Here is a 50,604-nt window from a genome sequence, read left to right as displayed (position 1 = left end):
AAAGTTCTAGACATATTGTGATGAGTCAGTACATAGGTGGAAATCTCTTAAACACATATGACGAAATAAGAATAACAAGTTAATAATTAAAACACAATAATTTGAATAAATTTAGGGTAGAGTAAAAAAAATATGAAATATTTAAATTTTATTTAACCTACTTCAGTCTTGACAAAACATTTATTTTAGACAAGATAGGATATATGAATGATATTAGCAGATTATAGTTTTTTTTTTTTGAAAAACAAGTATTTACAATAAAAGTAGAATATTATGTTTTAATATACAAGGCAATGAAAATGTTTAAAAGCTTTAAATGGTACTTTAAAATGTACAGCTCATTTGTGTGAAAAAATTGAAATTTTTACACTGATTGTTAAACACTTGTATACAGTGTTTTCTCAGAATTTTATCGATTATTATTTTTTAGTATGTAGTAATTCAATTTTTATTCTTTGGTGTATGCTTATGTCCTCTAACATGAATGAATCAACCAAAATTTTGAAATCACTATTATTATTACATTATTAATTATTTCAAAAACTATTATCTTTTGAATAAGGCATACCATACATTAATTGATATCAAACCAGCTATATGTCCATTCCTTAAAGGCTTTTAACCTATTTCCAATCGCTCTATATAGGTATATAGGTATTATGCATAACAAGTTTGTTGCATTATTTATTAAACAAAAATATTGAGAAAATGTATAGCAATACTTCAGAGAAATTCAATATCTCAACAGTCTAACTGTTTCATTGCAAAGTAAATAAATGAAAGCTGCCATTTTTATTGATGCAGCTGTAGTGTATTACACTTAACAATAAAATATATACACACAAAATGGATATTTATTATAGGACTTCCAAAATTCCCACTGTTGGGCTCATAAGTGCACAACATAAACAACTAGAATTTCTGTGTTTAGACTGGTTAGATAAACTTCAAAGAGAATTTAAGTTTTTGAAATTTTTAAGTTAAACAACGTTTTGGTTTTGGTTTAGAAAATGTAAAGTTGTGTTAGCCATAAGATCAAGAAACGTATTTAAGAAAGGAAAAAATATCAATGACAAGTGTTAGGGCACACAGAAACAATAAATCTAAAATTTTTTAAGTTTGGTTGGCTAACAAATTTCTTATTTGGTTCCTTCAGCCATTCATCTGATCCATCACAGCAGTCACAAATTCCATCATTGATTTTGCTTGAAGGTACTGTGTGAAAGGAAACTGGTTTCTTCTTATATTGGTATTGACAATAAAATGTGCCATTGGGGCAAGCATTTGTGCTTGGTTCATCTGTTCCATCATCACAGTCACAGTAATCATCATTTACTCTTTCGAAAGGTACCTTTTGTTTAGAAATTCTACACTCGAACTCGTTGTTTGCATTCGGTCTGTAAAACTGCATATGTGAGTAATACACTCCTCTAAGCAGACCATTCTCGTTTATAAATTTGTCGTCTTCTGACCGCAAATGAATAGCATCTTTTATTTTCGAATGATCTAACACGGGAATGATCCTGTTACCGTTGCCGGTCTCCGAAGTGATTGTCAAGAAGAAATACAATTGGTATAAAATAAAACATATTACTACGCACAACGACAATATGATAACGTTTTTCTTTTTCTTTAAGCCCATTATTAATTTGACTTTTATTAACAAAGAAGTATTTGTGTCCTCGATTTACTAATATGTAACAACTTATAAGATTTCATTTTTTGCACATAATCCGCTAAGTTTCGTATTTGTATTTACCAAATACCCAAGAACAGTCAAACTGTCAAATATGTCATTGGTGACCCGGTTGTCAGTTATCTGATAATAAATAAACGATTAATTTAAACTTAAGATGGAAAACTTATTGTCATTACAAGTTACATTTATTTTATAGTTCGCCTTGCAATATATTTTGTTACTAGAAACAAACCTATTTATTGTAAAAGGGTGGATAGTATGCAGGCCCAGTATAGACTAATAGATTTTACTTGGATTTTGACTTTTTACTACTTTTTCTAGGCAGAATAAAACAACTTGAAATTTAAGTAACCGTTTAGATGTGGTGGCTTTTTAATACATATAATTTTATTAATCTCCAAAAAGTCATCATTATTTAAAGTAGTCTAAATTTCCGAGTTGCCTGCAGCATGCCATGTTTTCCATGGAATTCGATTCCGATTCTGGGATCTCCATAATTTAAAATCATTGGTTACATAGAAATCGGCCCAAAAACAAAAACAAATCAAATTATAACAAGAGAATGCGTCTGCACCGAGCAAAAGACAGAATCGTTATTTTGCTTATTTTAAACGAGCTAACGTTGTTAGTAATTAATAGAATAATTTTTAGCGTTTTTAGATCTATACTTTTACTTTATTTTCATTTACTAACTCCGCGGAACTTTGTTCATGTAGCCTAAGACAAGTTATTTTTCGGAACCTCGGCTCGGGCTATTGCTTATCATGCAAGATATTTCATATATTTTTTCCGCTATTAAATATGTCTGGCTAGAATAGGAATAACCAGTTCTTATTATAGAAGAGTTTTGTAATTATTTTCAAATGGTCGAAAGTCATGTAGCCAATGCATAATGTTATATACAAATAATAAACACCTTTGACTTTGTTTCTGTCAGTGACATTTGGGATTTTATAATTGTTGAATGTTTTTCTAATTATATCATTCTAAACTACAACAATCTAGTGCTTCAAGAATATTATATATTCTCAATGTAGAACAAATTAAAGGGTATATAATGAGTTTGTCAGTCGGGGATAGAGCTTCTTGTTCCTCTACCTCCAAGAAAAACGAAGAGAATACTGATAAAGATGAAGACCTCGAGGTAAAAATTGTTTTGTGTTTTCATTTTAATATTAGGGCTATGTTTCTCTTTCTTGAACACAATTAAAGAATAGCTTTAAGAGCAAAACATCTATTGTTTGTAAAAATTTTGAATAAATAATATGCATTTAACATCTCACCTACTATGTGATGGATCCAGGCACAGTTAAACCATGGAATGCACAGAAATTACGCATTACAATTCGAGTTCAGAAGAAGAATGCAATCCCATCCAAATAATAGAGAATAAAAAATTTCAGGTGGATAATTCAAAAAGTGTGCTGCTCAAGATTGCTTCTCTATATGCTGAACAACTGATGAGTGATTTGATTCTCGAAGTGGGAGGAGTTTGTTATCCAGCTCACAGACTTATACTATGTGCCAGCAGTGAAGTGTTCCAGGTATTTATTTTACTATCAACTGAATATTTCCAAGAGTTATAATAATAATACTGGTGACAAATAATGTAAGAAAAAAACCTTTTTTTTACAAGTTCATTGTATACATCTTTTTGTCATCTTAAAATTAAGTTATGTCTTTATGTGCCACCTACTGAGAAGGACAAACTCAGTGAGGATAGTAATTTTTTTGATGATTGTATAACCCAAAATAACTTTTCCTATAAAATTATAAATTCATTTACAAAAGCTTTTAATTACAAAGGCCTATGCCCAGCAGTGTATGTCTTGTGGCTGAAACACTTGCCACTCTGTTGTTTTTTAAGGTCCAGTTTTTGTCTAAATACATTATGACCTGCACACTGCTATTGAAGGTGGACTATTTATGATTTTCATTCACTTATTCTAATTTTGTGATATTTGGAGAATAGCTATTAATTTGTTACATTCATGACTTTCAAATTTGGAATATGTTCATATTAAAATAGCATGCTTATGAGCATCACTAATTCATTTGTTTCTAACTCTTAATTGATTGTAACTTTTCTTCGGTCTTATGTTGAGTTTAAGATGATTCTTATTATTAATTTTAATATGTATGTTTTGTGATCTTATAGTGTGGACTACTGAATATAGAATTCCAACCTTGTGAATGGCCCAAAATATTAGTTTTTTTTTTATTTGTGATTTATTAAGCAAGTTATTCATTTACCGCCAGCAATATTTTAATTTTGTGTTATGCTTTGAAATACAAAGCCCTGAAGAGAACTGCCCCAAACAATAATGGTGATCATAGATGGTAAAAATATAATTATAATTATCTCTATTTTAATTCACTACTTCAATTTGTATGGTTGATCATCATTAGTGGAGCATTGAAAAGGGAAATCCACAGAAATAAAATTATTTATTTAAATTGGTATAAATAGGGTGAAGCTCAAATGAATATATAAATGTCTAGGTCAGACTTTGTGTTACTAATACATCCTTGACATATTGGCCCTAGGAAGAATCCCACAGATGAATAATACATGCCTTAAATAGATCTATTAATATTTATTTGTGAGTAAAAAGCTTTAAACCCTTACACTTATTTCTGATCACTCTATACAGGATAGAGTGATGACTCTGAAATATTTTACATTATTTTCTCTTTTCTTTTAAAAAACAAGCATAGAATATGCTGGTGGTGGCTCGACGAAAAATTTAAGAAAATGAAATTAAATTTAATTTTTTCAAGATTGGGCTTCATTAATTTAAATACAACTGGTCTTGTTTTGTCAGGCTGGAGCTCAGTGTCGTTTTGGCTCTGCAACCAAGCGGCACTGCACTCATTTTGTGTAGGGGTTGGCCTTACTCAAGCTGACCCAACTTGAGAAATCCCAGCAGTTCAATGATATTGCCCGTGATCTCAGGGGGGTACCTTGGTGATCTGAGACAGGTAGCCATGTAGGTTGCTACCCCCTATAAACTAACTGTCCGTAACGCCTAATATAAATAGATGTTTGTTAAAACGACCTTGACAAATTAAGATCCTTGTCACCAAGCGCAATTGGAGTTGCGACAGCCAGAGTGGGACATTGGAGAGCTGGCAGGTTATGATAGTCATTGCCTCTTCTCCCATCCATGGCCTGTCCATTGCTCACTGTGTTGACTCCTAGTACGCTCCGATACTAGAGATCTGGCCTTACTCATTGGTTGTGGGATGCGAGGCACTGGGCATAAACAACCATGCTGGAGCCTCTCCAAGACAGCTCATGTACAGCATTGTTGCCTCTGAAGCAGTTATGACCTTTTATATACTGTAGTGTTACAAGGTTGTAACTATTTACTTTCATTAGATGTTTGTGACACTCATATCTTAATCCAGAGTTCATAGTGTGCCTCTTAAGTGCTAGTAACTCCCTGTCTACTGTCAGAGAGAATTCAAATGGAGGAACCTTTTACTCTCCTAGCAATCAGATTTGCAACCACAAATATGATACCCACGCATTAAGCTTAAAACACTGTACTATGGTTACCCAGTGGCATTGTTCAAGTCTTCCGAGAAAGTCCAGGAGCCGAAATCAGCAGTTCTGCAAACCGGCCGATAACATATGGCAGTAAGAAAAGGACTAATATTTAGCCATTTCCACACATGCAGTCGTAGTCGTGCAACAAAGTGCACAGCCCGCCAGCCCGCTGATAAATGCGCATACCGCAAACAATGCGAATTACACTACTACCACCAACACGTGTTTCACCCCTCCACGGGGCATCTTCAGGAGTTATGTTACACTGATTAGTGCCAAACACAGAGTCTGACTCTTGCACGACTACAACTGCATGTACTGACGTGGCTATATATTGGGCCTTTTCTTACTTAGGATGGACTTCCGCAAAATAGGGCCAGATTTCATTAAACATATGACAGTGTAATCTACAGGGGCAGATAGTAGTGATCTAAATTTTAAAAATGCTTGTTTGTACTATATTATTTATTATATATGAAGCCACTAATTTTTGTGAGTGTGTATTATTGATTGACAGCAAATGAGCTATAATACATCCCATATAGCTTTTATATCTATAATTAATTACTCTGTATAATCTGATTTTCTCAGGTCATGTTAATGAACCGTGAGTGGAACGAGTGGCGTGAGAGTCGCATCGTGCTGCAGGAGACAGCGATTGCAGCATCTGTCTTCCCACATTTTCTAAAGTAATATAATTTAATATAATAATATTTAATAACAGTCACTACCTAACTTATTTTAGTTAAAATTAATTTATTTGTATATCCTTTGTTCAAATCTTTAATAGACCTGCACCCTGTCAAAAACTTCATTGATGCCAATTGTAATAAACTTCTAAAATTTATTCATATGGCAACATACATTGAGCTTACAAAAATAAATTGAATAAGTTTGAATTCATTTGTCGTATATGTATCAGCTATATAGCTGTTAATGTGCTGCTAAAATGGGCAAAACGGGGGAGTATTGGCTACTCAATTAAGTCACTCGGTAATCTGCATTCGACTGCGTTCCATCTCTTTTCGACTTGGTCCCCACCTCCCCGCGCTTTCCTATGGAGGAATCGAGGATATAAGGAAAAATTATTAATTATATGTAATATTTGAACAACACCTGTTTTACTAATTTTGTTTGTGTGTTGCCCATTTGTTAATTTTGATATAAAAATACATTTTCAATTTTTGATAATAATAAATGGAAAGGTTTAGGAGAAGTCTGCGCCAAAGAGGCGATCACAGCTTGGTATATTTCAAAACAATTTTTTACCTAGAAATAGTTTAAATTTCAAAATACTAAATATCAAAACAAAATGTAGTTCACATGGTATTTAACAATATTTTTTCTTTTGCGTTTAAGAATTTTTCTAAAACAAAAGTGGCCTAAGTTACCCCTTATTGCATCAGCTGCATGCCTGGATAAGTTCCGTTAAAATCAGTCCAGCCAAAAATATAACCAGAACAAACAGACATGGACTGACAGTATATATATATATATTGATATGTATTGTAAAAAGCAGTTATTTTAATATTACAAACAGATATTCCATTTTATTTATTTGTATAGATAAAAACAGTTCTATAATAGTATGTTTATTAGAATGAATTATAAGACAGTAAAGTATATATGTGGAGTTTCTTCCTCCTTCTTCTCCACCATTATAACACCTGAAGCAGAGTAGAGTAAAAAATATATACATTTTTAAATAAATAAATTTTATTTTTTCTTATATAAATAAAAAAAACTATATTTATATATAATTATTATTGATATTTTAACAGTTAAATCATGTTTTATTAGGTAATATTGTTTTACATTATTGTCTTTATATGTCCATAGGTACTTTTACACGGGTCAAATTAGAATATCACATCAGACTGTACTTCCGGTATTGTCTCTAGCGGATAAATATAATGTTAAGGTAAGTTTGTTAACAGATTGAATATTTTGTTTAGTAGTCGTTGTTATTTCAGTCTATATATGACCACTGCAATGCATGGCCTTCCCCTAAGATATCTATGAAGGGACATCCCCTAATCGCCACTCTTAGCGGGCGGGTTGGCGATCCCAATGTGGTATTGTGGTATGCAGAAGATGCTGCCCATCCTCTGGAAATTTGCTATGATTAGTAACAATATTTTAAAAAAAAAACTATTTTGGGAAACGTTTCTATAAGCACCACTCTATCATCTCACTCGCTCACTCAAGAAGGTATAATCTGTCTCATTCGCACATTCGCATTTCGAATTTTTGTCAATATAAAATTATTACCATACTAAGGTAACGCAGCAAATTTAAAAGCTTATATATATAACATACTTTAGACCCAAACTTTTTTGTGTTGTAAATACCTTGCCATTTTTTTCTGTGTTGGGTAGACCCCCTACTTACCTGATATTGATTTCCTGTAAATTTACGAACGATACAAATAAACGTATTTGTCCCACATTCGTATTTTTAGAGTGACGAATTGAACAAGTCAGTGCAAGGTAGCGAAGCTCGGAGACTGCGACTCTCAGGTTTTTACAAGTTCAAAATGTATTGCGACCACAAAGCTAATACAAAGATTCTACAACTTACACAATTTTATAAACATATATAATAAATGTTTTGATATTATAAGATAGTATGATGTAAGTACATAGGTACTATCAGTGTATGTGTTGAGATACACTATCGCGGACCCCCCTTTTTATTTCATGGACCCTCAAATTTTTTTTCGCTGACGTAGACCCCTTGCAGGTTGTCATAGACCCCTAGGGGTCGATATAGACCACTTTGGGAATCACTGCTTTAGACATTCAGATAGCTACAAAAATATTGTAGTGAAGGTAGTTTGAGCCTTATATTCTCGAGTGGCGGCTACCAGAGTGGGTGGCCCCCCCCCACCCAGGTAGACCAATGATATACTTTCCGTAAAGTCGCTGGATGCAGGCAAGCGCAAGACCGGTCATCATTGTTATCTTTGGGTTACGTCTATGCCTTATAGTGGGCGTCCATCAGTTAAAAAGAAGAAGACGAAGGTAGTTTTTGGGTAAAAGGTGAAACTTTTTTTTTCAGGACCTAGTTGCACTATGTCTAGAATATATGACGCAGCATTTAGCACAGGCAGCTCAGCGCGGCCAGCTAATCGCTTGGATGCAGTACACCACGGCCTGTGGACATGAAGAAGTTGCCAAAGTAAGCTGTTTTTTTATAAGAATAATATATTTTTTTATTGATTCATGGTATTTTTTTGTTATCTGTGGAAACAGGTAAATAAAGTTATTAATAGTATATGTTATTATTAACGAGTAATGCGAAGTTTAAATAGCGTAGAACAGATAGCCACTGAAGCCTGAAGGTTCTGAGTTCTTGGTAGACTACGGCTGAAATGATGAAGAAAGTGGCTTGCAATGAACGTCTTTCATCATCGACCTTACTTAGATCATCTGTTCACCTTGGGGGTGGTTGTCTTACCATGATGTAACCAGTTTGTAGTCATCACTCCAAAACCTTAAGGCTGTTCGGCCGTCTGTTCAGCGCGCATGTCATGCCCACGGTTTCTTTAACTTATTGATTTAAGTTGATAATAGTGTAAATAAAATGATAACTTTATTATACTTTTATGCAAGGCGTGCCAGAATTTCGTGAAGTGGAACCTCGAGTGGGTGTGGCTGGATAGCGAATTGGATGAACTGGAGGGTGAGAACCTCGTGAATCTTCTCCAGCAGAGTGATCTGGTGATACACAACGAGATGAGCGTGTACCAGTAAGTCATTTGTAAAGTTATTGTTTCAAATTGTTATGCTATTTCGTAATTTTTCTAATCAACATTTGTAACTAGCTATAACATATTGATTTATTATTATCATCATAAGTCGTCTACTGCTAGTCAAAGGGACAGTGTTCTAGAAGTCCTGCATCATATATTTCTAATTAGACCAGTTGGAAACGGCTTGCTTCCACATTTAATATTTTTTTTTCATTATAGTCCAAAAAGTTTCTACTAGTAAGGTAAATATGATTAATCAACATATGAATAAAAAAACGCGTCTCCATCATGCCAACAAAAGAAACAGGCTGACATTTTTACTCATGTAAACATATTCCTAAACTAAAAGCTAGAACAGGACAAAAATTATAGAAAAGCACACAAAAAAAAATATCCATTTGAAAAGTTATCGATAGCAAAGTAAAATTGTTATAAAATTTAAAACAGATTATTTTATTTAACAAACTAGATGTTTTATACAACAAAGTTAATTTAATGTCGCTTCTTAAAACTGTCTTATCTATTTTCTCTTATGTACTCTTCATTGATCGAAGGTTCGTTGAACGTTGGCTGAACCGGCAGCGGGAGAGGCTCGGTCTGGGGAGATACAGCTCCGAGAGAGGCAACGAGGGTTCCGTGACAAATTTTAATGAGATGTTAGAGCTGAAGGCTCATTGGGACTCTCTTGTGGCAGCCGTATTCTCACACGTGAGGTAATTATATATATAGTGCCATTGTTGATTCTTAATGTTAATTTATTCGGAAACAATTTTTTTTGACCAGACTTGCACAGCTGCCCAAGTCGAAAGGGCACTTAGTCTAAGATCTCTTTTAAAGTAGCGAAGCTCTACATTTGATTGCCTTCTTGGTCTCTTTCCCTCCACTTTTACTAAGACAACCAGCTTATCTTGACTCTCTGGTTGTCTCTGACCGAAGTAGCCCAGGTATAATAAGCTACCTTCAAACAAAATAATAGACTTGAATAGACCTGAATATAAATAAAACAGTAAACTAAACACTAAAATGTAGAAAGAAAATAAATAAAGTTTAATTATAAAGAAAATATATGTTAAATGTATGAATAATTAATGTAATGTTGCAAAAAAATTTAAAATGTGATATAAATAAAATTGTAAGGAACCCTAGAATGTAGTGGTTGAGGATGGATGTATGGCTAATGGAATGAAAGAGAAAGACTGGGAAAATTGTAGAACGAAAAAAACAGTACGACAGATAATATATGAAAGAGGAGAATGATAATAATAAAAAAATATATAAATAAATTATTAGAAATAAAAAGTCCCTGTCCCACACAAGATAGGGGAACATATAAAAAAAAAAAGCTACCTTCATCAATTTCTACCTCACTTAGCTACATCTTACTAGCTGTACCAGCAACTAAAATAAATTTGAACGAAAGACATTTGTTTCAGTTGAAATCGGCATGAACTCTGACCGTTATATATGGAATTTATTAAAATAACAGTGGCGCCATCTGTTGAAATTTGGTCATAACAACTAAGAAACCTTACCTACTTTGCTAAAGGTCATTGATGATGGTATTGTATTATGGGTGAACAATTTATAAGGGAATAGCTATACAGTTGCTACGCCAGATATTGAATACATTTTGAGATATTGTATAGATTTCGTTCATTTCGAAAGAATTGTGACGGCCACATTCCATCTGTTCGAAAATTGATTATATCTACTTTGAAACCTTTGTGGAAAACCTTTTACGATTCTATAAAGGACATACAGACAAACATTAATTTTTACATATAGATGTTACTTAGTTGTTAATTTAAATTTCAGGTTCCCTATGATGTGCCCAAAGCAGTTGGCCAAGTTGCTTCTAAGTCCGCTAACTCAGGAGCATAAGGACTTCTTCATGGAACGCATGGCCATAGCAATGAGCTACCAATCCGGTTAGTATATACAGGGTAACGCGTTTAACCCTTAGTAGCCTGATTTACGAAAGTGATTTTTTTTAATATTACTGTGTTTGCTTGAGAGGGTCTAGATGAAGGGAAAAATAGATTTTTTTTTAATTTCGTTGGAAAGAATATTATACAACAGTAAAATACGTACAGCCAACCTGTAAAAAACTAATAGTTATGTTAACATTCGGTTTATAAGATTGGTATCAAAATTGAAACTCTAGGTTATTAAGGGTTAAAAGTTTTTGTCAACAGAAATCGCTGTCAAAAAAAAAGTTGCAAATATTTTTTTTTACTAAATAGTGACAGGCCGTAACTGGCCAATATAAAGTAGTGATTCGAAATTTGAAATTATACAAAACAACATATTAATTTAGCTTTTACACCTATAACCAACATCCCAATATATTTGTAAAGTCAAGTGGAGAACCGTTCACAAACTTCATAACAAGCTATTTTATTATTAAAGTAACTTTCAATGGTCATGATCATTAGAATTATGGCCAGACGTGGGCGGTGTGGGCCTGTAGGGTATGAGAAATAAATTATTATATGCTATCAAATTTTTTAGGTAGATATATTAAACTTGTGAACAGCGAATTCATCTCCAAATTTAAAAAAAAAAAAAAATTATTTTGGCTTTGGATAAATCAGTAGACTGGTATCTTATTGGTGATATTAAGATTTTATTGTACCTTAAAGCCTGATAATATTTATTGAACTCATGTACAAAGTAATATTTAGTATAAGACACTTGTACTTCTTGAAGGGCTTGCCTTAACTGTTCAATGTGAACACTGCTTTCTAATTTGATCCTAATCATCATTTTTTTACCTATAGAACTTCCACTGCTGGATATGGGTTTCTCTCTATCCAGGATCCTCCCTCGTCCGTAATAAAGTCGTCGAAACGTGGACTTAAAATTTATATGATCCAATTGGATCAAAACATAGCTAAGCTGATTGGTAATAATGGTGCCCCATTATTTTACAATACAGGCCGCTTTCAATTGGTATTATCCTATGTCCAGCAGTGGGACATCCTATGGTTGAAATGGTAATTATGATAGTGATCACTTCAATCTAAAGTGTTAGTCTGATTTGCAGGTCAGTACGAGCGCGTTGCCGAGGTGCAACAAACAGAAGCAGGAAGGGTTCTCTTCACCCCGCGCCTATATACGGAGGACACTTGGGGCTCTGTCCTGGCGGTGGACAACTTCCACTCGTTGCCGTGCTACCATATGAGGACGTTCATCTTCTCCTCCAGGCCTTCGATCTCCGACGTGGACCAGCAAGACAGGCTCACTGAGTGGACCGTGGACTTGTATCCCAAAGGAGTTTGGTTCCGGAAGAGTATGCTGATTGCATGGTCAGGAACATATGATGTGAGAACACATTTATTTTTACCAATGATAATTTTTTGTTTGTTTTTTAATAATAAGAACACAGTTCATTTTTAACTACAAGGTTTTTACTTTTTGAGCATGTGTGATGAATAAAAAGAAAAAAAAATACCTTATTCTATTGTAAAAAAAAGGACAACTATAGATATATGGATATCATAGATATATCATTTATATTTTAACTTTAAACTTTCATGTATAATAGTAGGAAAGCCGAAACGATATATTTTTAATAAAGAACAAGCGACGTCAGTTTTGTTAACATCACTATGTGTATATTTTTTTTGATGTATATAAGTTTTTTGATAATCATATAGGGTGGACCGGAAAGTAATGTCCCTTAAGTCAAATTCACACGACTACATTTTTAACAAGTTTTTATTTCTAATCAACAATATATTCACCTTCGTTATCAACAACCTTTTGCAATCTAATATAAAAATGTTCAATGCCGGAGTGGTAACAAATCAATCGGTTTTTCCGTAAAATATGTCGACAGAAACGATATTACTTTCCGATCCCTCGATATTTCTTCTACTTGGTCGTTTATCTTCATTGCTGAAGGTCGTACCCTCGCTTTCATCGAGAATTTGACAAGTTACAACCACTGGTTCTATGATCTACTTTTCTGATTGCTTCCATAACTGTCTCCATCACCATTCAAACAGAGTCCTTCCATCGGGCTGGTGATAGCCCTCGTCTCTTTCCCTTTATTTTCCTATGTCAAACAGTTTATTGAGACTCTGGTTGCCTCCAAGCTTTGTAGCTGAATTAGCCCAGGATCTGCTTGTAGCAGATGAAGGAGAGCCTAGTCTTTATAAGAAGTTAATCGAGATGAGATCTGTTATTTTTCCTAGCAGTCCACTCTTGCTGATACCATATTCCAAAAGCGTTGATCTACCTTCGGTCTTTCGTGGGGATTGTCCAGGATTCAAATGCGTAGGTAGGTTGAAAATATCAGAGTTATTGTCCCACTTTTGTGGTGCTGGTGACACTTCTGTTCTACCATATTCTGGTGGACTTACTCTACGAAATTTTTGTCTTAGTTCGCTGACCATTGACACCAAATGTGTAATCTGTTTTAAACACTGAGTTCTGAGAGCTTTGCAGTCTGTAAAAGCTGGCTTCCTCTATGATATAATTCCAAAACTATATTCAAAGAGATAGTTTACCCAGAAATGTTGTCAAAAGGTCACACATTGTACCTACACATAAAGAATTTAATACTAAAAATAATGATCTTTTATATATATATTATGATTTTATAGTATATTTTTGTATATGGTAGCTGTCAAAGAACTTATTAACATGTTACTATATATATATATATATATATATATATATATATATATATATATATAGAGTGTAGTTACCATATATAAAAATATACTTATTTGAAATATAATCTAAAAAACATATATTTGCACATATAAAGGCGGGTTTAAGTTGATTGTAAAGGAATAAAACCATACTCCGAATTAAGATAACTATAAATGATATTATTATAATGTACAATTGAACTTCTCAGGTACCGGAGGTTGTTCTTCGTACAGTGCGAATATCTATCACGTGCCAGAACGTCGCCACCGGGGACCCTAACCGTCCGGAGCCTGACGTCAGAGTCAAGGTACAGTTGTCAACCTAGATGGAAACGTTCTGAAACCTTATCACAATATCACGTCGTATGAATTATTTAATGCTCTTTTACTATACAGGATTAGGTTTTTGAATAAGTATACAGAATGATGTTATACATCAATACCTCACTTTGCGTCGTGGTTATGTTCCAAAAAACACGACGCAAATTGAAACGCCGCAAAGTGAATTAAGATTTTCCATAGCAAACTATGTAAAGATCGAAGATAGGTTCCAGGGTCACGAAAATACTACTTTTTAAAAAGAAAATTGAACAAAGTAAACATTTAAAAAACCAAAATAATATAACTCTACCACTAAATAAATTGGAATAATATTTACCTTTTTTGTAACCAGAAACAACACGTAAAAATTTATATAAATTTGTTATTCTTTTTTAAAAAACGCACAACAGAAACTGAACTCTAAAATTAGCAACAAAAGTGAAAAAAAAAACTGTATTAAAATTGCGTTGATTTTTAGTTAGAAAGGGAATCCCCGAGTTTTGATGGCATGGCGCAATTAGAAACAAAAGTGTTGCTATCTTTTTTTAAAAAAAAAGAAAATTTCACAATTTAAATTAAAGACTCGAACCCAAAACAACGCAACCTCGAAAATCTAACGACGCACAGTGAAAATTAGTACTAATTAAGCAGCGACGCAACTTCGAAAAAATGCAAAACGAAACGACGCAAAGCGAGGAGTTGGTGTACTGTTTATAACTCTAAAAGCCTTAAAAGGTTGAATGTATAGTACATTTGCTGTGAAATAATGTATGGTACAACCTATCCAAATATTAAGTTTCAGAAATAATAAATAACATAATAAGAAAAAGTGTTTTCAAAATTCAGATAACTACATATTAAAATTATTATATTTTACTATCTGTCCGTGCACATTTTGGAGTCAGAAGGCTAATAGCCTGTGGCAATATAATAGAAAAAAAATATATCATATTCCAGAGTGACTATATACAGGGTGGTTGGATTTAAGTGTGAATGTATAGTATAGCAACGAAACGCACGAAATACAAACAGTCCGGTATCTATTAAGAGCTGTTAAAACAAGTATCATTTGCTTCTTTTGGTTATTATTTTTATTTTTTGTACAAAATACAATAATTTTTCTATAAGTGGTGGCTTTAGGTTGGGGTAAAATAAAATACCAGGTACTCTATGGTATATTCCATTTAAAAATCAATATTTACAAAAATAATAAATATCGAAGTAATAATATAGTGAAAAAAAGCGTTATCAAAATTCGGATTACCCTTTAAAGGTTTAATAGTTACAAGCGATCATCCTGTATTATGAAAAACAAATTGTATTATACAAACCTATAGAAAATCTACTGCATATATGACATAATTAAGTAAACTAATATGATATGATTGTAGATCGGGATTCTGGTGTGGGGCATTCAGAGGGAAGTGGAACATGTATCCGCTGTGGTGGAGAGGGTGCATCGGTTCTCTGCCCATAACAAGTATGCTCTAAATTTTTTTTAACTATTTTTTTTACACTGTGATCTATTTAGCCTGTGGCATTTACAGCTTCACCAGATATTGGGACACGTCAGAGTGAAGGTGAAGATAGAGAGAAGAGAAAAGTATTGGAGTAAGAGAGAGATGTATTGAAAGAGTTGTGGTTATTCCAGATGGATCGAAAAACTCAAAAGAGTTCCTAGATGTGGAGGAATAAGCGGCGTGTTAAGCAGTTGACGTAAGCTGGTGATGATGATCTTAATAGATGGTAGATTGGTGGTGAAAATAAGCGTTATCACCTATAATGGGCCGTTAATGAAATATCTTTGTCACATTTTGTGATACCCCTCTGGAAAATACCTCAATTTTGACAACATTGAAGTACCCTAATGGTGATCGTTAAGTTTTCTTAACCCTCCTCCCCCGTTACCCCTCGGAACTAAGCGACCCCCTCCACTTTAGAGAGAACGTATTCCATGCAACTCCCTAATATCAATTAGCAGTAAATAGTTGACTGTGGTCTTCCTTCCAGGGTGCTGAACATTGACAACGCGCTGGACTTTGATGAGCTGAACACACCACTCTACACGCCCACGCAGCCTCCCGCCTCCACACCCTCGAAGAGCACCGGGTATGTCATCTTTATTGCTTCATTTAACCTCTTGGTATCGATTTCATCTTCATTTTAGATGTTCACTTCTGCAAATAGAACTTCCTCATAGATTGCCAAAGAAAGGACCAGTTTGAAGCAGCCTGCCAGCGTTTTCCGTGAATAAGATCATCACGTAGTAGACGTCCCGTCCTGCGACTGCCAGATAGAAGTCTTCACTTTCGAACCAGAAGGCTCCTGGGGACAACTGATCTGCGCTATGTGACCTGCCTACTTCCACATCAACTTACCAATCCTCGGAGCTTTTTATTCCTTATCCAATTGCATAAAATCCTGAGTAAAGCCTACCATGACTAGTTGAGCGACCGAATTTACCAATGTGGCCACCAGTAACGCACATGGGTCATTGACTCATCTTTTGACCTCTTTCTCAGATTAGACTCAGTGTAACTGTTTGACCTAGATATACAAATTAGTAGGCTGTATCAATTTTAACTGGTTTCCCGTTGAAATACCTGAACAAAGTAGGTGGCGATATGAGACCTGATCCGTCCATCGCGAAGCACCAATCTTGAGACACTCATTTTACCCTGGACAATAAGCCTCTCTATAGCGAAAACCTTAATTTTGGATTAGTTTGATCTAGAGCTTCTGGATGATGGTGGCAATAGTGATGAGTTCCCAAAAATTTCTTCACCAGCACCTCATTTCAATACTTTCACTGTATACATGTATTGTTTTTGCAGCCGATGTTCAAAGTGCACAGACAGCTGCGTGTTTCCTGAACCACCACATTTATTAGGTCCCAACCGTGATCAGCTCAGGGTGAGTCATCATTATTTTAGCTATAAGACGTCCACTGTTGGACATGGACTCCCACATAGATTTTCAAAATGACCAGTTGATTGGTTCTACATAATACATTCCTTCTATTTTAGTTCTACATAATATTTTTTTTATTATATATTACTAATACTAATTTACTTTTTTTGTTTTTAATTATATTCAAAATTGTCATTTTAGTATGGCAGCCCAGGGTAATAGAAGAACTAAGTTTAGATGCCACTGTTATTTTTTGTAGTATGTGTATTTTACACGAAAGTATTCTATTAAAATACTCGTATTATTTTTGCCTTTGTCTTTGAATTGTTCAATATTGTTTTGGTAAATTTAATGTATTGTCTTTACATTTCAGATCCAAGTCGTGATAGTTCCTCTAACTGACTACTGCTATGTGTGCCCTTCTGAGGTGACACTAGGGTGATAACGTTCTTTATCTGGACCAGGAAGAAAATCATACTTCCGGATATAACACTTCGTATAGATGGCAAATGATGGCAACATCCTAATGTTTGGGGTGTGGGGCGATATTTATGTTAAACGTTTACTGTTCCGATGTGAATGTGGATATAGTTAAATTAAGAATAATTTGAAAATTGGGTGCTGCCCACGATTTTGTATTTCAAAATTTATGGTTGTAGTCTATTTATGATCAGTGGTGATTTTAAAGGAACAGTTCTGTTTGAATGGTACCAATCATTAACATACAATAGTACAAAGGTACAAATGGTCTATTGTACCATATTACATCTTTTAATGTACACCATGTATTGTTAAGGGTCAGCGAATGTATTGTGATAATATTTAAGACGCATTTTCATTGGACGTTAGAGCCAACTGCATCGACATAGCTCCAAGAATTACTAATCTAAGCTGGCAGTGGACGAGTCACATCGCCGGTACAGGTTCTAAAGTGTCATAGGTTCCCCACTAGGTGAAGGGAAGACCGGTCATCATGGCGATGTTTGGTTGAGGTCTATACCTTGCAGTGGTCCTCCATCAGCTGATATGATGATAATTATTTGCGCCATTCCCCACCTAAGCCTTTCTAAAATTCTTGCGCCTATATATAACATACATATTTTTATAATTAAATCAAAAGGGTTAAACTCATGTAAAGTCCACTATAAAACTGCTCCCTTTTGGAGTGTGAGCCCCACGTTGGGAAACCCTTTTTTATACCAACCAATGAGTTTTATTACTTTTTAGAACGCGTGCTATATATGGACTTGAAGTATTGATAGAAATAGTGATATGTTTCAGCCGTAGCAAGTCCACTACTTTACATAGCTCTACCTAACAGAGAACCTGTTGGAAGCGACCAGGATCCAGTGTCATCCGACCCTTTCATAGTCATCCAACGTTTTCTTCCCGGCGGTTAACTACCGATTCATCTTACCAACCCCCTGGGCAATTTTGGTTACTTTCGTTCTTCTACGGATCTCATTTCTGATTTGGTCTCTTTTTTCGGAGTCCTGAGACTACAGCGGTGTGGTCTCCCTACTGCCACTTCGTGTGAATTCAATTGGGTATGTTCATGATACATAGATATGAGTTACCAGCCAAAGAAAATGAGGTTTTATGGACTATGAAGCACAAGGCATCCGGTATCGCTTTAAAGTTGTGTCATTGTTGAACTTATTTATTAATTAATGATTAGATATTTGTATGCATATCTGCCTAATGGTGCTTTTAATTAAGAAATGAGTCCTTGGTCATTTTTTTCATATTTGAATTTTGAGAATTGACAACTAAATAGAAAGAAAACAATTTTAAATTGCTTAATTAATGTCTGAGTAAATTTAAGCTTAGATAAATCCACCAAAAAAGATTTTGATGCAAAAATTTATTTTACAATAGTTAAAAATTAAGAAAAAACTCCATATAATGGCAACATTAGGTAGTATGCATGCTAATATCAGATCTCGTTATTATAATGTACAAGTAGTGTTATTAAATGTTTTAAAAATTAATTTCTATTTATTTATCTATTTTTTCGTAAGGTTTCAGAGTTATTTCTCACGTGACATTTTTATATGCAAATCTATACATCGCATAAATAGTTTGGAGTATATAAACCTATCGTAAGAATTATGGAAATGCAATATAAATAAAAAACATAGTTTATTTATATTTAAAAACAGCTTTATTAACACAAATTGGAACATATCGTGTACATCAGGCCTAAGAAATGATAACTCGTGTTTGTGTAAGCAATTCACATCAAAGCATCTTAGTGTCATAGGACAATATAGAAAAGCACAGCAAAGCGGTTTTACACTATAAAAGTTTAAGTACTTAGTTTCTATGAAAATAAAACTTACAAAAGTAAAAAATAAAAAGTTAAGTACTTATAATAATGGAATTTTTCAATATCTTACTGTTAATAATTTTTATATCAATCGTGGATGGAATTTTTTTTATTATAAAATGCGTTTAAAATGCAGCGTTCATAACTGGTAAGTTAGTGTTATTTTTAAGAGAATTTTAAAGTTTCTTTTATAAGAAATTTATCCAAAAATATGTTGAGCAAAACAGTTGGAGCATCTCACTCGCATTTATCACAGTATGCGCCGAATATTTGAAAATATTGCCGAGGACTATAGAAGCTTAGTTACCCTGGTCATCCCTCAGTAGGCATGCATAACTTAGTTCTAGGGGTAATTCCTTCACATTGCAGCAAGGGGAACAATTATCAAGCAAATTGAATTGTGCTTGAATCAGGTCACAGGAGTTCCTTGGGAAAGAGGTTCATAGCGGCATAGTCCTCTAGTACCTGTGAACAAATGAATTGATAAACTTTAGACTTTTCTGCCTCACTTCAACATATATTAACCCTTAAATGCATAATGATGTAAAACTGCAGCATACCATACCACTTGAAACTTAAAATAAGTACTACACTTAAAAGTAAATGCATAGTGTTGTATATCTGTAACATAAGTTTTTTTTCAAAAATAAGTATAAAAAATATTATATACATATTTTTTTTCTATTTTTCCCTGCATTTTAGTGTACTTATCTGCAAGATAAATATTTTTTAAAGTCTAAATAAAAGTCATGCATTTAGGGGTTAAAATATACAATTTCAACCATTTCATATCACCACTCATACATCCACTCTTGTTTTTTGGGACCTCCCACACCCGTGTCATATGAGAGACAGGGACTTTATTATTTTAAATATATTTTTTCCAGTAAGTGATTTATCACTCTCCTTTTCCTTTTTTAACAATCTCTATTATTTTTCCTCTATTCTTCGCATGTTCTTTCATTATCTTACCGTTTATTTACTTTTGGTATATCACAGTATGGTTTCAATTTTGATTTTTATTATCACATTTCGAGTCTTAATTAATTTTATTTTATTATATATATATATTTTAATTAACAATTTTTTATTTTATTCTTGACCTATATTCAATTATTTTACTTATTGGAGTTCAGTCATCTCCTAGTTTCTATTATATTGGGCTCTATGTGAATTATTCTTATAACATCTACAAGTGTTCGTTTTAAATAATACTATTTAAATGATAAAATTTATATATGAATACTTGCAATGTAGAAAATAAATGAGCAATGAGCAACGGAAAGAGATATGCCCAGAAGTTTCACATTGGATTGCCAATCCGTAAGATGTTCCCCACTACTACTTTGTTCATGATTACTTTACATTTGTTATAATCACTTGCTAAAATTAAGAATATCAATGAAGGGGAGATAGGGAGAAAGAGTGGGTTACCTCTCGCAGCGCTGCGGCGGTGGGCGCTGGGCGACGTGGCGTCAACAGTGGTGCGAGACGGGAGCCGTCTAAGCACAGCTGCCGGTTGAGCAGCAGTTCGGCCCCGGCGCCCGGCTCCAGCGGCGTGTGGCCAAGCGCGTGCTGTCGGCACATGTCCGCCCACGCGCCCAAGTGTGTGTCGTTGGCCTGCTCAGCCACTGACGTCATGTCGCTCTGTAACAAACAACCGCTCGCTTTATATATATATATATATAGTATATATATATATATATATATATATATATATATATATATATATATATATATATATATATATATATATATACTATATATTCCTCATGTAGATACAATAGGCATTTCCAATAGGCCCAGAAATTTAACAATGTCTGATCTTGACGTGGAGAACCTTCGTAGCGCTTTGGGGTCCATGGTCTACACTCCAGAATTTCAAGATCTCTGCAACCGTTACGCAAATCAATTTAAAGATTTAATTACCACTAATCACCGTAAACAAAAAACATTATGTGTTATATAAATCTATATATATATATATATAAATCTATATATATATATATATATATATATTAACCTAACCTGACAAACTCAAGGTCAAGACTAGACGAAGTTACCAACGAGGTATTTAAGGTATTTTGACGTCGCCTTTGCTGTGAATTGCTGGTGGTAGGGAAAGTATCCAGTTAAAGATCACGTGGACCTTCCCGCCAGTCTGAACAATTCAAATAACTGGACTCTTATTGCCGCGATCAAATCCGTCAAGGCTTCAACGTGGGCATAACAAATCTTTCGTTTCATCATTACTGGATAGTGAAATAAGAGAAAAAAGTATTTAATTTATTGTGGTTAAAAATCAGCATCAAATAATCTAATGACTGCTAGTGTTACCAGGGCTTATGACTAGACAATTATTGTGGATCAGTGAGAGGGATTTAGTGTGACATATCAAGCGCAAAAGCCTGATAATCCTCGCTAAGCTTCCCGACGTCAGCTTAAAAATCAAGGTTGCCTTAATACTTGACCACTCAGAAAATTCAGTTATTTACGACTAATAAATTTGTTCGAAATTTAAATTATCTTAATTATTCTACCATCATAAAGAAACAACAATTGAAAATAAATAGATATAGTTTTGATAGAATAATCTAGCCGAGAAGCTAGGATGACATGAAAGCAGCTTGTATCGATTTTGTTAAGACGTTTCAAGGCGGTTAGGACTTTCAGCTATGAAGAAACTAAAAATTATGTTCCAGAGCATGAGTCACAGAACCCTCTAAACAATAAACACGGAACCCTAAGATCAATTGTAAACACGCGTGACCTTGAAGTTATTTATAATTTTTTGTGTACGGTTCTCGGAAATTCTAACCGTGCACTATCTCGAACTTACTAGAACCTTATCCGTAGTATTAATAAGTGTATTCCCCATGACGACAGACAGTATTGTTTTTCGAGTTATAATGTTAAGATCTACGATCAGTGATACAGAGTGACTATTTCGCAAGTTATTTGGACAGTGATTTCTTGAGCGATTTGGAAGCGAAGTTTGACTAAGTGAAAGTATACTTTGTGTTAAAGTAGGGGTGACCATCTGGCTTGTGAATAAAGGACTCCTTGTGAACCAGTGGTGTTTCATTTCAAGCCGGAACCCACAGTTACGTAACAGATATTCACCTTAGCCAAAGTAGAGATGGCTGTTCCGTAGTAATCGTGTTTGATCTTGAATATTTCGGAGACAAGCTTAGCGAGACTGCCCTGGGTGCTGTTGGCTGTGTCCACCACGTTGTAGATCTGCCCGCAGGCGTCGCTCCTCCGACCCAGGATCCAGATCGCGCGACAGACGTCCTCCACATGCACCGTGTTCATCTTCAGGTCCGCGGTCCACAGCAGCTTCATCGTCTGCCCAAGGTGTTTGTAGATAGCACCAATCAGGAGTCTCGGAGCTGAAAGAATTAATATTTACTAAAACGTCAGCGAAGGTACTCGTGTGGCAACTACGGGTAGAGAGCGGCCTGGAGAACCGACGACATAATCAAGGTCATGGTAAGTTGCAATTTAGGGGGGGGGGGAGGTCTATGTCCAGTAGTGGACCTTTAAAGACTGAAGTAATGATTATAAAAGCATAGTTATTACGTAAAGTAAGCGTTGTCTTTCACTTGGACCTCTATAGCAAGCTCAGTTTCGCAACGAGTCATGTAGTTTGTTCTGTAGGTTTTCCCCATTGAACGTAAGTAAACGGCAAGTAGATTGGCAAGTGTAAATGGCTGTGGCCAGGCCAGATAGCGCGCAGAACAGATGACCGCTGGAGCCTCAAATCTCTGGAGTAGAGAACACGAACCAGAGGACAAGCGCACCGATGGACGTCCAACTCTTGGATGGTTCACAGGCCTTGTTGGCTGTTAACATCACATCTTACGCAACTGTAAAGCCCATTAATCAAATAGCATTTTTTCATTTCAAAAAGAAAATCTTTACAAAGGTATGTCTTTATTAATCAAATATCTAAAAGATAAAGGTAAAAAAGAAAAACTCACTCAAACTCCTCCTATCTCCTATTCCGTACACGATGGCGGGCCTGATGATGGTGTAACTCAACTCCGGTTCCAAGCTCTTCAGTTCTTGTTCCACTTTGCTTTTCATCCGACCTTCAACCGTCCAAGGCTCGATAGGGCAGTCTTCCTTTTGTGGCTGAATGGAAGGTGGAACAACTTCGTTTATTATTTATGGTCTAAGATCAAGACACCAGTATTCTCCCCTGCATCACATATGACTGCACAACATGGGCCTTAAAGAAACAGCATAGAGAACAACTTGTATGATGTCAAAGTTATAGGGAGAAGTACCAGAGAAGACATCAATTCAAATAGAGATTAACAGGTCATAAGCATAGAATTAAAGAAGAAATGGATCAAAAAGGTGATGATGAACTGGTATCCCAGGTACAGTTCTAGAAGTCGAGGCCATGAAGGAAGAAGATAGGAGAATGCACTAAAATCACATGAACAGATGCTAGTTTTTCTATAAGCACATTACATAATATTTTTTAAAAGTTTAATTATTTATTATTACATAATTATTGATAATTTTGAGCCTTATAGAAATATCAAGAGTACATATATATATATATATATATATATATATATATATATATATATATATATATTCGTTCTAGAAGTTGCGACTTATCTTTTAATTAGTAATTTCTCCCATACTGCTATGCTCTTTTATCTTTTTTAGCCTATCATCATGATCATTTCAGTCGTACGACGTCCACGGCTCGACATAGGCTTTTTCAAAAAAGTAGGCTCGAATATAGATAACATCACATCACATAAGCGCGTGCGTAATGCATATTAAAATTTATAACTTTTTCCTGCTAATCATAGCTTTGCAATATAAGTGTAAAGCATAAGTCTTTAGCGACTCTTTTAATTTTTAAAGCGTGGGTCGTACACGCCCCACGCTGCCTGAATGGAAAATCTTCAAAAATTGCCGCTGCACGGAACGTGTTAAAAGGTTTTCTGGTAATTTTAATTAAAAATTTCCGTAAGAAAATATATTTTAATTAATTCCAATCTAATTAATGAAGCGACTGCCTTTTTAGGGCATTCAAACACACGTGTACTGAAGCCCCACGAAATTTTAATCAGTGAGCTATAGTAAAGCAATCAAGTCACGACGACTTTGAAAGGCTTCGCGGGTAAATGCGACGCGAGTTTTTTGTACAGAAACCTTTGGACCCGCCTCGACATTGTTCTTTATCAGTTAATATTCTTTGTTAACAGGATTTCCCTTATTACTACGGGCAATACAAATACAAAAAAGTTTGTCCCATAAATCAAAGTCAAGCCGTCGTCGGATCGAGGCAAACATCGTCATGTTATATATATGAGTTCTTTTATATTAATTTTAATACAAACTTATACTATTACAGGGAATAATATTCCAGTTACTGCAATAATATGACTTTAAAATAAAATTTAACCTATTTTTTATTATTTAGCCTATAGCAGCCAATTTTAACCCATTGTTATAAAAAAACCGCTATCTTAATTTTGGGACTGAGACGTATCGTTTTAGGTAATTTTTTAATTTCCTTTTTTATATTTTTTTCACCCTCTCTGTCTCTCTCATCCTTAACTTTATTTTTTTCTCTTTCATCCTTCACATTATATTTCACTCGAGTCAATTGTTAAAATTTTAACAAAAATATTGTTTTTATAATTATATATATTCTATATTTGTTAATTTCTTAATTCATAGCTAGCTGGAAAACCATGGATAAATATTTTTGATAGATAAAGTTAGTGGGAGGTTAGGGTCCTCACTCTCAACATCCGTGAGTCCTAAAGCCTCGTTTCGAGGAGACCTCTATTCTCTGGAAGGTCTGTACTCTGCCTATTCCGCAAGGTCTCCTTTTGGATCATGACGATCTCACAGGAGGCCAAGGCCTTCCGTCGATGACTTGCTCATCATCTGCCTGATCGTGTGAGAGGCGAAATCCTAGGCACCTCATCGCGGTCGTTCAGCGTCCTATACACAGCTTATCATCGAAGCGTAATAAATACATACATACATACCTTATCACTACTGTACATGTGTCCGCTTGATATCTCCACCAGCCGTCCGACCTTCATTTTGGCGCACTGCCGAGCCACGTTGCAGCTCAGCGTGAAGATGCCCTCCGAGTACACCGCCTCCGTCTGCCCCACTCGGGTCTCTCCCGCGCAGTTCACCACCAGCTCCCACGGCTCTCCCTCCGTGCTGAGGGCTGCCGCGCATGATGCTAGGACCAAACATTTTATTTACAACTATACCATACTTAGAAATTTTCGGATACACGTATATATTCATTTGTGTATAAAAATGGCATATAAATAACGCGACACCATTTCAAGTGTCATAAAAACAAAACTATTTTTTTTTAATTTTGTACCAAAAGTTATAAATGCGTTTTAATTCAGAACAATAAGCCTGTGATCGATCAATAAATCGAACCATCGACGAGTGATCGTTAAAACTGAGATCTCTGTTCAGGACAGAGGAGATATCTCCGATCACTCTAAGAAATCCACACTAAAGTGATTTTAATTTTGTCCACCCCCAGTAGAGATGGTTAAAATGTATCCCTGACAAGAAATGAGTGATTTATATCTTTTCAATCTTTGTATATTCTCACTCTTCACTCTTTTATATCATCAACTCATTTACCTCAGTACGGCTTAGAGAGAGAACAAGGAAGCTAAGACTAAAAATATTTCCTTTACATCATGGATGTACAGACAGCGGCCCGCCGGTCGATTACTGGTGGTTCGCCGACAGTACAAATAATACTCTCGTACATTCGAAAAATATTGAATTCTATTCCAGAATAAAACCAAAAAAAAAAATAATTACCTATATTTCTGGCGGCCGACCCGCCATCAGTTCATGATTTGCCTGAGTGGCCCCTAGTCTTAATAAGTCTGTGCAACCATGCTTTACATCTTCGGCTCTTTTAGCTCAGACTTAAAACCTAGTAAGGCGGAATAAAACGTGTGAAATATTCCTATTAAGCATTTTATATTTTTGTCATGAAGCACAAAAAAGCTAAACGCCCGCGCGTGTGATGTCGTTCGAAAATCCGTAGTTTACATTTTTAATATACACCTACAATAGCTATCTCTTTCTCTTTAACTCTGAATGGGTCGTAACTCATCATAAAAATTGAGTCTTAAGTATAAATATATAGAGATATAGTTGAATAACATGCGAATTAGAGTGGTTATATCTGATGTCGTTCGAAAATCCGTAGTTCACCTTTTTTATATACACATACAATAGCTATCTCTTTCTCTTTAACTTTGAATGGGTCGTAACTCATCATAAAAATTGAGTCTTAAGTATAAATATATAGAGATATAGTTGAAAAACACGCGAATTAGAGTGGTTATATCTGATGTCGTCCGAAAATCCATAGTTCACATTTTTAACATACACATGCAATAGCTATCTCTTTCTCTCTAACTCTGAACGAGCTAATCACGAAAATTGAGTCTTAAGTATAAAGACACAGAGATACAATTGCAATATACGCGAGTTAGAGTGATTATATCTCTTGCAAAGATATATATCTTTCTTGTCTCTAGCTCGCGAGCTACGCATCTCTAACCACCAGCCTATCAAATTTGTCTACCTGTCATGGCATTAAGCCAGAAAAGATTCTCTCGTAGACGTAAATAATAATAGTAAGTCGTCATAATCAAATAAAGGATATGAATCAACTTCGTCGCATTAGAAACATCTGTTAATATGCGCGCGCTATCGTCGTCACAATGGGCGCGCATTATGCATCATTCGAATTCAAATTTCTGCTTTTGTTTTATGAATAGATTTATTTTCCGTTGCGCATTCGAGACGGTGTCGGAATGTTTATTTTTTTCCCCATGGACTAATTACACGGATACCACCCTTTGTAACAATTATATGCAAACCAAAAAATCTATATAAAAGCGATTTGTAAATCAAACTACGGTTAACCACACGGAGAAGAATTATAAATGATATAGCATCTAAATAAACATTTGATTTACAGCCTTTACAGGAGGTTTATGCCTACAATCTATGTACGTAATCACTAACTCTGTTGTTATTTGGAAAAAATATTCGTAGTTTTTTCGCAATCTATCTTCTTTGTCTCGTTTAAACCTTTCCTCATCATATAACTCACGATTCACCATCTGTCATTAAGTTTTTATATGTCCACGCGTTTCATTCGTTCTTCAGCTGACGGCTGCCAATGGAGGCCAATGCCTAGGTCGTTCGAGTGAGTATCCAGGGAATTGAACTCGCGACCTAAGATCGCAAACCTCAACCGCTTGGACACAACTGCTCGAACTAATTTCTCTAGTAGTTTTATATTTCGTATTTTCTAAATGTTTACAACGCTACATAAGTTTACTTCTTCTTCTTCTTCTTGAAGTGCCTCTCCAACTAGTGGAGGTTGGCTATCAGCATCCTGCTCTCTTCCTTATTTTTGGTTCTGCGTAATAGCTCAGCAGCGCTGGCGATTCCGGTCCACTCTCTAATGTTACGAAGTCACGACTTCTTTCTCCTACCAACCTTCCTTTTACCAGCGACCTTTCCCATCATGATAAGTTGAAGGAGATTGTATCGTTGGTGTCGAATAAGTTTACTAGTAGTTAATAAACATTTATTTTTATTGTTTAAAATATATTTCGTTGCCTATTTTCATGCAGTCAACAGTTTTGGTAAATTATCTTTTACCGCTTACGGGCGCATATTCTTATCGGTCGCGATACCAAGGACAGGCGTCCTGAACAGTTTTTTTTCAACCAATTATTGACGACTTTGTATTATTTGTACATTATAACAGCTAAAAGCATAATTGTTATTAATAATATACATACGAATTAATAAAATTGGTGTGCATACGAGTACATATGCTGTACATATACCAAAATCACACATTTTTTTTAAATAAAAAAAATTTTTTAAAATCGGTTCTTAGCTGGTGAACCAGTGGTGTTTAATTCCGAGTCAGAACCAACAGTACGTAAAAATACAATCAAGCGGTAAGCAATGATTTTAAAAAACCGCCGTAATGGTTGTTAAAATGTGATAGACAAATAGAATTTAAATCATTCGTACATAACTAACATTTTTTTTAGGCGCCATTTTATTCAATGCAAACATTTCACTAAATTCGGAAACATTGCGAATATCGCGCAACATTCGCGTGTGATAGCGCACCGTGCAAAATAGCAGCCGCCGCATTCATTTAACGCTCCGTTAAATCTGCTATTTTTTCAATCGCTTCTTTGCTGTCTGTTTTATAATCTTTGTTTTTTGCAACAGATTAAATTACTTTTCAATTCGAATACAATACCCGGCAATAAATATTGCACATCGACCTTTGGAAAGGGCCAATCCGCTAATTTCTGCACCGTAGAGCACTATCTCTGTCCCACACTACCTATGTGACGTTTTGACATTCCTTGTATTTCGTACGACAGAGATAACGCTCTACGAAGCCGAAACTAGCGGTTCTCTTTCCAAGAGTCGATGTGCAATATTCATCGCCGGGTACTGTAAATAAATGTTTCTTTACTCATATCGTAGATCAGTAATTCCCAACCTTTTTTTTGCCATGTCCCACCTTAGTCTTTCTAAAATTATTACGACCCACCTACGTAATATACATAATCTTATATTAAAGCAAAAGGGTTGAGAAACACTGTCGTAGATAGTAACGGATCTAAAATAAAACATCGATAAATATTATAGTACAGTAATACCCCGCTTTACGCGAGGGATACGTTTCAAAAAAAAATCGCGTTAACTGAAATTCGCGTATAACGAGGTTTATGATTAAACATAGTCAAAAATTATTACAAAAAAATACAAATCATTTTAATCAATCACTTTAATTCTAGGAACACTTTATGCAACACTCTTATTTTTTACGGAAAATACATCTATTGTCTTTTGGGTAACGTTTTGTTTACGTTCTTGTAAAATACGTTCATAACACCCAACACTGTTTTTAATTGTTTGACAGATGGTCAAGACACCAAAGAGAAGTTGATGACTACCTTATATTTATACGCACTCTTTCGCGTAATTTGAGGCATTTGAGCGCGAAATTTGCAATTCGCGTTATAGTGAAATCGCGTATAACGGGGTCGCGTAAAGCGGGGTATTACTGTACATACTTATTTATTCAAGTATCAGCTTAGCTGACAGGGGAGGAGGTGATATATTATTATTGACAAATACTGTATTATACTTAAGCACGTCTGAGTGGTGTACACCAGACGCCCCAGCTGTGACATGTCCTTTTGCCGGAGTATGGGATAAGGACCTCTATATAACACTTCAATGGATCAAAACTACACGTGTCGGGTTAGCTAGATAGTTTACATAATTTTTGTGTTATAACTTTATATATATATAATTTATTAATTATCTTGTGAATTTACCCCTGAATATAAGACGTGCTAAATCACTACCTATTTTTAAGAAAATGTTTTTTTTTTTTATTCTACATCTGAACCCCTACCACCTAATGCCAGTCTTTAAAAAAAAATGGCGGTCTTCTAAGATACAGTTTTAATACATTTCGTATGTAAATAAAATTAATAAGTAATTATTACTTTTATGTTGAATGCCTATTTATTACAATTATTTTTTAATATTTATCTTTTTCATTGACAATTTTCTTATAATTTTTTTAAAAGAATAAGAAAATGGTTCAGAAATATTTACTAGACATATGATTATTTATACTTTAATTAGTTTTTTTTTCTCCGTTTCTTTATTCTTTCTTAGGCAAGTGCGATCCAAGACAGTATGATATTATATTTATTATTGTACCATATTTATAAAAAGAAAGTTATGACGTCTATTTTTAAGCCCATATATATGACTCCATGACTAAATCGAACCAGAAATGAGGAAGGAAATGAGGAAATCTGCATAAAAACCAAGTTCACGACGTAGCTCGAAGAATTGCTCATTTGAAGTGAAAGTGAGTGGGGCACATTGCTCGTGCAACTGATGGCAGTTGGGGCCGAAGGTTCTCGAAGTTACCTCGAGCCAGTAGACGCGCAGGGGAAGCCCCCCCCCCACTAAGTGGAGTGACGAAATTTTCAAGGTCGCAGAAAGTCGCTGGATGTGAGCAGCACAGGATCTGTCATCGTGGCGATCTTTTGGGGAAGACTACACGCTTACTGTTCATCTAAAGGAGTAATTGGAAGCCTGTTCATAAGGCCCAGAATGATTCCACGTTTCCATTTAGTAAGTCATCACTGGTCACACATTGCTTGTAAACCTTTATTTTAGGCATTGGGTGATATTCAACGAGAAAATTTCTCTTATATTCCCGAACACTTCCCAGCTGAGTTCGATTCGACATAATAACCGGTGTAACCTAGCGGATTGGCTTGAGCCTTGAGGTTCTGGATAAGAGACCACGCATCGGCAAGGGCAGCGTAGAACATCCATTTCCATTTCCTGAAAATTTGTAGTGTTTGCACGAAATAGTTACAAGTAAAGCATTCCACACTGGAACCTATATAGTAAAAAAATTATCCATGTAGCATTTACGAGGTAGAAAATCGACATTTCAAGTCTCAGATTCTCTTTTTCTTAAAGTAACATCTTGCGAAGGTAGATTACCGTTAGAGTAATCTTAATCTTTGAACGAAACATTAGCGTAAGTTATTCAGCCATGATATTCGTCTTCTCACATTCTCTGATGATATCAATGGCTCGACGAATCTATATTTGTGATTAATGTGTGTAAGAATTAATATAGAGTATATATTAAGTAAGAAAGGGACTAATATATAGCTACTTCCGCTATGCAGCAGTATTCGTGCAATGAAGTACACCGCCCGCCAGCCCGCTAATAAATGCGCATGCGGTAAACAATGCGAAACACAACTACCACCGTTAATTCACTCAATACGTATTTCACCCCTCTACGGGGCATCTTCAGAAGTTATGTTACACCGATTAGTGCCAAACACACGGTGTTGCACGACTTCTGCTGCACGGCGGAAGTAGCTATATATTGGTCCTTTTCTTAAATAAATATTTGATAAATTAATTATAGGATGATTTTTATCTGACGCTTTATATGAGATATATGAGATGAATAGTTTATATGAGGCATCCCCAGGAGTAATGTTATGAGGCCGGCGGGCGGTGTTCATTGCACGACTACTGCTGCATAGCGGAAATAGGTATATATTAGTCTCTTTTTTACTAAGGATGGACTTCCGCAAAGTAACGCCTGAATCTATTAGCGAGTATATATTGCTTCATATATCAATCGGTTTTTGTTGTTGTATTAGAAAGTGATTGATGAGATAAAACTTGCCAGGGCTCGGCCCGACTGTAAAGCGAGACCTATCCAAGAAAAACTTTCTACTTTATGTATGAACAGATTTTAATTATAAAAAAGTAAAAGTAATTCTATGTATCAAGACATCAAATTACACACTACGTGCATTTGAATAATTGGAGCGAATAATTATTCTTTTCTTAATTAACAACAATGTTGCAATTAACTAGTTCAATTCGAATAACACTTTATACTATGCAATATAAATTAAGGCACTTTTTATGTATAAGAAGAACCGGACAGTAATGTAGTTTCTGTCGACATATTTTATACAAAAATCGATTGATTTTTACCGCGCCGACATTGAAAATTTGTACACTAGACGGCAAAAGGTTATTGATAACGAAGGTGAATATATTGTTGATTAGAAATAAAAATTCATTTAAAATGTGGTCGTGTGAATTTAACTTAAGAAAGAGACATTACTTTCCAGTCACCCTAATATATTTTAGTCGTCCTCCACCTATTTTTCGAACTTAATTAACACTCCTTAACCATTCCCCCTTGCGCGTATTTCGTAAAATCCAATCATTCTCTCCGCTTTCATCAAAAATCAAATTATAACGAACATAGTGTTTATGAAAAATCTTAATACTGTGATCAAAAAGTAAGGTGAATTAATTTCTTCATTTATTCTTTCAAATCGATATCATCTCCTTCAAAGTAATCCCCGTTCGATAAAACGCACTTCCCTTGCTTGCAAACCCTTTTTTCAGTCCTCAAAACAGTCGGAATAGCCTTTTTCCGATACAGCCTTCAACATCTACTTCAATTCGGTTTATATCGTCACAAAAATGTCGAAACGGCGTCCCCGCATAAGCCTTTTCCGTTTACTGAATAATCAGGAGCCAAACATGGTGGCTACAGGACTATATGATTCGAGTTTTTCATGCTTTAAAAAAATAAACGATTTTTGGACTTATCGAGACTTAATGTGTTTGGGGCATAAAACATCTTTCAAAATGGTTTGGGCTAAGTTAAATGATAATATAACTACTGAGAGACAATTGACAAATGTAAAGCAACCTGAAAAAAAAAATTACCTGCCTTCCTAATGCCCAGGAATTTTAAATGACAATTACACATTTCTTTTTTATTACAGCTATATGAACATCTATCACAACTTCATGACAGACTAAAAAAAATGATAGGCGGGTCATTTTATTTATCATTTTTTTATTTGCAGCTAAAAAAATTCTTTATTTTCAGTTCTAATAAGTACACACATAATAATAAAAAGATTCTAATAGGTATACAACCCAATATCCTTTACAAATACCATTAAATGGATTAATAATAGAAGTTATGTTAGTTTTAAATTCACAGCCCTTTGAAGAAGGGGCTTCAACAAGCACCGGAAACATGACATTTAATTTGCAAAATCTTACTGTAGGTTTAAGAATGGCGAATGAGCATCAAAATTTCTTTACGAACATGGATCCATCTTTGGAACAAAGTTTTATTGTTAAGAAGGAAATTGCTAATGCAACTGCTACATATCAGTCTAAAGCAAAATCAAAATCTGAAGCAGCTTTTAAAAACTGCCAAACGAGATAAAATTACTAAACTCTTCTAATGTATAAGCCTTAAGATAATTAATCAAAATGTTCAAAAACTTCAAAAATTTATAAATTATATATTTTTTTTTGTCACCTAGGAATGTATCTTTTATAATCCCATATAAATAACCATTCCATATTTGCGTCATATTTATGGAATATATACCTTTCGAATAAAGAGCTTTTACTGTATTTGTAAGTGTAAACACCTAACAGTGGAGTTCCTAGCTATATCATTTATATAAACATAATCATAGTATTTTATATTTACGATCATTTATAATGACCGCTTGTGTCATGGGAAAAATGCCAATCAATCAAATTGATACAAACTAGAATTAGATTGAATTTTTCTATAATGGTATTCTTTATCTTAAACTACAGTCCATTAAAAAATACCTGACTTTATTTATACATCTTATTAATCTCAATAATTTGTGTAATAGAAAACTAGCTTGTATATAGCTAACAAATTCATAACATTGTTCATACTGTAAATAAATTACGTAATGAGGAAATGAATCACTATGCGCTCTGATAACTTATCTTAAGTCAATGACATGCTAACAAATGTCCTATGCTACTGGCTAAAATAAACTATGCCTTTAATTATAATATAGCAGGGAGGCTTTGATAGTGTGAAACATTTTTCGAAATTTGAATTTTTTGTTAGCTCCAATTGAATATGCATATGAAACAACAAAAGGAATGTTTTTATTTTAACAAAAACAGTATTTATTGAAATTATTTAAATAAAAGTACAGAAATTGTGTTAATAGTTAATGTTATCAATAATTACAATTATAAGCATTTCGGTCAACTCATAATGAGTGCAGTGCCACTTGCTTGTGAAAAACAGCCCGCAGAGACAAGACATCTCAGTTAATTTAAGAAACTCTTGGATGTATGAACAATTAAGAAATTATTTATATTATATTTATTATCTATTTTTTAAATACTAAAAAATGGGGTTTTTTGTATGATTGTCAATTATTTTCATGGTGAAGATTTTGTGTCATAATATTTCCAGAGGCATTACAGAAGGTTTAGAATGTGTGACAACAATGAGGGTAAGGAGTTTAGAAAAGAAATTGTCTTCATCTAATAAGAACAACCTATATCCAATAAGAAATTTAAAAAATAGTCATATGTTCACTTTTTTAGAAATTGGAGCAACTATTTGGTGCTTGAAAATGATCCAATATATTATGACTTTTTTAAAGATAAAGTAACAAGGCGACAGACAATTACAAAGCTGCCAGTATCAACATAAATGCAAATATAAAATGTAATCACAAACTTGAATAAAGAATACATAAATGATTCCACAACGCCCAAAGCACATATACCAATGTTGCTTATGTTTTAAAAATCAGATATTTCACATAAATATGTTGCAATTTACAAACTAATGGACATTATTGGGCTTACGTGTTATTTAACTAATTGAAGGTTTATAACTATATTTATGTTATTATTACAATGTCATAAGAAAAATCTATAATATTCCATCAGTGTACAGATTCATGTATATTTAAAAATTCTACATAAAGGGAATGAAACTTGAACATAAATAGATATGTCTTTAACAAGAGCAAACCTAATTCATTTTCCTTCTCTTATCAATTTTATTTGCATGTTTGTAGCTTATATGTATGTTAATTTATTGCAACATGTTGTTACTCATCAATAAGTGTCCCAATTATTTTTATAAAATAACTGTATAATATTGGGACAAAGTAATAGCACTGTTTCAATTACATGTGTGTAGATAAAACAAACAGATAATTGTTAATGGTGTCATCAATATTTAAAAATAAAGTAAAACCACACCTACATGTTCAATTTTCAAAAGGAAGCAAGTAACATTTAATGAATATATTTAAATTCTATTTGTCATTATTTCTTTTGTTACCCAAAAATTATTTCTCAGTATCTGTTGTTTTGTGTTTTTGCACAATCCCAAATCATAGATTAAACAGAAATAAATAAAAAAACTTCCCTTATTGCAGGTTAAACAGAAACCAACCCAAAACACGATCATATGACACAAAACCGCGTCCTCACATTGGTACAAAATTATATTTACGTTAACATATTTTATTATATTGTTATTCAACAAGATAAGTTGTGTACTTTATAGTTATAAATGTATAAATTGCGAATAAAGTTCGTATAATTTAAAAGTACATTATTTATTTAATTTTAAAATTAATATTTCGATTCAACGTGCTATTTCAAAGTTATTGATAATTCATTATTACCGTTTTTATGGCATACACAAACATATCAATAAGAATAGGTTAAAAATGTATTTGTTACTTACTTGGATTTATGAGATTCGCGCTTTTATATTCAACCCGGGGGTCTTCGAAGATTTTAGTGTGCGTCGCGTTGAGGAAGGCGAGCTGAGGCGGCGTTTTGTCCACCACGCGAAGTTCACTCACAAAGTCGTTGCTTATTAAATATTCCACCAGGTTCCGGCCGATGAAGCCGCACCCTGCAGCAAACCGCGAGATCAGACGAAGAAAAAACACTTAGGTCACCCGATGACTAACACTCAAAAGACCGTTATGATATTTAAAAAAAGATAAATATTGCTTTATTAAAAACGACATTTAGCTTTATTAGTACTTTTTTCGTTTCAAACATTTAATATATCTAGCACGTATGTATTAAATTTACCTCCTAAAACTACAACTCGAGGCTTTTTATCACCGGCAGAATCAGACATTTCGCTAGTGGTTTCACAAATGTGAATGACAGTTTGACATTAAGTGTGACGGCTGTCTTGCGTTACCATCTAAAACATTGGGTTGTCACAACGAAATATTAATTAACAAATATTTTGATTTTAGGTAATTTTAAGAATTACAAAGGAAGAAAAATTACGTTGAAATGTTACAAGTAAATTAAAATATTTAATTTAAGTTACTTATCTATAAACACATAAAATTATAGAAATAAAATGCAAAAAAGATTATCTCATGTGCAATTTCCAACAAATTTTCAATCAAAATTAAACAAGACATGGAAAAGGATATAAAGGAAAGGAAAGTAATACTTGGTTAATAAAATCAAATAAAATTTATTTTTCTATTGATTTTTATTTATATCGTAAATATTAGAATTCTAAAAATATTTTTCTTCGAAGTTTTCTTGAGATTCACGTATTTGCTTAACTTGCATCAAGTTCATTAACATCGGGTTTTAATATTTTCAGTATCATTCTTAACAGATGATATATTTTTGTCAGGCTTTAGATCTGGTGGTAGCAGGAACGTCACAGCAAAACCACCTAAAATTACATGAATATTTAAAGTTATTACGTTATAATAAAAATATTTAAAATCTTTTACATAAAGGATAAACATACTCATGACTAGAACTACATAACCACTTATCATGGGTGTGCAATGATCTGCCAGAAGGCTGCCTATCAATTGAACACTTATGAATCCGAAACCGCGAGCAACCACCACTGATAGACAGGTGGCCATTCCTCTGAAATAAATATTTTTTGGTTATAATTACTCTTAGTATATTAACCTATTTGATAGTACATACTATTATATATCTTATAATTTTAGACTTATTTCGATTATGAAAAATAAGTAATGTAAATACTAGAAACTTTTACTAACCTCAGGTAAGTAGGATTTAATTCCACTAAATAAGTGTTGACTGTTCCCAAAATAAGGGCAACGTAATTGAATAAATAAAACAGTGTAATACTGAGAAGAGGAATTCTGACGAAGATAAGTGTCAGTCCACTGAGCACAGACACTGTAAATACGAGCAGTGTAATCTTCTTTTTTCCAACAGAACTGACTACGAAGGAGAGTATTGTGTTGAGAGTACCCGAAACCGAGGAATAGCAAGCGACTGCATATAATGTTAAGGGTTGGACAACATTGTCACAGTCTGTCGACGTCTGAAAAATTAAAATCATGTTATGTTTTATGTATCGTAAATCGTTATTATTTATTTCTTTAAGGAAAAAAAAATTGCCTATTAATAATTACAACAAAAAAGTAAAGGATATAAAAAAAAAATCAAATGCGTTGCTTAGTACGTTGTAGACGAATTATATGTTAAAAATGAATGAAAATAGTATGATAAAATATGTCACAATATAAAGTAAACAAAAGTAAAATAAAAGTGTACTAATAAATCCTATGATTTTGATTTTGTATGATCTTTTTTTGATGTTGATCTTTTGATTTTGTACAAGTATATAATTATTTAGTTATGATGAACCTGACTATGATACTGATATTGATAATGATACTGATAGCTATTTTGTCAATTTCACTGGCGGCAGTGTAGGAATAGCAAATTATTAGTGTGCAATAATTTTTATACTCAAAAATCTCTTAATCTATTGTTTTATTTTACACATATATGTGTTTATTTACTTTTTAGATTATTTTAAATGTTTTATTAGAAATTGTGAGTGTAGTTTCATTGGAAGATATAAAAGGTTTTATTAACTTAATTAAACTTTTATTATCTTACAAGTTAGATATAACTTTATTTATAATCAGTAATGAAGGCATCAGACTTGTATGTATGTCAGATAGTGTATATTATCATGTAAATGTCCTATTTTTATACAGATTATGTTAAAAAAATGTAGTAGATAACTGTAAATACCGTGGTGTTAGAAGAGGCGGTTCTGGCAACTTCGCAAAACGTCTTGCCGGTGTGTTCTTCCCCGTTGAAGTATGCATTAGTCATAGTGGGTATCCACATAGTGTAGCCAGTAGACCTGTACATAATTGCAGTATATGGTTGGAAACGTAATATACTTATTTATTCAATCAAGTCGAAATTATAAATATAGACATTCTCTAATTTTTGAACAGATAAGAAAGAATGTATTTGTTATATAATATATAGATCTATATAGTACAAAAGACTATATTGTTAAAATTGAAAATTCGTACTGCTTAAAACTGTTGACATTAGTTAATTACTCGCGTTTTGTTGTGTTCAGGTTCTTGCAAATAAAATAGGTACTAGTATGTAATTACTTCAATAAGTAAAGAGAATATCTTTACTCCTAAAACTTTATTTTCTCTAGGGCGAGGAGGCTGTTCCAATTAGGAACATAAGTCTATAATAAACGAATGTACTTACGTCATGTATGCGCTTAAAAGTAAATAGTATAGTTTTAAAGAATTCTTCAGTAGCGGAGGTTTGAACAAAGGCGCCGTTTGGTTCCAAATTTTATGAAGGAAAGTTGTTTCAGACGGAAAGCTTACAGCTGGCTCGTCCAGAAATATTGAAGTTACCTGAAAAATTAAGTATGTCTTCAATTGTATATTAGAAATATGATGACACATGATAGATTTCATTGATACGCAAATATTACTTATGGAAATATATAAATTTTTAATGTTTTTTTTTAATGATATATCTCTTTATCTTTCCTAGTGCCTTGCGTATGCAATCACATGTGTGGATATGTAGAAGTGTATTGTAGTCTATTCATTTTCATTATATCGGCTAGTAGACGCTTTTTGCAAGGCATAAACCTCCCGCGAACTAGGCTATGTCGTCAGTATATCTAGTGGCGGGTATACAATCAGTGGCGTACCTAGAACTTTTGCCGCCCGGGGCGATCTCCAGTTTGCCGCCCTTTCTATTATATGTCAATCAAATAGTGGTTTTTGATTTAAAAAAAATATTGATATATCACTTCAAAGTAATCATATAATATTTACAAAAGAAATAACATTTATAAACTTACATCAAAAAATTTTAGTTAGGATAAATTGCCAAACATAGTCGTAAAGATCGTTTTACGAATTCAACGAATTTTAATGAATACAATAAAATAAAATTATTATCTTGTTCTTGAAATAGAATCCATTATCATATCATAATCAAAAATTTGCACTAAAATGCATTTATATACACCGAGGAATAATATTCGAAATCATAAAGTTAATCATAATTTAAACCAATATTAACTATTAAAAACAAATATTAAACTTATTATAATCTTTTATTATTCAAGAAAGAAAATAAATTTGAAATGAAAAAGTTGCTTTTTACAACTATAAGTAAAAATAAAAAATGCCGCCCCCAGGGTAAGTGCCCTCTAGGTACGCCACTGTATACAATAACAACACATAAACAAAAGTATATATATATAAATAAGTATAAAAATGTAAAAAGTATTCTGGAGGTGAACACGATGTAAGAAAGGAAAATGATGTGTGGAAAGAAATGATAGACTATGTGACGAATAAAAGAAAGGCGTAGAAGATTTCAAGAAGGACAAAGAATGAGCACGGAAATAAAATGATTTATTGAAAAATAATGTCCCTGTGTACCACCACGGCCACTAATAACGGAGGCCATAAGAATTAAAAAAAATTAGGGTACACCCTCGCCACGTCTATTTTCTGATCAGCATTCGAGAACCTTCCTGGTCCAACGGTTGCATGAGCAAAAAGCCCGACAGCCACTTCAGAGGAACAATTCTTCAAGGTCCCTCGGTGGTTCGTTCTTATTTTAAAAGACAGTACTCACTGTATAATCTCCGTTGTCAGTGTTGGTCTTGTAAATTTTCTTCAATATGTCAAGAGCTTCAATATCTCTCCCTTTGCTGAGTAGGAACTTGGGGCTTTCTCGAAGGTACACCATGCTCATCACGCCGAAGATACCAGGGAGACTGATGGTTTGCATCAGTAGACGCCACGGTCGGTAGTAGAGGGTTATCCATGGGAGGTAGACGTTGAAAGACAGTTGGAATACGGGAAGCGCTATCACTGTTAAAAACAGATATAAATTGATTAATACGTTTATGTTGAAAGTATATATGTATATTGACTTTTTAACCTGTTGAAGCAGCGCAGGTAGGTCCCTCTATAGCTGGTCGACATAGTGAAGGTGCGGGAAGGCGCTGTTGTGCAAGACATACTATCGGGTCGGTCTTTGGGAGGCGTAGCACTGGGTGTCATCAGCTGACTTTAATATAAATGCCTCAAAAATGTTTCCAATGAATAATAGGCTTTTTAGACCGTACGTTACAACTTTTGTTGTTAATATCTTTCGTGGTATACTCACATGGTCAGTGTCGTAATTGCTGGAATTATCCTCGTTTTCTGTCGCTGTATAAATATTGTAATTTATATGCGGTGCTGTTGGTGACAGTTATGCGATGCATTTAATAAGAGTGTGCGACTAACTTACACATGTGCCCACTAGCGACCTCAACTCAATAAATCTACCGAACATTGAAACCATCGTGTCCTAACAAGCAAGAGTGGGTTTCGAAGTCGCGGTATATAGGCGCTTTGTACGGTATTATGAGAAAACGTTCCTGTAGTTTCACGAACAAGATGGCATGCAAGACAGCAGACGGGATTCGCTGTTCTCGCGCCAAAAGGTATTCGATATAAGATTTACTGATTATGCATCGTCAATGGTCTTCCATGGTCTGCTCGTATCTACACTATCTAATGGATTCAGTCGTTATTTTACGAAGTCCATCCTCAGTAAGAAAAGGACCAATATATAGCTACTTCCGCCATGCAATGCAAGCATGGCGGAAGTATCTATGTATTGATCTTTTTCTTACGTATCGATACTGATAGAACTCGGAGTGTCTCGGAGTATTTTGAGTTTTTCGGTAGCATGGTAAAGAAATGTAGTGTCAAATTAAAAAAAAAACTTTTGATCAGCGGAAAATTGGATGAACAGCATCCACAAAGTCGAATCTCCATGCGCTGATTCGATCTAGTCAGAACTATGCGTGATATTGCAGTAGTCAAGTGCAGATGGCGTTACATACCTAGTCTAGCCATAAGTTCTGTTACAAAGAAAATATCCGAAAACTTTTAAAAAAATAATTATATTCTAAGGTTATATATGTGATTATGTAGAGTGAAAAAGATATGTTAACGTACTAAACTAGTTATTCAAAGTGTCCACTGTTAGTTTTAACGCACGCTTTTAAATGGTCGGGACATTCGTCGATAGATTTACAAGCGTTTTCCATTGGAAACTTGGTCACTGCTGCCTCCAAAGGTTTTTTGAGCGACTCAATATTTTACAAGTGTCAGGATCCTCATTAGTGAGTGAAACAATGCAAGGAGGAGGAAAAGATTTTCCCTCAAAAAAGAAGTTTCTCGAAAATCGAAGTAATGTCTTACAGCATATGATGAACTGGACGAACATGGTGGAGCTGGCCATCAGGAACAGGCAACGGCTGCGGAGGCGTTGCGGCGTAGACTCTCCCAGCAAGACGAACGCTGCTGCGTTGGCAGAAGATGAACTGTAGGGTAGTAGTAAATATTAGTATAGTACTACTAGCGCCATCTAGTATGTGTAATGTACGTTTTGTATTTAAGACGTATAAAAAAGTGTTAGAAAGAGATTTTTGGTACAAAAATCTGTGGTAACTAGCTACCCTATCCATAGCTTTCGGTTTGACGTTGATTTATGAGAAAACCTATTTAACACGTTCGCGCGCGGTACGTCGGTGGGCGATAGAAGATAAAAAAACTAACGCGACACTACGTCGACAGTCGTTCAAGTTTGAAATCTAGTAATCCACCGTACGTCGACGGGCGGTATTGTTTCCTATTAAATATTAGCGGGAAATTTTTTTTGTCCCCGTACGAACCCTCAGAAATTTGCTAGTGTCACATTGAATGGTAAAAACTTACTAGAAAGGGACAGCCATATCATATCAATTCATTTTTATCATAACAATTCGTTGGTATAAAAAAGTATTATTTCATCTTTTAGACATATCAGTGTGGAATGCATATTTTTTGTACAAAAAATACAAAAAAAATAATGACAAAAGTTATGAATTTATTATGTTTAGAGAGGAATTGATAAAAGACTTGATAAAACTCGATACTAATATAAATGTAAAGGACTTGGTCAACAAGAAAAGTATGCATTACAACAGGCTACACAATAATATACCAGCAATTGAGCGTAATGAGAGATCTTTAGATAGAATGAAGGGCCACTGGCCTGAACGAATTGAATCTAATCTTGGCAGCAAGAAAAAATATGCTTTTTTAAAATGCCGTGTTTGTTCCAAAGATGGAAACGCGTAGAAACTAGTTACCGTTGCAAAGGAAGTCCACAAAAACCTCCACTTTGTCCATCTTGCTTCGAGGCCTGGCATAACGAAATTAATTTATAATAACATAATTACCAGTAATTTCTAAGGTCATTTTGTTTACTAATTTTTTATTATGAAAGTTGATTTATTATGAGTAAAAGTTTCGTACCTACCTAATTATTAATTAACATTATTATTGATCTCACACTCCTAAGATTGTTTTGTTATAAGAAAGTTGATTTATTATAAGTAAATGTTTAGTCGCTAATTATAGTTCAACATATAATTGATCTCACCCTCCTAAGATTGTTTTCTTTTGTAAGTTGATTTATTATAAGTAAAAGTGCCTTACCTAGTTATAGTTTCAAATATTGATACCTTATTCTTAAGATTAATTAAACATTTTAGTACAAAAAATATATGTTTTATTATTGAACGCCTCAAAACGTTAAGGGGCAGAACACCTACATGATAGAAAGAAATATGTCAGAACGCCCTAGGACGTGCGACGCCTGAAGACGTTGTCATTTGGTATGGTATTGGTAAGCGAACCTACGCAAGTACGCCTATGGACTTAGTATGGAAAAAACGTGTGTCAAAATGCCAAAATTTGTCATGCATTACAGCGCGCGAACGTGTTAACAATATATTCATTTCATGTCAATGCCACAACTGATAAGAGTTAGGCTTATACTCCTTGTATTGTTAATGCATAGGCGAGCTTTTAAAACCTATCTATGACCTGCTTCTTCTACATACGTACAAAGAAGCTGAGAGAAATTTCAGTACAGCTAACGAGGTGTAAGTCGGGGCCACACTTGCAGCGAGACTGAGTACCGTTGCAGCAGGCATCGCCAGTAGGAGTGTTCGTCGTCTACCCATGGTGTCTGCACAGAGACCCCATGCGTAGGATGACAACATTACACCTGGAAAATAAATCATCGTGATCAGCAACAACTCGAATGTTAAATTACCCTGTACTTGATTTGATACGTGGGAAATATACCAAATAGTAACCGTACCAGCAGTATTAATAAGGTAATCACAACCGATTGTTTCAAAATATTTGTATTTCCCCAAAGTTTACACATTACGTCATCGTCAGCGTCCCATCAAAAAGGGGAATTCCACAGAAATATAATTCTTTATATGCATCGGACGAAAGAGAGCGCTCTATAATACTCCTCGATTTTTGATTGGCTGTCGATTTTTATTGATTGAACATTGTTTTGGAAATTGTTAATCGGCATAAATGATCTTTGTGTTGATATTGCTTCCAAGACTTACTGGCCTTAGGAATAATCCCACATTGCTTCACGTTAGAGTCACCTGTCGATGTAACTTCGTACAACGCTTTAAAGTACCCATTAAAATATATTTGAGAAGAAATAAAAACTAGGAATGACTTAAATCTTCAATAGTATATCACAGAACACAGAAGCAAATAGCAGGCAACCGCAAAAAGTGGACAGGCGACCTTATTTATTTCGTCGACAGACGCTGGTCGCGGGCGCCGCCTTCAGGTCCTTTTAGAGTCTAAGGCTTAAATCCAGCAGTTTATGTTGTACTGCTAAAATAATAATGATACCTTAGCCTAGTTGCAGAGGTCTGTACAAATGTCATAAAAAAAATTAAAAGTTACTTAAAAATCAAAATATTCTTTATTGAAATGGGCTTTTACGATCTCTTTTAAATCGTGAATAAAAATATAATGTTGGAAAGAATTATTGTTGTCCCTACAGGAAGCAACCATCGGCTCGGAAGGCAGTGTTGCTAAGAAGAGCCGGCGAGAAACTTAACAGTTGCTCTTTACAAATATTGTTTTATAAAGAGTAATAGATAGCTTGAGTGAGTATCAATATTTAGAATCAATTTTGGGTGTTTAATTTATATAGTTTAAATCAAATAAGATTCTTCTGTTATTCTTCTTATCACGTATATATAATGCCAAGAATAATTAATGACCAAAATATAGTCATTCACTCACCAATTAACGGAACAGCAGATAGTAGACCTTGCTGCGTAATGGTCAGATTCATGTCGCATGCAACCGCAGGCAAGGCGACGGAGAATCCGAATATATCCATGTACATGGCAAGAATCAGTAGAATGCACGAAGTTAACATGATATAGTTGTATTTTCCGAAACCTGAACACAAAGTAAAGGTATAGCACCTCCACTGCTGGACTTAGGTCTATCCCACGTGTTCCAATAAAACGGACACGGCCCGTTACACTGCGCTTGCTTGTCTGTGGTTTTAACTTCGGAACTAGAGTGAGAAGCCAATGTTCAGTGGATGTTCTAAAGTTGAAACAGACATGAATTAAGGATCTTCGTGGGAGGCCAGTGCGTTATAATGGGCGTCTATCATCTAACATGATAATGATGGTCTTCTAATTACAGAAAAATATAGTTTTTCACGTGTATGTGAGAGAGAGACATAAAAAACATTAATAAAATATGTAAAGATTACAGCCTTGATTAATTTATAATGATTTTGTTCTCGTCATGAGTTAAATTACGTCTTAATTGTTTTAAATACGATATGTAGTCATGACTTGTTCGTTTCTGTGATCGATTATAAAATTAAATCTAAATCTGTAGCCTTCTCTTAGCTGATATTTTCGAATCAAATTACACAGACGATAATCTAATGTACTTCCCTACACCACCAGCGGTATCAACATCTGTTCCTAAAATTGGGTCTGATACATTTTGAATTTTAAAACATCACCCATCCGTGCTAGGTTTGAGCTGAGATTCTCGCATAGCCCAGATGGAGGGGGGAGGGGGATACACGTGTCCCTCAAGTTTAACCGTTGCCTTCGGGTTGGGCGCACGATAACGGTGGGCTATCTCCTTTTAATGAGATCAGGTTGAGATTTTTCCACTCTCCCTACCGACTGGGAGGCACTAGCCCTTTTGAGGCTTATTAAGTACAGAAACATTGGACGCTCTCTAGCGTCCTCTATCTCGGGCTGCTGCCGAGCCCGCTATGATTACTGCTCAATTCTGTCTCCTTAGGAGTCGCCGTTTATCATCGATTCGGCACAATGCGTTTTCCGCTTGGAGAGTAAGGCGACATGTGGGCTCTCGCCGCTCTGTAATGATTATAACCCACGTCTACTAAAACGATGGCATCATGATGATATACGTTGAAGGTATATGACAGATAGAGAAATTAAAACCTAGTTAAAAATTAACCAGATACATAGTTTTTCATGTATTAAATATATAAATATTAACTGCGTAGGAGTTGATTTCTTATGGGTATCAAATATTTAAAGTTGTGAGTATATCTCACGAAATTAGCTATACTTTCAAACTTTTACAGCTTTTACATCTATTTCTAATCATCCTGTATTTACTGATTACTATGAAATATGTTAGTGATGAAATAGTTTATTTTTTTGGGGAATACCCCATTATTATTACTATTTCTGCACAATTTGCATTAGTAAAACAGAAAACAATAATTAATTTTGTTACGCAGTGATTCGAATTTTAAAAAAGTATGTTTTACAATATTATCATTACTTTACTTATAGTTATTAAAAACATTAATATATTAATTTTTTAGCTCTTACACTTATAATAACCGCGGTAAATATATAAAAACTTTTTAAATATTACCGGTTAAATTCAAAGCTTCATCGTAACTGCATTTATCAACAGCAGCATAGTCTATATTTCCGTTATTTTCGGCCACCATTTTGAAAAAAGTTAAAATTCAAAATTAGAATCTAAACACATTCGCACGTATAGGTTTGTAAATAGACAGCGCGTGACTAGTGAATGCTTTCCACGACATGTTATTTATTATGCAATCAAAATTCAATAGGTGTTTTCCAATAAATTGTAACAACACGATTATAATTATGTGTTAACATTTTCCCATTCAAATATATTGATAATTGTTTTTATGACAAAAGCGTTGTGAGTGCATAGATTAAATAGGTACTAGAAAGATAAGAAATAATTAAATAATTTAAAAATAATTGTGTCTAAAGTATTATTTGCAAACATGTATATATGTTCAATAATAGAACGCCTATTATTTCAAGATAAACATATAATTAATAATTTTAAATTTTTAAATTGCAGTATTTATTATCTATAGTCTTTTACTCAGCAAATTATATTAAAACTATATTATTTTAAAACAGTTACGTACAATTTTTAAGTGTCAAATTTAATTTAATATTCTTTATTGTACACTCTAGAAAATAAATACATTGTTGCATAATAGTAAAGAAAAAGTACAATGGGCGGTCTTATTACACAAGGCAATTTATTAGACAACTATAGTATGGAAATAGAAGAGGAATACGTAGCGGGTAGTTAACATGTACATACAGACAAACCTTATACATGCAAACATACATACGTATATATATATACATATATATATGTATATTGATAATGTAAATATGTATATATATATATATTCATACAAATATACATACATTTATTCATATGTGCAGTATAATACATTAATATAAATACAATAATAATTTAAGAAATCAAATAATTTCATTATTTTTTTCATAAATTTTTTTTACAATTTTTGTTTCATTAAACATTAAATTATTAAAATTAATGCAATAATTTAGATATTGTATATATATATATATATATATATATATATATATATATATATATATATATATATATGTATATATATACACACACATATATATATATATATATATATAATCCTATATAATTAATACACAAAGTGTGAATTATATAAGAATGTAATCTCGCAACCTACAATCGCAAGTCTCAATTTTCTACCGCTAGGCCATGACTAATGATGAACTGTATTTTACGTGTTTACCCACAGGTAATTTATGAGCTTACTCATACGTTAATAAGAAATATCAGACGGAAAATATGAATCTATATAGGATTCCCAATGGAGAAATCCATTACGCTGTATGAAGATTTGAACTTTCTATGTACACTAATACCTCACTTTGCGTCGTAGTTACGTTCCAAAAAAACACGACGCAAATTGAAACGCCGCAAAGTGAATTAAGATTTTCTATAGCAAACCATGTAAAGATCCCAGGGTTACGAACATACTACTTTTTAAAGAGAAAATTGAATAAAGTAAACATTTAAAAAACAAAAATAATATAACTCAGCCAATAAATAAATTGGAAAAAGATAAACGTTAAAATTTATATAAATTTGTTATTCTCTTTTAAAAAAAGCACAGCAAACTACATTACAACACACTACGTAACTAAAACTGAACTACAAAATTAGTAAAACAAAGTGAAAATAAAACTATTAAAATTGCGTTGATTTTTAGTTAGAAAGGGAATCCCCGAGTTTTGATGGCATGGCGCAATTAGAAACAAAACAATCTTGTGGAAAAAAAAAGAAAATTAAAAAAAAATTAAAGAGTCGAACCCAAAAATACGTAACCTCCAAAATCTAACGACGCACAGTTAATATTAGTACTAATTAAGCAGCGACGCAACTTCGAAAAAAACGCAAAACGAAACGATGCAAAGCGAGGTATTGGTGTATGTCTTAACTTAGAAAATAAAATTACCTGCCTTCCTTATGCCTGAGAGTTTTAAATGACGATTGAGGTGATCAGTTTTTTATCACAATAGTGTATATAATATCTTTACTTGTATTTAATAATGTTTTGTCCATCTGAAATATAAGAAATAGTGTAGTTGTAGATAGACCACAAGTCGGTAGACGCGTATTGGGTAGGTGCCCTTACTAGGTGGATTGATATAAATAAAATCTCGTGGGAGTTCGCTAGATGCGGGGAGCGTAGGAGGAGCCTGTCATCATTGCTATCTTTGGGGAAGGCCCAGGCCATATAGTAGGCATGTATAGAATGAAAATAACAATAAGGAGTGTATGTATTCATATAAAACATTAAGAACGCAAGATAAATATTGGCGAACATATAAAGCAATTGCTGCGTTACCCCTATTGAAAATGTCGTTTTGCTTGTTATTTTATTTATTTTTTTCATTATTACTATTTTGTACAAAATTGAGAAAATAAAAGAAGTTAAATAGGTTGTATATCGTCAAATTATCCCCGTTTCAATTGTCCCTTTCTGTCTTCCACATCTATTGAGAAAGTGACCTCTTTTGATCTGCTGCGCCCCTGGTAATTCTGACTAAAATGGCGGATCGGTGACGGTATCTTAGCAACAATGACGTCATAACTCGAGCTTCTTTTCAATGGCGTTTCCTATTAATTTAATAATATATTTTGTTTTGGATGGAAGCATTTTGTTCAATTTATATATACGTTTTTACGTATATTACGATGATTACTTTTTTGTGACAACAGATCAAACAAATACAAAATGTTGTACTGTACTAAGAATAGGTTTAATGTTATGTATTTCCACATTCAAAATATTTCATTTTTTTTTTCATAGACGTCATTTATCATCTGTCACTGCCGCAAAGATTAAATAAAAAGTTCCCTGCACAAGTAACAATACTAAAATAAAGACGCAATAATTTGTTCACAGTAGGCGAAACTTTTAATAAAATAAAATAAATGAATACTTGTTTACTTAAATTATAAATTTGAAAGAAATATTGTTTGGTTATTTGTATCGAATCTTATTTATGGCGGGTGGGGATTATTTGAAGACGAAGATATCAGAAACTTTTGGCTTTTATATGAATCACCAAGGCATCATGAGCGCAAAAATGTTTAAACTACTTCAAGCATAACAAAGAAATTATAAAGTTTATAAATGGATAATATATAAAGGCTTTATTATCTGATACTTAAATAGTAGATTAGTGGTATTGGACATACAACGTATATATATTCATACTTTGTCCATTAATCATATGGGATTGCCACTGCTCACAAATAAGTTTCCAGAGGATGTGTAGCAGCGATCTCTGCGTATCATAATAACATACTATGACCGCCAAACCGCCTGCCAAGCGTAGCCTTTATGGTATATAACCACATAGATATCCTTACGGGAGGCCTATCCTTAATATTGGACGACTATGATCAGAAACGATGACGACGACTAAAATGGTAACGGACGTTAGATTGGATCACCAAGATAAGACAGATGGCAATCCTAAAAGAGTGCGGTGATGAACCAAATTTTGCAGCAAAAAATTATATATAAGACTGTATATATATCTACGGTATATGAGATGTCCAGAGGGCTTCCTGCATTTTAACATGCGGACAAAATTCTATCTATAAAAATGGACACGTATTGTACAAAGTATTTACGATATATACCATATATACAAACTGGACTACAGGTAATATGTACTACTATTTGGCAATATAGGTGCAGCGGTGGTATACATCACCTAGACGATTTATTGCTTGAAGAAAATGTTAAACGTCATTTGGCCAATAGACATTCAGTCAACGGACAAATCGCGGAAGTGACTTTTTGTCGACGGACAACTGATAGATAAAATGTTTTGTTCACTTTAATATATAAAATGCAATTTATTTAATTAAATATTAAGAATCAAATATGATATTCGTAAGTTGCCTTAATACTGATATTAAAAAAATCATTAACAATAAAATGTCAAAAATCATTTCCGTCTTGTGCGTTTCGGTATAATTTCCATAAATATAATGACACGGTACCGTCGACCTTTAGTAAGACACCTATTAGTAATACTAGTAGTAGAATAGTAGTAGAATAGTAGTAGATACTAAAAACTATTTTGTGTATATTGTATATATGAATTTAAATATAAAATCCACATGTTGATACTTCTATTAGTTTCAGTATTTATTCAATATTAATTATTTTCAAAATTCAATTAATTTAATAAGTTCGATTCTGGTCATAATAACCACTCAATTTACCGTATAAAATATTGATATGATTTTCTACACATACCGCATCCACGTTTTAATATATCGCGTAACAGTTAATAGAGAGAAGAAAAATCAATATAAGGACGCATGCGTTATGTACAGCTATTCGCATTACATCTCAACGTTTATGGCATCCTGGTATTCCCGCCCACAAGTTAAACAATTTTCCGCCCTCCGCCAGAGTTTACCAAGAAGAAACTGCCCAAGAAGGAAACATAAAATTATTTATAGAAATATTCTCTGCCGTGAAACTAGAATCAAGCGTATTTGTGAAAATTGTTTTCAGCGCCATCTTGTAACATAATGTGCATTGTTTTATGTTAGATATTACTCAGGCTACTATTAACAGATACTAGTTTTAATTTTAATAAGTGGATCAATCTAATAGTGGTTACAAATTATTGCACTTACAGAGATATAGACTCAGGCATAGTTTCTGTATAAGCTAAGTTCACAAAATCATTGTATTACTTTAATTTAAAATATTATTATT

General features: G+C 33.9%; 4 protein-coding genes across 4 annotated transcripts; 1 reads left to right on the top strand and 3 right to left on the bottom strand.

Annotated features, from left to right (window-relative positions):
• Window positions 1–417: 417 nt before the first annotated feature.
• On the bottom strand, window positions 418–1,753 carry LOC137923608 (uncharacterized). Its single transcript, XM_068766829.1, has one exon. It carries the CDS (start codon window positions 1,640–1,642, stop codon window positions 1,067–1,069), a length of 576 nt encoding a protein of 191 aa, XP_068622930.1. The 5' UTR covers window positions 1,643–1,753; the 3' UTR covers window positions 418–1,066.
• Window positions 1,754–2,654: 901 nt separating this feature from the next.
• Tango10 (transport and golgi organization 10) lies at window positions 2,655–18,832 on the top strand. Its single transcript, XM_068766658.1, has 14 exons — window positions 2,655–2,843; window positions 3,103–3,243; window positions 5,844–5,941; window positions 7,092–7,173; window positions 8,313–8,432; window positions 8,867–9,003; window positions 9,561–9,719; window positions 10,822–10,934; window positions 12,053–12,330; window positions 13,877–13,975; window positions 15,380–15,468; window positions 15,999–16,097; window positions 16,823–16,901; window positions 17,272–18,832. Exons 1-14 carry the CDS (start codon window positions 2,757–2,759, stop codon window positions 17,338–17,340), a joined length of 1,650 nt encoding a protein of 549 aa, XP_068622759.1. The 5' UTR covers window positions 2,655–2,756; the 3' UTR covers window positions 17,341–18,832.
• A 231-nt stretch (window positions 18,833–19,063) lies between these two features.
• On the bottom strand, window positions 19,064–35,910 carry LOC137923502 (uncharacterized). Its single transcript, XM_068766765.1, has 7 exons — window positions 35,830–35,910; window positions 35,471–35,644; window positions 25,257–25,462; window positions 23,211–23,364; window positions 22,351–22,619; window positions 20,662–20,874; window positions 19,064–19,692 (listed from the first exon to the last, which is right to left on the bottom strand). Exons 1-7 carry the CDS (start codon window positions 35,876–35,878, stop codon window positions 19,642–19,644), a joined length of 1,116 nt encoding a protein of 371 aa, XP_068622866.1. The 5' UTR covers window positions 35,879–35,910; the 3' UTR covers window positions 19,064–19,641.
• A 431-nt stretch (window positions 35,911–36,341) lies between these two features.
• Window positions 36,342–45,954, bottom strand: LOC137927220 (uncharacterized). Its single transcript, XM_068771002.1, has 10 exons — window positions 45,876–45,954; window positions 44,229–44,390; window positions 43,005–43,167; window positions 41,313–41,434; window positions 39,688–39,926; window positions 38,287–38,441; window positions 37,801–37,915; window positions 36,789–37,078; window positions 36,521–36,648; window positions 36,342–36,442 (listed from the first exon to the last, which is right to left on the bottom strand). The coding sequence occupies exons 1-10, from the start codon at window positions 45,952–45,954 to the stop codon at window positions 36,342–36,344; spliced, it is 1,554 nt and encodes a 517-aa protein (XP_068627103.1).
• Window positions 45,955–50,604: the final 4,650 nt, after the last annotated feature.

Source organism: Battus philenor, unplaced genomic scaffold (assembly GCF_028537555.1).
Source record: "Battus philenor isolate CCGP_79_NKW_IND1 unplaced genomic scaffold, ilBatPhil1.0.hap1 SCAF_10, whole genome shotgun sequence".
NCBI classification, from domain to species: Eukaryota; Metazoa; Arthropoda; class Insecta; order Lepidoptera; family Papilionidae; genus Battus; species Battus philenor.
Note: the sequence above shows the minus strand (reverse complement) of the source record. Positions and strands in the feature narration are given on the sequence as shown.

Coding starts and splice junctions, on each gene's coding strand:
- LOC137923608 (XM_068766829.1), bottom strand. CDS start 1,642: ATGGGCTTAAAGAAAAAGAAAAACGTTATCATATTGTCGTTGTGCGTA.
- Tango10 (XM_068766658.1), top strand. CDS start 2,757: ATGAGTTTGTCAGTCGGGGATAGAGCTTCTTGTTCCTCTACCTCCAAG. Junction 12,331..13,876: donor CATGGTCAGGAACATATGAT/GTGAGAACACAT, acceptor TGAACTTCTCAG/GTACCGGAGGTTGTTCTTCG. Junction 13,976..15,379: donor AGCCTGACGTCAGAGTCAAG/GTACAGTTGTCA, acceptor ATATGATTGTAG/ATCGGGATTCTGGTGTGGGG.
- LOC137923502 (XM_068766765.1), bottom strand. CDS start 35,878: ATGTCTGATTCTGCCGGTGATAAAAAGCCTCGAGTTGTAGTTTTAGGA. Junction 25,463..35,470: donor CGCGAATCTCATAAATCCAA/GTAAGTAACAAA, acceptor GTTTGGTCCTAG/CATCATGCGCGGCAGCCCTC. Junction 23,365..25,256: donor ACATGTACAGTAGTGATAAG/GTATGTATGTAT, acceptor CCTTCCATTCAG/CCACAAAAGGAAGACTGCCC.
- LOC137927220 (XM_068771002.1), bottom strand. CDS start 45,954: ATGGTGGCCGAAAATAACGGAAATATAGACTATGCTGCTGTTGATAAA. Junction 43,168..44,228: donor ATCTGCTGTTCCGTTAATTG/GTGAGTGAATGA, acceptor TTTATTTTCCAG/GTGTAATGTTGTCATCCTAC. Junction 36,649..36,788: donor TTAAATCCTACTTACCTGAG/GTTAGTAAAAGT, acceptor TATTTATTTCAG/AGGAATGGCCACCTGTCTAT.